General features: G+C 48.2%; 1 protein-coding gene across 2 annotated transcripts; it reads left to right on the forward strand.

The window, feature by feature from the left end:
- Window positions 1-11686: 11686 nt before the first annotated feature.
- Window positions 11687-28416, forward strand: LOC116946230 (somatostatin receptor type 5-like). 2 transcript variants are annotated; one of them, XM_032961235.2, is made up of 3 exons: window positions 11687-12882; window positions 14680-14775; window positions 16213-28416. In XM_032961235.2, exon 3 carries the CDS (start codon window positions 17412-17414, stop codon window positions 18543-18545), a length of 1134 nt encoding a protein of 377 aa, XP_032817126.1. In that variant the 5' UTR covers window positions 11687-12882; window positions 14680-14775; window positions 16213-17411; the 3' UTR covers window positions 18546-28416. The 2 variants fall into 2 exon arrangements, with proteins under 2 accessions (XP_032817126.1, XP_032817125.1); XM_032961234.2 differs by lacking the exon at window positions 14680-14775 and having other exon boundaries at window positions 11689-12882.
- The last annotated feature ends 43673 nt before the right edge of the window (window positions 28417-72089 follow it).

Here is a 72089-nt window from a genome sequence, read left to right on the forward strand (position 1 = left end):
ATTGCTTAACTCACGCCCTGCTGGCACAAGGGGCCTCCAATATAGGGATCTCTCTCCAGAGCCACCCTGTCCGAGGGTATTTTGGCCTACTCCTCTACCCTGGAAGAAGTGGGAGTATCCAGAATTGACTCCCCCCACACGCGCCGTGCCCATCGACTACTGCGGAGTACCGATTTACACTGCTGCTGCTTGGCGGATTTAATAAACTTACCCCAATGATGCCACTGCCATGCCGGGAGGTAGGGATCGAACCGGCGACTCTCTGGATTGCAAATCCGATGCGCCCACCGTTACCCCACGGCGGCATCTCCTGTTAATATTTGCGTGGCCTTGTACACGTAACATGCACGCTTGGGTAATGACAAATAGTGGGCCTTGTTGCAATTGTGAATGCGTTCGTGAGAGTGCGGAGTGTGGATATGTCTGTGCGGATAGCGAGGAATTTCACTGTGCGCCTGTGTTTGTGTAAATTGTGGCACGCTTTTGTACAATCAGCGAAGCAATTAGATTAATTCGATGTTTGTCTTTGTCTCTGGCTCTATCACCCTAAGTGAGAGGTGCATGTGTACAGCACTCGGCAATCAAATGGAGTATATGTGTGTGTGCGTGTGTGCGTGGCATGTAGCCCGCATGCCCAGTCACCGCATGCCTAAACAGCTTTTGTTCGGCTGGATCGAGGGGGCTAAACGGACGCGGCACGGGCTAGAGAAGAGATGGATTGATGTGGTACAGGAGGACGTGGAGCTGAGTGGACTTGCCGATGACTGGTACCAGCGGTGTCAAGATCGGCCTCTGTGGAGGAGGCTCGTGAAGGACGCCACTGGGCAGTTGGAGGCAGTCGCCCTCCAACATCAACGGAGGGCGGAGGAGCGACGATCACAACAACGAGCGGAGCACCGGGTGGCTAAAGCACAGCAAGTTGGCACAGTAGGGGGTACAGGTGGTGCATCAGCCAGTTATCTCAGTCATCTCAGTCAGTCGACCCATGGCACCTGCTGGGTCTGAAGGTGCACATGGCCTGGCACAAGCGTCGTGGTGACGTCACTGCCACTTAGTGGCGAATGGCGGTTGTTGTTGTTGCGTGCGTGCGTTGTGGTTCTGTATAGTTGGATGAGGCACGTGTGGATATGTGCGGGTGTATGGGGAGTGGTGGTGCAGTGGTTATCGCACTGCGCTACAATCTCGTGGACCCTAGCTTGATTCCCGCTCACGGCCAACAACATTGGCAATTGAACAGATCCAGTGCCTCCCCTAGGTCGACTCAACCGTAAAATGAGTAATTGGTGCGGTGTGTAAACATCAGCACTGGGGAGAAAAAGGCTGCTGGGCGTGGTGGTGGCTACCCACCGCCTCGTGTGCTGTACCGGCCTTCAAAGGTGCTCCTTAACAGGACTTGCCCCAGCAGTATGTTAAGGCTTTTTAACACGTAGGCTTTCACGACCAATATTATTAATAATAAAGGTTTTTGGGTTAGATCGCGTTATTTATTTATAACGTTATTTATAACGCGATCTAACTGTAAATGATGTGTAAATGTTGTGGATTCACTCTTAAACACACCGGTGGGCTAAAGTAGTGAAATAATTGTCTTTTGTCAACGTGACACTTTATTTTGCTGATGGGCCGTGTCGGGTGGTGGAGGGTTTCGACACATTTATAAATAACGCGATCTAACCCAACAAGAGTTATTATGAATGTTAAGGCTTGTCACGTAAACAACGCGCCAATTAGTTGCTACTTCAGCCCACCGGTGTGTTTGAGATTAAATACACATTCATACTTAAAACAAAAACTTTGTTATGAATAATATTGGTCGCGAAAGCCAACGTGTTAAACTGATGTTAAGGATGTACCGGGGATGTTTAACCCCTAGTAGGCTTTCGCGACCAATATCACCCATAACACAGTTTTTTTGGGGGGTGAATAGATCGCGTAAATATATAAATGTGTCGTTAAACCCGCCACCACCCGACACAACCAACTAGTAAGGTTTGTCACGTGAACAGAACGTGCCAATTTGTCACTAGTACAGCACACCGGTGTGTCGGAGAGCCAAGCCACAACATTTACAATCTGAGTACGACGTTTCGCCATGTATTAACAACCAGCTTTGTACTCGTGTATTTTTGTACTTGTGCATGTGGAGCGGTGACACAGTAGTCCGGACGCTAGGGTTCGATTCTCATCCACCGCTAACACAACACTGGTAGTGATATTCTGAACCGGTTTTAGCCTATCCTAAGTCAACTCGGCCTTAAATAAATACAAATCTGATGCGTGTGTAAACAACAATACCGTGTAAACAACAATACCGTGCTAACCGAAGCACCCCTTAATGCATGATTGTGGCCTTAATAGGTGTTCGCTCACAGCACTTGCACCAACGGTGTGTATAGACTACAAAGGAGGATCTTTGACTCTTTGTGTGATGTGTGTGATTATTGTCAATTGCATACAAAACCATCCAATTACGTTCTTACGATGGCGCAATCAAGAAACCCTTCTGCAATCACTTGCAATTGGCTCTTGTTGATTTAGACGATGCCCGTCTCTGCTGACCACTCGCCCTTTCACAATTCCATCAACACTCAGACCATCAGCAATTTTCCATCCACCGCTGGATGAAGGCCTCCCCGCGTCATCGCCTCCATTGTCAGTCCCGCAACGCCCCAAATCCCATTGTCCTAAACTCGCGAACATTGCCTCTCAGCTCTCGTATCGCGCCATCACAGCCGTGTCCGTGCCCCCGGGGCTCGCTCCTCCTCTTTCAGCTGCCATTCCGTCACCAGTCTCATCCAGCCTGATGCAGTCATCCCGACGACGGACCCACGTGTTCTGCCAGAGCCGACTTACCTTCCTCGACATTCAACGCGAATGTCTCCGCCTTGCGTTTGTTCCCTTGCCCGGGTGTTGTTCTTCATCGTCATCATCATCCTGTTTCTAAAGTCTTATGCGTGCGACATCACCACAAGAACCATAATCATCATGACCAACAGCAATAGCCATGATGAATCCACCCTTGTGGCTGAAGGCCTCCACCACGCAGTCGACAACATCGATGGTCTTGCGATGCCACAATCCATTGTCGTGTCGCTCCTGCACATTGAGCTGATCTGATCGTTCCAACACACGTAAAAAAATGTTGGTGTATATATTTATACATGTTTTGAAGCTTTCGTGACTGCAAGAATCGATACTCTTTGGTTCTTTCGGTAAAGTCGCGTAGGTATCAAATAAAATCACGACGTTTCGATCGCAACACAAGCGGTCGTCCTCAGGCGGAAAAAAATATAATCCAGCAGTGAAACTGCTGAACTAACGAGAGAGCAGCTACAACAAGTTTATATATATGGCTTCATGAACAAATCTCAGAAGGTAGCCGGTAGGTTTGCAGCGTACCTTCATTTTGGAAAAATCGATTTTGTGTGAGTTCACAGCGTTAAAACAATGATCAGCAACGGCAGTGGTATTGGTCCTACCGTGTTTTAATCCAATCTGTAAAGGATCTGGTTCCTGACATGCAATACCCTGGTGTCTACAAACTAAGTTGTGGTTGTGGCAGCAGTTACATTGGGGAAACCAAACGACATGTCTCGGACCGCGTTCGTGAACACAAGGCGGATTTGAAACACGGTAGGACCAATACCTCTGCCGTTGCTGATCATTGTTTTAACGCTGTGGGCTCACACGAAATTGATTTTTCCAAGACGGAGGTACTCTGCAAACCTAACGGCTACCTTCAGAGATTTGTTCATGAAGCTATCCAGATATATAAACACAGACACAACTTCAACCGAGAAGATGGATACAAACTGAGTAATCATTGGAAGGACGTTATTAACCAGGTAAAGTATTAACTGACTGTGATGTTTCCATCCTACCTGCCTATGTCAGCTGTTATTTCTTACTCTCTGTGTCTCTCTCTTTGGATTGCACTCTCATGTTCACGTCCTTGGATTGCACTGTTATCTTGCTAATCTCTCATTAACACTGCTGTTGTGCGCATATGCGGGCATGATACTGTTGCGGCGACGGAAGCTCATTCATGCTAATCTCCCTCCCTAATCCCTCTCTTCCTAATCCCTCTCTCCCTAATCCCCCATTAACACAACTGAAGTGCTTGCGTCCGGGGGTGGAATTCCTTTCCAGCTCAGACGCCGCTTGCTTGCCCATCGCCACATCTATAACCTCCTTGTTGTAGCTGCTCTCTCGCTGGTTCAGCAGTTCCACTACTGGACTATATTTTTTCCGCCTGAGGACGATCGCTTGTGTTGCGATCGAAACGTCGTGCGTCATTTTATTTTATACCTACGTGACTACCGGAAGAACCAAAGAGTATATATATACACAATTAGGTGTGTATATAAATACACACAGACATACACGCATTATGTGTATGAGCACTGTGTAAATTATAATGGAATGTGCTATATGTTAACATAGTCCCGGCCGCGATCGACGTGTTCGCTTGCTAAGCTGTATGAGCTGCGAGCAAGGTCACGTCCGTTACGATTTCGGCACTGGTAATGAGCGTGTTGGACAGGTGGAAGATGACGGGCGGGCAGGGGGTGAGTGGGGCAGGAGATGAGGGGAGCCAGCTTGGTTGGAGGTAGACCAGAGTTCTACGCAGTAGTTAGCATGCCAACGTTGGCCAACGTTGGGCCAACGTTGGCACGTGGTTGAAGCCGTTGGACAAACGTTGACCCAACGTTCCATGTTTACTGGGAAGGGATGGTTTCGCCAAGAGTGCCACATTCACCGGGCTGCAAGACGCTCTTCAAAGTAAGACGCGACCCCCAACTGTTGGGGACATTTTGGAAAAAAAGACGACTGAGGAAGGCGGGAAAGATTCAAGAAAAAAAATATTACACCTTCAGATTTGACTTTAGGGGAATAATGGGTCCCATCATCTGGAATGCACAATAATCACGATCGAAGTTGTTCTGCGGTGGCAATGAAGTTACATAAATCCGGTGTTTCACATACACGTACACATGTACCGGATTATAAGACGCATATCCACATCTAGCTTTCGAATAAAATCGGCGGGAATTGTGCGTTTTGTGATCCGGAGAACACGGTGCGTCTGCTCATGAAACGGATAACGATTAATATTCGCCAACGGCGCTGGGAGATTAGTTCAGCGCAACGATTGCTTAATTTTCTGCACTGCCCTCTGCTGCCCGCTACGTAGCGTTGATCGCTCATCTCAGCACTGATCCAGGCTGAAATCCCGACTTCGCCTCCCAAAGCCCACGAGATCGAACGCATTTCCCGTGATTTTGGCCCTAGAAATGTTCATGATTTTTGTTTGTTGCGGTTGCACCCGAGTCAAGAGCCGCACGGCTCACAGGGCTATACCGAATCATTGAAACTGAAAAACCTAACAGTTGTCGATTGTCGGATCGCTGGTAGAATGCAGTATTAAGGTGGGACTATTTAAACTTAACTTTTAAAACTATTTTTTTTATTTTACCAGGTAAGGCCCACTGACCTATTTAGCTCTTTTTCAGAAGCTTCCTGGCCGCAAATGATAGCACGTGTGGAAAGTCATAGCGGTCCAAATACTCGAAACGCGTGTTTCTAAATGTGGAAGGATAAACCGGAGGACCCGAAGAAATATCACGCGATCACGGGAAGAACATGCAAACTCCAAAGATACAGCAGGCGTCTGGGTCGGGATCGAACACACGACCTCCTGTATATCAGGCGAGGTAGTTAACATCTCCTAGCCATCGTGGCGCCCCAACGTGACTAAAGTTCAAGCCGCAGCCATAGCGAGAATGATAGTGGATGTGGCAGTGTCCCTGGTGTGCTAAAACATTTTCTCGGGTTGCAAAACTGCCTATACCCGTATTAAATTAAAGCCCTGATTATGTATATGCAACTCCCCGAAACGCTCACAAAATTACGAAAAAATGAGCGTGCACCAATGCAAATGTTATAATCTGTTGCATGAGCGTCTGTCTGTGCCGTGTATGTAATTATATGAAATTGCGTTCTGCCTCCCACACAGTTTGAAGAAAAATCGTATTGCCTTGTGCATATTCCCTGCATGCGTGACTGCCCCCACTGAGGGCTTTACGGTCCACGTTTATCGCTGTTGATCTCTGTCCATCGCTGTTGATCTGTGTACATCTCTGCTGAATTGTGTCCATTGATGTTGATTTGTGTACACCGCTATTGATGTGTTCATCGCTGTTGATCTATGTACACCGCTGTTGATCTATGTACACCGCTGTTGATCTGTGTACACCGCTGTTGATCTGTGTACACCGCTGTTGATCTGTGTACACCGCTGTTGATCTGTGTCCATCGCTGTTGGTCTGCGTCCATCTCTGCTGAATTGTGTCCATCACTGATGATCTGTGTCCATCGCTGTTGGTCTGCGTCCATCTCTGGTGAATTGTGTCCATCGCTGTTGATCTCTGTACATCACTGATGATCTGTGTACACCGCTGTTGATCTGTGTACATCGATGATGATTTGTCCATCGCTGTTGATCTGCGTACATCACTGTTGATCTGTGTCCATCGCTGATGATCTGTGTACATCACTGATGATCTGTGTACACCGCGGTTGATCTGTGTTCATCACTGTTGATCTGTGTACATCGCTGTTGATCTGTGAACATCGCTGTTGATCTGTGTCCATCGCAGTTCATCTGTGTTCATCGCTGTTGTTCCCTTTAAGTGGCCTCTGGTTCTCCACACGCAATAGATGGCAGCACTGTCCCACTCGCTCCGCCATATGAGAGTGATGTCCGTCGCATGAAAGTCAGACAGATGTTGTTTTTTTCTCACAGCCGGTATGTTGTATTTTCTCACAGCCGCAATGTATAAAAATGCAGTGCGGAACCGCATTTCTCTTGAAACAAAAATTGCTGTTATGACATTCTTAACCAGGCTGAGACCGTAGTCAACTCACTACGCTCGAGAAGCCAGTTTAATCACAAGCACCTGCCTGGATTTTAACCCAGGCTCTCAGCTGTTTCGTCCCAGCGCTCTGGCCTCACTTAACGCGACAGACACAGACCGTCACGTTAAGTTCTCTTCTACCGTACTATGCGCCAACTGCTATGCTCCCCCGCCTTCAGCAACCCGCACTGACCAGCGTGGTGAAGTATGGCCAAATTAGCACCGTGACCGTCACGGCGTGGCGATTGTCTATTGTCAGATCTCCGAGTGCTAAGCAGGATAAGAGGCGACGATTGCCAATAGATGGGTTGACCGTCACGCAGGCCAGGCTGCCATCCCGAATGTAGTGCGGTGTGCTGATTACAATACCACCGCCCCTCTCTCTCTATCACACACACACACAAATACGATGTGATTTATAGACACGCTCTAGGCTAGTATGTGGCAAATGCATATTTATGCTTCCGTGTAGATAGGTGACCTTGTATTTGTAACCAGGTTGGAACCCAGGGGGGACCCGCAGCCTGTCTTACAAGGGAGACCCGCATTTCAATTATTTTACCGATAATGGTCCAGAGCAATGCATCCTGGGTGTGGATACAATGTTGCTATTTTACAGATTTGAATTATTGCTTTTTCTAAGTTCAACATGGCTCTGTCGTTTAGAGTGAGTGCCCTTGCCAATAACATTTACGAACCAGGCAGCATTTTGATTTAAAGCTGATGAGATCGATAAGGTGTAAACCGGTCCGGAGAGAATGGTCTGGAAAGCCAACAGGCTGATGGACTTTTATACAATATCTACATATACTCATAATAAAGGTTTTTGGGTTAGATCGCGTTTATTTATAAATGTGTCGTAACCCTCCACCACCCGACACGGCCAATCAGCAAAAAACAAAATTATTTGTCTTTTGTCAACGTGACACTTTTTTTGCTGATTGGCCGTGTCGGGTGGTGGAGGGTTACGACACATTTATAAATAAACGCGATCTAACCCAAAAACCTTTATTATGAATAATATTGGTCGCGAAAGCCTACGTGTTAAACTGATCTACATATACGTATACATTTACGTGCAGATAAGGTATGGAGTTAATTTACATGAATTTCAATAGGCTTAGCAAAATCAGCAGGAAGTGCATTATCTAAACAAAATAAACAAACATCGCTTTATAATCTTAGAACGCGATTGAGAATAAGTAGTGCGTATATATTAAAAGTAATAATGAAACATTACTACGTAGCATATATTTATTTCCTAAAATATTTGCGCTCTTAATTGTCAAATTCTGACTCTAATGATGGGTGTGTGGTAGAGAAAGAGCGTGGGTCTGTGTCTATGTTTGCACAGGGAGCTGTAGTGTAGCGGTGAGCGCACTGCGCTCCTAACCCTGCGACCCGAGTTCGATTCCTGCTTAGGCCACCAACACCAGCAACGATTATCTGAACCGGTCCTGGTCCTCCCCTAGGTCGACTCAGCCTCAAATTAATACCTGGTGCGGTGTACAAACATCGCCACTAGTGAGACAAGAGCGGTCCTGCGTGGTGCTGGCCACCCACCTCCAGGCTTGCGTAACGACACTTGCCCCAACAGCCTGTGAATTGGCGATATGGGGGATCTTCATCTTAGCGTGATGGTCACAGAATCGCACACCACAAGCGGTATAGAAGATGTCACGTGAGCGCCACAGACTTGCACACCATCACTTGCGATTCTCCCGCTGCTGATATTTGTGGTGCCAATTATAGCATTCCGAGAGCCATGCGGCCAGCCTCTTCACAAAGGCATGCAATGTGGAACGGAACAATTCTTATATTATTATTCTACAGGTACATGTGTGTGTATGTCTATCTGCCAGAGATGTGAAAACAAAAAAAGGATGGAGTAATTTGTTTTCCGAATTCAGTAAAAAAACTCAATATTTCAAGAGCCGCAATACATGTGGTGAATACGAGACGGTCCTCAATAAAAAACGTCGCGATGCGGTCCTTAAAGAGCCGCATGCGGCTCTGGAGCCGCAAGCTGCCGACCCCTGGCCTATGCTCAGTTGACATGAGCACCTCATGCCGTATGTGAAAACATGAGGGAAACAAAGGCGGCCCGGGGGTGGTGCTGCCCACACCACCCCCTTCCCTTGTGCTGGCCGTTCAGTGGTGCTAGCTGACAGTATCTGTCTCGTGTGTCAATGCGTGTTTAATGTCGTGTGTATATGGGGTGCATAAATGCGTGCGCGCAACTAGGGAGACAAAGGCGGCCTGGCGTGGTGCTGAACACCCACCCCCAAGGTCCTCGCCAACAGCACTTGCCCCGACTGGCTGTGAAGGCTATACGGGGGATCTTTGTCGTTGTGCTGATTTTGTTTGCGAGTGTGTCAGAGGCGCATCTGAGCGTGGGGGGTGGGGGCGAAAAAGGGGCAGTTGGAACCCCTCCCCCGAACATTTTAGACGACCGTTATCAGTCACCGACCATTTATGAGATGTTTCATTCATGAACAATTGCAAATAATTATTATTGATGTATATTTAATTGTGGAGACGTTAAATATTACATCGTGAGAACGTGATCAATGTTGTCTCCCGAAAACCGAGTGAATTTGTATGTCAGTGGGAAGCAATTCCGCCTCCGAATTTTATTTAGCTGGGTACCTCATTGATGGAGAAGGGTGGCGCAGTGGTTGAGGCACCGTGGAACGAACCTGGCGGCTCTTGTTCGATTCCCCAGACGCGGCTAACAAATGTGGCTAGTGATATCAAAATAAGTCCTGGACCTCCCCTAGGTCGACTCAGCCTTAAATTAGTACCTGGTGCGATGTGTAACTATCGGGACTGGGGAGACAAAGGCGGCCGGGCGTGGTCCTGGCCACGCCACCCACTCGCGGTGTCGTGCCGGCCTTTGTAGGTGCTCGTTAACAGAACCAGCCCCAATAGGCTGTGCAGGCTATGTAGAGAGAATCTGTATCGTTGCTTGCGTATGTGTGTTGGCGTGTGTATATCAGTGTGCGTGGGTGAGTTGGTGTTTTATGCGTGTTGGGTGAGTGTGTGAATCTCAGGCGGTCAACGAATAACACCCGAGTCTGTCTGGTGACCTCTTGCCAAGCAGTGAGCATTGAACGCTTCACGTGGCCTCAAAGTGTACCTCGCCGGGCACAATCTCTGTTGTGAAGTCCCCGCCACTTAGTGCCCATAGGCGGCTGTTGTTGTGTGCGCGTCTCTCTTTGTATTTACGTACCTTTTTGTGTGGGTGGGTATCTGGGTTTTTGTATGGGCTGTGTAATCGGGTGCTTTGTGCACTTGTGCGCGCGTGTGCGTGGGTGTGTGTTTACATGTCCGCAAGACTGCTGTTACCAGCGGTGTCAAGATCGGCCTCTGTGGAGGGGGAGGCTCGAGAAGGACGCTGCTTACTGGGCAGTTGGAGGCAGTCGCCCTCCAACAACAACAACAAAGGAGGGCAGAGGAGCGATCCTCACAACAGCGAGCGGAGCGCCGTGCACATAAAACACACCACCGGCGATGCATCCGTCCGTCTCAGTGAACCCTGATGACACCTGCCTCTGTTTCGTAACCTCCTGCGGATGAGCCCGCCACGTCTCACCCGATGCCCTCAAAGTGCACCCAGCTTGGCACAAGCGCCGCGCTGACGTCTCCGACAATGAGTTGCCGTCGCTGGAGTCGTCTTGCGCGTGTGCGCGTGTGTGAGGTGAGACGCGCGTGCCCGCACGTGGCCGTGTGCGTGCGCGCGCGCGCGTGCGTGCGTTTACAAACGCAAATTCATTTCTGCCAGACGGCTGAGCTCGGGCAAGCAGAGCCGCGTAAATCGAGCGAGACAGCGAACTGCTCAATTTCATGTTCCCGAAGAAGCTCCCAGCACGTGGAGCGAAACGTCGGACATCGTGCCGAACAACACGAGGTACGCATCCCTGTGAGAAGAAGGAACAACAACAGCATTGGACAGCTTGGTCGCGAGATAAAGATCGTGGGTTGTCAGTCACATCAATCACTCGTCGTGCACAGGCGGGCTTGCCGTCATAGGCGCTCGCTAACAGCTTTTGCCCCAACAGTCCGTTACAGGCTACACGTGGCGGAGTGTATCAATGAGAGAGATATATATTATATATATACCAACTATATATATGCCGAGACGCGCACGTACATCTCGCTAGGAGGAGTCGACTCGGTTCGCGGAGAGACACAGCCAGTGACTTCGGGTCTCCACAGTAACGGCAGGGACGGGCAGCAGCAGCAGCAGCCGCAGCAGCCGCAGCAAAACATCGGAGACGAAAGGGAAAAGAACAATGAGGAGCGCGAGATTGTGAGAAGAGTAATTTGCCAGCAGCATTGATTGAGCGAGAGGTTTTGCTCGTCTCGCAATGGCTCAGCTGCGCACGAGCGAGTCTCGGGGTTCCCCGAGGGCTGATGATCACGTGGGTGTCTCTGTGTACGTGCCGTGTGTGTCTATCTTCCCGTACCCACCTCGCTCACTCTTTCTTCCTACTGACCATATACCCTTAACTCCATTCCCCATTACCTCCCTCCCGTCTCCATCTCTCTCTCTCTCTCTGTCCCATGTGCCTCTCCCCTCTACACCCGCCTCTCCTTCCTCTGACGTTCTCTCATCCCACCTTCTCTCTCTCTCTTACACCCGTCCCTCTCCCCCCATCGCCCTCTCTTTAGTCAAACCTCCCTCTGTCTTCATCCTGCCCCCCCACCCCACCTTAACCACCTCTCTCCCCATCCTTCTTCCTCCCCAACTCCCTCCTGCTCTCTCTTCCTCACGCCCCTCTCCCCTCAACAACCCCGTCGCCCCCTTCCCCTCTCTCTCCCCCACCCCCCTCTCTTCCTCCCGCCCCTCCCTCTCTCTCTGCCACTCTCAACACAGCGGGTCACTCATTACGCGCTCATTTAAATCACCGCAGCGCGAGCACGCGCACGCGCGCGCGCTGACAAAGAGCAGAAGCGGCGCTCGATACAAACAATCAACTCCCCAAGTTTCCCTCTCATCAAGAGAAGCAAACTCCTGCTACAAGAAGTAGAAGCCGACAACTGTTCGTGATCGCGTTCACCATCTCGGATTGATGAATTAAAGTTACTCACTGCTAAGTAGCAACGTCTTTCTCCCCCGCCCTCCCTACCCTGCTAAGAAGTAATAATAATAATTATTATATTAAACGAGAGGGATATAAACACCGCGTCAATGAGTTCAGCGCAGCTTGACGAATTAAAGTAACCGGTTCAGTGGTAAGAAGAATAACTGGAGATGTAGCTTCAACGTCCATCGTCACGAAGACAACCCGCACGCACCACAGCAGCAGCAACAGCTGTCAGCGGCAGCAGCAATATCATCAGCAGCAGCATCAGGGCAGTAACATTAGCAGCAGGGGGTGTAGAAGCAGCACCAGGAACGCAAAGTATCAATATCATCAGCAGCAGAAGAATTATCATCATCAAAAACAATAATAACCGCAGCAGGAATACCAGTAGCACGAGTATCAGTGGCATCAGCAGCAGGGACAGCTGCAGAAACATCATCATCATCATCACCATCGGCAGCAGGAGTTACATTCTTAGCAGGAACGGCAAGACCCTGTACGATTGTTTTGACCCGACCACTCTGCGACACATTTGAAGAGATCAGCCGCTGCTGGTGGTAGCGGTGGTTGGTGTCTGTGGTCGGGGCAGAAGCGTTCGGTGCGCGCGCGCTGCGAGTGTCGGAGAGGAGGGAGGAGGAGGAGGAGAAAGGAGGAGGAGGAGAAGGGAGGAGGAGGAGTGTTTAATCAACAGAGAGGCGCACTCGATAGCGGGTGAATGAGAGGTAATTGGGTGGAAGAACAAGTAGAAGGCGGCGCGAGCGTCGACGAGAGTCTCGTGCGGACGGGAAAATGAGATCGGAGCGCGCTCGGGAGAGTCGCCGTCGGATTCCTCATCCCGCGGCCGCGCGCGTTCAAGCGACGGCTCCTGCCACGAGGTACGTGCCCCGCCACGCATGTCACGTGACACGTGTGCGCATTGCACGCATGGCGCACGCACAGGATACTGCCGTGACATTTCGTGCTTACGTTGCACGCATGGCATAAAACATTCACGTCACCACCGTGACATTCGTCCATACATTACATCGATTGCATATATTACACACGTGCCATATATTACACACGTGCCATATATTACACACGTGCCATATATTACACACGTGCCATATCACGTAACACACGTACGTCACATACCATGACAAACGTTCATGCTATCGATTCCTACGTACAAGACATACATTACATTCATGAAATGCACACAGGACATACGTTGACATACGTTTGTACATTATATGTATGACTCACGGCAGTGGATTGCATTCAATAATATATAATTACGTAACATGACATACTACGGCATTCCCACACATTACATACATGGCACATGACGTGCATACGTTGCCTGCATATATGACACAGTTATTTATTGGCATAACCGAGACAAACAAGAACATGTATTCCATGCTGTAGATTCGTACACACAGCAAATGGCACACGAGCATCTTATACCACAGAGTTCAGGGGACAATTGCTGGTCGCAAAAGCACCTATTGAGACCGCTTGGTCGTGAAACGCGGTGCTCGAGTCTTCCACGAGCCCGGCCGCCTTTGTCTTTCTAATATCTGTATTTTATTTGACTAGTAAACAAGAAAAAAAAAACCTAAGGGAAATACAGAGGAGAAGTTCTGGTAGCGATTGCCGCGTGCACGGATCAGGAATCGAACCCAGGCGGTCGCGCTTGTTGTAAGGTAGCGTTTTCAATTACAACCCAAGGGTTGCCCCCTACGTGTATACATACTGTACATTTATGTCCACAGTTGTATAACTTAATGAGTCCAATGCACCTGATATTACAAAAGCAACGTAATGAAAATGCGTGTGTCACCGCGCGCATGTGTGCCGAGCTGGGGCATAGAGCTTAGCGCGCTTCGCTACGGACCCGGCAACCCGAGTTCGATTCCTGCTCACGGCCACCAACAAGTGAGGATTATTTGAAACCGGTCCTTGTCCTCCCCTTAGGTCGACTCGACCTCAAATGAGTACCTCATTCACGTTGATACATACCTGCTGACGGCCTGGCGTTGTGTTGGCCACCAAGCCCCTCGTGTGTCGTGCTGCGCTACATGGATGCTCAGCAAAACAGCGCTTGCTCCTAGTCTGTCGGTTGTCGTCGTGAGTGTTCGTGCGTTGATGTTGCCGGGTGTTGACGTATCCACAGGTGCGTGCGCGTGCAAGCGTGCGTTTGTCTGCGCGTCTGTGACTGAAGGAGGTTAATGAACGTGCATGTGCGTGTGTGTGTGTGTTTGTGTTTTCGGGCGCGCGCGCGTGCGTGCGTGTTATGTACGCAGGCGAGTTTGTTTGCGCGAACCCGGCCACCCGAGTTAGATTCCCGCTCACGACCAATCTGATTCGGTCATTAAATGAGTACACATACCTGGTAGGGGGGGGAGGGTGTCTAAACATCAGTGCTGGGAAAACAACGGCGACCGGGCGATCGCGCAGATGTGCATGTGTCGTTGCCGGCTCTTCATAGGTGCTCGCGAACAGCACGTGCCCCAACAGTCTGTTAAAGTCTATACTGGGGGGGGGGGCGGGCTGGGTTTGGGGGGGACTTTGGTCTTAGCATATGTCCGAGCGTGTTTATGTGTGAGCTCTGCACACAGTGTGAATGGGTGCGTGCGCGTACGTCAGCCAGGCAATTGTCTGCACACGTCCTTGCTATTTACTACCAGGGCAATGCATGTCTCATCACGGGAATCATCAGAGTGACCATTGCTTCTGCCGCTTCTCCCGTGACCCTGCCACTGCTCCTGCATCGACACTAACATGTACGTATGTTGTGTGTATGTATGTTGAACTTCTTTCGCACCGTACGTAGCCAACCGTGCTTATCGGATGCGCCGTTGGGAAAGGGCAACAAACGAATAACACGTGGAATAAAAGTTACGGGGAGGGAACGAAAACGTCTCAAACGATACGGTTGTGTCTTATCGAGTCCATTATCAAAATTTGCTGTGCGGCAATTTCATTGCGCGAGTGTTCATTTCGTTTGTGTGTGTGTGTATAGGTGCTCGTCGGTCTGCGTCTATGTGTGCCATTGTCTTGTGTCAGTCCGTGTCCACTGGCCTCCGTTCGGCTGTGCCTCTCTGTATCTGCCTTTTGTGTAGATGCGCCTGTCTGCAGCTGTGTGTGTCCGTACGTCTGCGTGTTTTTGTGCGCGTCTGTTTGCGTGTGTGGATGTATGCGTGTGTGTGTGGGGAGCGGTAGTGTAGCGGTTAGCGCGCTGCGCCTCGAACCAAGCGACCCGGGTTCGATTCCCGCTCACGGCCAACACCAATGACGATTATCTAAAACGGTTCTGGGTCTCCTCTAGGTCGATTAAGCCTCAAATTAGTACCTGGTGCAATCTCTAAATATCGCCACTAGGGAGACAAAGGCGGCCGGGCGTGGTCTTGGTTACCCACCCCCTCATGTCCTGTGCCGGCCTTTATAGCTGCTCGCTAAAAGCACTTGCCCCGAGAGTCTGTTAAGGCTATACGGGGGATCTTTGTCTTTTTTTGTGCATATCTCTGTTGGTGGGTCTTTGTATTTTTGCATCTGTGTGCGCATTCGCAGCTAGGGTGTCTATGTTATCCTTGGCGAGTCTTTGTGCGTCTGTGTGTCTGCCCGTCTGATTCTGCGGAACGTTCAATATCACGCACAGCGGATGCTTGCATTGTGCTTATAACTGGCAGCCGAGATTCGCTGGCTGGCAGCTTTAGGGTCACGCTCTCGCAAACAAACAAAAATCGATTAAGAAACTGAGGTCTCGCAAATACGATGCCACATTCCCATTCAACACCTTCCAACACAATCAACACACTCACGTGCAAGCTTTCGTCAGGCTCAGATAAAAACAAAACTTTCAAATTAGCATCGGTTTTTTTGGGTGGGAAGGGGGTGGGGGGATGGTGAAATTCAGTAATCGAATTGAACATGCTGACGTTACGGTTTGATTGTACAGTTTCACGCGTAGACTCGACTATCCAATCACGAATTCTTCATTCAAAGCCCTTTGTCAGTCCATTGCTGCACGGAGGGGTTGGCCACGAGTGCGCCCAATTTCAGATGAGCAACCTTTCTAAAACATCAATAGTATTTAATGAATGCAATCCGTTAAGTCGATCCCTCGTGGCGGGCAGGATGAGTGGATGTGACACTGCGTGTGCGTCGCGTGTGCATTCATGAATTTTGTTGCAATTCTCGTTTTTTTTTCTTTCTCCCAGAGGTCACTGTTCCGAGTGAGCGACTCGCGACTACAGAAGACGGGAGCGAGATTCGGAGATCGCGAACTCAGCACCACCCCCCCCCCCCCCGCGTGGACGCCGGAGAAGTTGTGACTAACCCATCATTTACTTTAGTAGCATGTTCATTTATTTACATAGCTCATATAGCCGAAGTGTTCGTGTACGTTGAACTTCTTTCTCACCGTACGTAGCCAACCGTGCTAATCGGAGGTGCGGTCGGGGTGGGGGGAGGGGGCACAAGAAACTGAACACAAAAATAAGTGCTAAGGAAATTAGTTTTCGATATAGTTTTAACAGTTCATAGCTCTAGCGGTTCTTCATATCGGCGGAACGTATCTGAAAGCTCGTCCCTAATTTGTAACATTTTCGCACCTCGTTAGTTGACTCATCACACTCGCATGAATCTTTAAAGTAAGAAAAAAAGAACGCCCAAAGTTTGGCTAAGTTTCATTAATAGCGGCCACGCACGGTAAGATGTAACGATGATGCATTGAGAAAAGAAAGCACTTAGTGAAACGTCAACACGTATTGGATACACGCACACTTAAACACACTGACGTGCATATACACTCACATACACCAAAGTTAATACACTTTCAGACATTTTCACTTAAGTACACACACAGACACTCACAAATACGCATTCGCATGCTCGCTTAAGTACACTCAGACGCACACTAATATTCACACACACGTTGATAGGCAATTGCGTAATCTCACACATCCTAACATAGATGAATACACTCACAGACGCATACATACCCACACATATAGTATAAGCATACAGATTTTTCGTCAAACACGTATATGCCCACGATTATACACACACATCCACAGTATCTTATGTTCTCACGTACACGAATACAATTGTCCCCATATTGTTTTTAAACGACTGCTGTGGCAAGTGCAGTTAGCGAGTACGCAGTAAGGCATACACACGTACATACAGATCAAAATTATCTCACATACCTACTCAAATTAATAAACACTTTATTCACACTAATTAACACGTTAACAGGACCTCAAGTACCAAACCCTGTCATACGCACACACATACCCACATTGACACACTCTCGCTTACACACACAGTTAGCCAACCCCCCCACCCCAAACACACAACACACACGCGCTCCACCCGTCTAAAGAGTACTGAAGCCTTTTGACCATCTCCCCACGCCATGGAATCAATGCTTCCGCCCAACACGACCCCCTGGATTACAAACAACACCTCGTGGCTCTGGGACAACAACGGCAACGACACCGGCAACGCCACGGGCATCGAGGAGCCATACGAGCCGGGTGCGGGAGCCATCATCCTGCCTCTGATGTACTTCGTCGTCTGCGCCGTGGGCCTGACGGGCAACACGCTCGTCATCTACGTGGTACTGCGCCACGCCAAGATGAAGACCGTCACCAACATCTACATCCTCAACCTGGCCGTCGCCGACGAACTCTTCATGTTCGGGCTGCCCTTCCTCGCCCTGCAGAACGCGCTCTCCTACTGGCCCTTCGGCTCGCTCATGTGCCGCATCGTCATGACGGTGGACGGCATCAACCAGTTCACGAGCATCTTCTGCCTGACCGTGATGAGCATCGACCGCTACCTGGCCGTGGTCCACCCGGTCAAGTCCACCAAGTGGCGGAAGCCCTTTTTCGCCAAGCTCGTCAACGGCGCCGTGTGGTTCCTCTCAATCGTCGTCGTCCTGCCCGTCATCATCTTCTCCTACACGCAAGGGGACATCACCATGTGCAACATCAACTGGCCCGATCCGGCCAGCGTGTGGTCCACGGCGTTCATTCTCTACACGGCGCTGCTCGGCTTCTTCGGGCCGCTCACCGTCATCTGCCTGTGCTACCTGCTCATCATCTTCAAGGTGAAGTCTTCGGGCGCGCGCGTGCAGGGCTCCACCAAGCGCCGCAGGTCTGAGAAGCGCGTGACGCGCATGGTGATCGTCGTGGTGGCAGTGTTCGTCTTCTGCTGGCTGCCCTTCTACCTGCTCAACATCATCAACCTGGCCGTCACGCTGCCCGAAGAGCCCGCGCTTATGGGCCTCTACTTCTTCGTGGTCGTCCTCTCCTACGCCAACAGCTGCGCGAACCCGATCCTCTACGCGTTCCTCTCGGAAAACTTCAAGAAGAGCTTCCAGAAGGTGCTCTGCCAGAAGAAGGTGGCCGCGGCCAACGCGACTCACGACGACGGCGCGGATCCGAGCGACAATCGCCCCGAGAAGTCGCGGCTGCACGAGGCGCCGCCCGAGACCATGGCCACCGCGCTGCACGAGAACGGCAGCGTGCAGCTGTCGTGCGTCTAGCGGGGCGCGTGCGCATCCTGCAACGTCGTGTACGCTCGGGGAGTGTGGGGGGGGGGGTGCGTACCGTGCGTAAGGGATACATTTAAGTGCGAGCGTGCGCTGCGGTTTAAGGGGCTGGGGATGCGTTCGCTCGACGCGCGTTGCGCTGCGTGCGTAAAAATGCGTTCGAGGGTCTACGCCTGCCTGCGTCCAATCAGCGCGCGTGCGTTCGGCGTGGTTGTGTCGAACGCGGTCGAGCGTGGCTTAGCGTCGTTGCGGAGGGCGATTGCGTCGAGCGTCGTTGAGCGCGATTGTGTCGAGCGTGGCAGAGTGTGGTTGTGTTGATGGTGGTCGTGTCGAGCGTGGTTGTGGTTGAGCGTGCGCGAGGGGTTATGGAGGGGGAAGGGGGTGCGTGCACACGTGCGTTTGGGGTGTGCGAGAGCACTCGACGTGTGCACGTGCATGGGGGGGTAACTGCGTGCGTGTGTGTGTGTGCGTGTTCAACTGGGGCGCATGCATTTGGAATGTTTGAAATCCGGGTACCTGCGTGCGTGCACGTATAACGGTGTTGGAGGACTGCACGTGCATTAGCTCGTGAGAGTGTACGGTGTGCACTATGCACGTGGGATGATCGTGATTGGATTTGGGGCTCCCGCTGTGTTGCCATGACGCTGTTGCTGCTATTGTTGCTGCTACCGATGCTATTGCTGCTGCTATTGCTGCTGCACACTGTTGGCAGTGAACGCGACACGCAAGGCATCAGGCCACAGGTCATGTGCGTTATTTATCTGGGGCAGTGACGGCATTCGGTCACCGAATACGAGTTATTTTTTTTTTTTGGGGGGGGCAAAAGTTTCGCTGCCCGAAAGCGCGTGCACGCGCGTTTACACGCAATCGCTGCACTAACGCGCGCACCCTGACGGACGTTGCGATGCATCACCGATTAATATCGCCAGCTCGCCAGACGTTATCCGCATCTAATGGCATCGTCTAAGGATCAATGGTTTTTCAAAAGCACTTGAATTTCATAGGATCATGTGAACACGTCCAGTCATCAGAGGCCGCTATATTCCATACACTGCAATACCTATAAATCTCACCAATAATCGAACCACGACCCCGATAATCTTTAAGCCGGTTCCACACCTCACAACTTGGTTGCAAACAACTGAATCGCTCACAAGTGGACTTCCCTGCAAACGTTTTCCCGCAACAATTCATCTGCGCAGTAAATTCAGGTATTGTTGAGAGCGGGTAAATTAATTGGCGTGAGTAAATTAACAAGAAATTTGCGTTTGCCATGCGTGCAGAGACAATGTATTTAACCACAAGGCTGTATTTTTCCCTTTAAAAAAAAAGCCTGGCGTGGGTCACATATACGTATGTTGAACTTCTTTCGCACCGTACAAAGCCGACCGTGCTGATCGGAGGTGCGGGGGAAGGACAACAAACTCAAGCCAAAAATCATCTGACAAATAATTTAAAGTTTTCACATTTGTCAAGGCCAACCCTTACATTGTCCTTCAGGGGTCACTGCACACGCCCTGTCCGTGTCGGGTAGAACATTAGCGGGCGTGACGTTTGCAATTGCGTCATCAAACAAGTTTACTTGCTGCGCAAGGGGAATGATTAGGACTCACATTTCACAGGTGAAGACATCAGATCATACACGTAGGATAATGTTTTGTTTTGACTGAAGGACATAGATGAGGAAGAGCATCGTCCGCTTAAGAGTCAAGCTCTGGCTAGCACCTGATGATGTTGGGTGCCATCTCCAGCGGAATGTCGTACGGAATTCTCAAAACTGTTTTTTTTCACCTTGCAAATAACTAAAACCAATTGGGATACATTTGCCCAAGTGACACATTTGATTTGTTTGGCTGTGTCGGTTGGCTGAGGGTGTATAGCTCTGACGCTATAGGAAACCCCGAGGATGAATCCCAGCAGACACTGCCCGTGCAATGTATAAACGCTCATACGTTGGCTGAAACGATCTTCCTATGAAAACCCAGTGCAGCAGGACCCTCCTGAAATATAGTTTTTGGAATCGGTGTGGCTCTCCTGGATGTATAATTCATTTTAAAAACTCACAGTTTAGGTATCCATTTGTCTTCACACGCTTGCCAGATGTCCCTTTACTTTACACACGCATCGCCCAACTCACCACTAGCAACACGAGAATGAGGAGAGAGTTCAGACCATCTAACACGTCGTATGAATAGAACGGTGCAACATTGTTGTTCAACCGTTTCCTTGATCTAGGCCAAAGCTACAACAGGAGAACGGTTCCCCCTGCGAGCATACGTGGAATGTCCGTTCAACATTACGCCAATGTTGGTCCAACGGTTCCAACCAAACGTTATCCGAACGTCGGCACGTGTACCGAGCGGCTTCCTTTTTGTCAGTGAGCCTTTTACTTGACTGTATGACAATATGTACTCGTGTTAGTGCTGGGACTATACTCATGATAGGCACACAGATGGACAAACGAGGTGTGTTATTCCAGAGTTCGACAAAAGCAACGTCAATTATGCAAAAATAGGGCTTGGGGAAACAAAGCCCTGCAAGCAATGCCCTGCAGGGGTGACGTGCTGCCAGCTGCAAATGGAGGCTGCATGCCGGAGGCAATAAGAATTGATGTGGTGGTGGTGGTGTGTGCTTAGGCTGTAAGGAGCTCACGGCTACGGGAAGCCAAAACCAGCAATTCCACGGCACGAATCAGTCAAAGTGATTTCAGGGCTCAGAGTTTGACAGCCGAGAGTAGAAAATGCATATTGATATATATGTTGCATATGCTGTTGAGCAGTGGCACATCGATTAGCGCGCCGTCGAACTGAAATCGAATCTCGGCTATGGTTATCGTGAGAGGCGAGTGAGATATCCGAACGGGTTCTGCCACCCTTCCTACGTCATCAACCCCACACTGACCATCGTGGTGAAGTATGGTCAACCCCCCCCCCCCCCATTACCTGCACGGCGTAAAGCTTTCATCCAGCAGTGGAGTGACAAAGAGCTGCACAATTTGGTCGGAGTACCGCGATAGCTTTGCCGTTGCTTGTCATTTGCGCATATTTATACGACGCGAACCGTGTACAGACCGTCCCGTGGACGGGGGTTAATCTGCTTTAATGTTCAATGTCGAGGCTGCGTGGAGCCATCGCCAGACATTCCACGGCATGAATCGATAAAAAAAACGAATTAGTCGAAATACGCTGGGCGGCGGTGGAAGCTACGCCGCACGTGGTTGCCTGTAATCCAGCACTGTGGAGGCCTGGGTGAGGTTTCGACGGATCACCGTACAAATGTTGTGAAACTGCCTTCCCCGTGGGCGTCGAGGAGGCGCCGTGCTCTGGCTCGGCCAGGAGGATGTGGTGCAGCAAGGGCGGACTTAAGTGCCACCTGTTTCCATCTGTGTCAGAGTGTTGCCTTCTCGCACGCGTGGGTTTTCTTTCCCTGGGTCCTCCCGGTTTCCTCCGACGTATGCACTCATTATTTCAGCTGGAAATATTTTAATGTACATACACATCCACAAGTGGATTGTGCGGCATTGTGAGATGCATTTTGCATGAATTATGGAACTGTATAAACACATTATTATTATTATTGATCACAATCTGGACAGATGTCATCATTCAGACAAAAACATCCGCTTGGCTTGCAATACCTATCATTTTACATTACTGTAGGAATTGAAACATTATTTATATATAAAAAGAATATAACTTATATGTAAAAAAATCCCATAAGATTACCCTAATTAACGCTTTTGGTGGTGGTTTTGTTAGTTACGTGTTGTGCATAGACCCCTGGTTCCTTAAGGCCATGGGCCAGAACAGAAACCGGTACAACCTCGGGCACCGGCACATCTTCAGTTTTACCGATGTATTTACACGGCCAAAATGAGGGCGACTTATTTGATAACCCCACTAATTAATATGGTTATCACGCAAATCGCTGTTATTGACCAAACAACGAAATCGGAATCGCAAAAGTGATGCCACCTGAAAGTGGTGACGACAAGTGCGATGTCCAGTCTGGACTCATGTACTAACGTCTGGTCAGAGTGAACCCCTGGCTCAGCTCGGTACAATTAAACAAATGCCGGCGTGAGTCCGCTGGTTGGTAGACTGACCTGGACGTGGACAAATGCAATGTCTTGCCCTGTAGAATTGTGGGGCTGGTGGGCAAATGTGGCAATTGCAAACCCACCTTGCGAATCGCGTCTTAAGTCGTCTCATTTACTCCACGCGACTATCGAGGATTGAGCGATTAATCTGAATTCTAACGATGTTCTAGAGGGGCTTGAATGGCGACACTTGGTGAATTTATAGTTAACTGTATGCCTACAAATAAAAAAATAAATCTGCATTTTTTTTGTTTTACTCGGCCCTCTGAAAATGAGAGATCGTTTCACTCGTATGGGAGGGTTAGCCTGAGGCTCTATACAACTCTAATTATCGCGCTTAACATTTACAAATAATAATCATTGAACCAAGGAATCAGCCTGGCGTACTGTAATCATACAGCTGCCGAAGCCCAAAACAGGTGTAAAGAATATAGTGCGTGACTTTATAATAAATGCATTAATTATGAATGTCATTGTCGTATAGTAACCCAGGAAAACTCCACCGAGTCTCCTAACTATTTGTCACGAGGGTCCCGAAAAACTGGGCTGTTTGGCCAATTCCATTATTTGAATGTTTGGATTATTGTATAGGGAAACCGGCGCACACGGAGAAAACCCACCAAGGCATTAAACATTTCAACCTCTGCACAGATAGAGTGAACAATCCACTGGTGTGCCGACATCTCCTGCCAATCTCACGGCCTACGCCTGGAAACACCTGGTGTTACCATGCGGTCTCCCATCAATCTCAGATTCAACAATCCACTGCTGTACTACCATATCCTGCCCCCCACACAGACAGACACCGATGCATAAGTGCGGGCAAAAAAAAATCTGAACTGAATGCTTAACGAATTATTCAATCACATCGTGAACGTTAACACTGTGATACGACAGAATGACACAATACTGAATGCGGTTGAGACGTTAACACAAACCCATACGAGACCCCTTTTTTGTCGAGATGCGTACAGGGGTGGGGGGTGGAGATGGGGTTGTGAGGATGGGGCAGTGCTGTCTCGCTGATGGGGGTCACGACCGGCCTAATCGATGTGCATTCACTGCGCGTCAAGGATGCAATTAAGCGCCATTGATACCCAAAACGTGGCCTCCGCTAGACGAGCGTCAGGACCAATTGTGCTCGGAGCGAATTGCTTGACAAGTTGACACTGATCGGTAATCGCCGTGGCGTAACGGTCCGCAACACTCGACTCGATCTCCGGGCGAGGCAAGTTGCGACAATGGGCAAGGTCGCGTTACTACCTCCAACTCAGCCATGAGTACACCGCGAGCCGTTCGGCAATTCGCGTGCGGTGTGTTGGGGTAAAGTGTGGGTGGTGCTACCACCTCTTTCAAGACGTCTGGCCGGCGTGTAAGAGTAGGCCAAACACAGTCGTGATGTGCAGGTGTGATAATGGTGGTGAAGTCGCAAGCAACGCCGAAATTGCTTGCTACTGCCTGGGGAGGGATGTCCACTCGCGAGAGCTCTAGAGTCCCTCTGAAAGTGTATTTGGCCTAATCTTCCACACTGACAAGGAGAGGTTGGATTACCCACACTTTACCCTTCCACGCGTGACCTGCCCATTGATGAACCGCGGCGTGCCTATTTGCACCGCCAAGTGTACTAGAGGTGGGGACGATGGAAGACACTCAACAAGTGCCACGACGGGAGATCGGAACCAGACCGGCGACGTCTGCATTGGAATCCCAGCGTTGCTCAGCATCACATCACGGCAGGCACTCCTAAGGGGGCACGTAATGTATGCATCTTCCTTTGCACGGTCCGTAAGCACTTTACGATTTTTCTATTAGGAGCGGGAGCTAGCTGCATGTGCGAAAATCGCAGGGTGGATAGCGTGAAGGATGGAGGGGAGGTGGGGCAGGGAAGTGGTCCTTGTATAAATCCGTTATTTCCACACGCACAATGGGCCAGACCTGAAAATCAATTCATCCCGATGCCACATTTATCAAGCACGTGACGCGAAGGGCTTGCATCGGAGCGAACGCGAGGAGATGCTATTGGCGCAGAGCGCGATTTTCATCCTAATCGCTCCACTCCACATGACCAAACCGTAAGGAAACAGCGCGGTCAACCCAGCCACCCATTCGGCACTACCCTCTGCGCGATGCCTTCACAATTACACGATTCCTTCAGCCCTGGCTAACAGCTCGCGACTGTACCCACTAAGCCCCTCCGCCCAACCAACTATCTTCCACACGTACCTCTACCGTGACCACCATTTGAAAATGACACCACCGTCACCGCCACACACACACACACAGAAACAAATAAAGACAAAGATCTCCCCCCCTTCCTTTGTCGCCTTCACAAACTATTTGCGGCAAGTGCCCTTAGCGAATACACGTGAAGGCTGGAACGGCGCACGAAGGGGCGTGGGGACAGCACCACGCCCGCTCGCGTTTGTCTCCCCAGTGGCGATGTTCACACGACGCACCAGGTTACCCGTTTAAGGCTGAGTATACCGAAGGGGAGGCTCAAATCGGCTCAGATATACACCGCGAATGTATGCCATGGACGAGAAACGACCTCGGCAGCCAGGTTCGTAGAAATACGCGCAGGAAACGCGCACTCACACGGAGACCTGCGATGACTCCGAGAATCACAAGCGCGGTGCAACATCGCAAGCACGAGACGTGTTGCGGCGCTAACGCACCGTAAACATGCGACTTGTGTTTGTGGTTACTTATTTAGATCGGGAGTGTGACTTCGACACACACAAGACAAAGATCCCCCCGTATAACTTTTAACAGACTGTTGGGGCACGTTCTCTTCGTGGGCACCTAGACGGGCACGACACACTAGGGGTAGGTGGCCAACAGCATGCCCGGCAGCATTTGCATCTTTCAGTGCATGTGCTTTGCACACAGAGCCAGGGCCTGGGGGAGGCCCTGAACCGGTTCAAATAATTGAACTCCAGTTGGCAGGTTCATCGAGCAATGCGCTAATCACTCCGCCACCACTCCACCCACATGCGCGCACTCATATACACATGCACGCACACAATGCTGACGACGTGAAAACAAACACCCAATGTAACCTGTCAGCCTGTTATACCAATGCAGTTAGCCAGCACTTATTAAAATCGGAACAGCACAAGAGAGCTTGATGGCTCGGGGTGTAAGAATATTTAGAACGAGTCATGAAATAGAGATTCATGGGTTTTGAAGTACAAGTATATTAAAGCTGGGTTCTCCAAACTCCAGTCCTATCGACCCACTACCAAGCTGCATCTTTCTGCGGTTGCCAATGCACTCCCCATAACAAAAAAATCGTAGCACGCTGCACGCGCCCAATGATTGTTCGACTCGTCCCGCTTGACACGCTAATCAATTAACGCGTTCTGTGTTCATAGGGGCGATTAAAATTAAAATTGAGATCTCGGTGTACGAGCGCGTGCGTGTTGCGCGTGACACAGACACAATGCATTGATTTGCGCGTCCCGTGGGATTCGTTTAACAATTGTCGGGCATTCGTGCAGCAAATTAATTTGTATTTGAATGGGGAGTATACTCGTGAAGACGGAAAGATGTAGTGCGGTGGGTCGCGAGGACTGGAGTTTGGGATACCCTGGTGTTAAACTTTACCGTGAGCATATTAAGCGGGCTTGGGCGAGCCACATCGCTCAAAGGGATGTTGGCTATTGGAGAAAACGCGCCCGAGCGAATGACGACCGCAAAGATGCAGCAATGAGACCACTCGGGTGCAAACCGTGCGATGGATTAGTGGCACCGCGTGATCGTAAGTAAGCCATCGTGCGCCAATGTCACGGTCCAATTTTGGCAAAAAATATATATATCCCCAGTGTTCAGTTGGAATTACACGCACGTGAGCAATCATTGTTTTCCTTCTAGCAGACAAATGCCCGTTTGCAGGCCAGGTGCTGAGTCGCCTTGCCACTGGGGGTGCCCTTCATAATGTGTTGAGATGATATGTGAGATGTAAAGCGCTCCAAAATACTCCTGCGCAATAGGAGGGCGCGATATATATTAAAAAAGCATTAATATTTTCACCCAGCAATGTGAGGCCTTCAGCAGTGGATGGAATATGATGATATATATCTGAATTCACATATTTCCCTCTTAGTTCATTAGTTTAAGTTATTTATTCGCGTATTATTTTACACACACAATGACTAGCCATGCTTAAATGATATTAGGCCTATGAGACAATTGTACAGCCACGTGTATTTATCCCGATTCAAAATGTCCATTTGTGATGCGCGTATTTTGCCGTAACTCTTCGCAATTTGAGCGACGTGTGTCAAGTGATAACATACGAACACCAAGTCCGACTTTGCCTTTATAATGGGGTTCATATGCGATGGGTCCCCACTCTCCCCTCCACCCCCCATGTTAACACGAGCGATGTCTTGCACTTGTTCCGCAAATCATTTTTCAGTGTCAAATTCCGAATTATAAAACGTTGTGTTTGTGCTTTTCTTTTCGACAGTTACACGTTCCGTGATAAAGGCATATATAGATTATACATCAACGTTTGCTCCATTGTTCATCAGTGTGTCCGTGATGCTGAGCCCGTATGTCATGCGAAAAGACTCGTCGAGAGAAGCATTGGTGTAATTGCTGCGGCAAATAAATTCAACTTGTAACGCACCACCGCCGCACAGCGCCCGCTCGCTCTCAAAGAGCGCGAACGACTCAAGAGGGGCGAGGAACTGCAGACAAGCGAGACGGCAGCAGCCAGGCGGTGAGCCGGGGCCATTAAATGCCCACGCTCTGTAATCCTTTATATATGTTAAGTTGCTATTGGACAATTAACGAGTGTTTACACGTGTAGAAACCCAAGGCTGTGCGAGGGGGCAACACTCTATCCCATAGAGATGGCACAGGTGAAGATCAGTCCGCATTTGCTGTATCGCATTCTCCTGGGTAAGCTGGGGTATGTCACCTTCTCTTTGCCCATTTTCTAAGCATATGTTTTATGTATAGAAGCCGAATACTCTAAACGCATGTTTATAAATGTGGAGGTTAAAAATCCAGAGGACCCGGATAAAAATCCACGCTCCCACGGGGAGAACATGCAAAATCAAAAATATACAGCAGGCGTCAGTGTTGGGATCGAATCCACGACCTCCTGCATACCAGGCGAGGTAGTTAACATCTCGCCACGGTGGCGCCCCGTGGCGCTCAGAAGGACGCCCACGGTGGAAGACGGAGCGACGAGTTCAGCTCACACGCAGGAATGACACGGAACGCGGCATCGTGGCAGGACCGCGAGGGATGACGACTGTGGGGAAACATCCACCCAGCAGTGGATGGATCACAGCTGTTGATGATGGTCGTGGTGATGATGCATTAATGAAACAAACACGCACCTCACGAGCAACTATTTTAACACGACTACGTGGGTAACTTAAGAGCCGCAGACTCACGTGCAGGTCGAAAGTTCAAGGTGCCGCCCTGTAATGTCTTGCTCACGCCACGACTAAACGAAGCTCTGGAGGGCTTTTCTCTCGAGAGAGTATTTTTCTTACTATTCTACGGTCGCCGAACCTCTTGGAAAAGTTGGGAGTACCCATGCTTTCCCCCACCAAACGCAACTGTGGTGTACCAACTCGTACCGCTGGGCACATAGGCGGTGGCGAGGATTCAATAAACCATGTCCATTGTTTCAACAGCACACGCCCAGAGATGGGGACTCAATCTGTGGATCACGCGCTTCGTGGTGCTAGCCACTTACACCAATGTTGTGGAAGCCTCCAGATTAAAAAAAAAGCATGCGCTCTCCGCATTGTGTCGTGTTTTTTTCAGTTCTCGGTGTAATTCAATGTGTCAGGCTCATGCTCACATGGTCTGTTTAATGTTTGCCTCTAATTGCATTGTTCACGGCCATGAAATACAACAATTATCCACCACATTGATTTATTGGTGAGTGTATTAATGTCGCGTGCTAAAACGTTGTGTACTGGCCAAGGTTGCACGGATGTCTGAGCGTGGAATCAATGCCATAAGTAAGCCATCTCGATTAGGGCAAAACATTTAAAAGAATGCAATTATTACACTCTTTTTTATTCAATTAGGAAAGCTACAGCGCCTCAATACTTTTTTTTTGTCAGGAAAGTCTGGTTACACTGGGATGTTTGGTCAACTCCATTGGCAATGAATGCACGGCTTTGTACAATAAAACCAGGGTATTGTACCCGGAAAAAAACTCACCACGCACACGAGGGGTGTAACACTCACAGCTCCGCGCAGATGGATCCAAGAATGCACGACTGTGCTGCAGTCAGACTGACACGTAACTGCGCACACGAAAAATTGGAAAATCAATCGGCGTATTCCCACCACCTGGCCGCCCCTCAACGCAGTCGCCCATTCAAAAAAATAACCTTGCTCAACCACGCTTAGCCTCCGGCGTTCACAGTGAACTTGATTTGGTTGTTGGTCGTGGGTGAGAGTTGTCGGGCGGCTCGTGTGGATCAGCGAGCAGGAATTCTGACATCCGCAATTGAATGGACAACACCGCGAGCCCCAATCTTGACTCCTTTCGTCTCCGACCTCGACCTTGGCATTGATACAACACCTACACGGGCAACTTAGCCGAACAAATTGGGGAGGCGAAGAAGCAAGTGAGGGCCACACTTGACAAAAGTGCTGCTTCTAATGAGCGTTTATCCGTTCTCGTAGCCGCCCAGCAGAGTTGTGCAGCAGCATCACCAGGATATAGATTAGCTTTAGTGACTATTGCAGGCGAGGTAACTGATGATGATGATGATGGAGCGATCAACATTACGTGTCTCTGTCACTCAGTGTTGCTTTCTCTCTGTTTCTCTGTGTGTCTCCATCGGTCTGCGGTTCTCTCTATGGGTGCCTTTCTCCGTGTCTCTCTCTTTGTCTGTCTGTACCGGTTAGTGTCATCACTAACTTTGTCTATTTTCCTCTCTGCGTGTCCATCTGTCTCTCTTTGTTTTCTATTTTTATCACTCTCCCTGTTGGTGTCCCTACATTTATCTATTTGTTTATATGATTATGTCCGTCACTGTGTCCATCTGTCTCCACGTGTGTCTGTGTCACTGACCCGTTCTACACATCATCAGTCAACAGGGCCCATCTGTCACCCATTGTCACGGGGCACCAGGTCGCCGCACACTGAGATGGCTCTGACTGATGACAATTCTGAAATCTAGTTCGTTGATGCTTTTATTTTGAGATGAATAAGATGAAAATGACGACGATGATGATGATGACTACGCTGATGATGACGAGAGCGATGACTTATGATGACAAGGAGGTTGATGACAATGATGGTGGTGATGGATATGACGGATATGGAAATGATGACGATGATCATGAACGCAACACTTCCCTCTAGAGTGCTTCAACTCAGCCCCTTTGTGTTGTGTGAAAACAAAAATGATTACGATTAAAAAGACGAACACAACGGTGATGGTGACCACAAGAAAAGGCGATCCATAATACAGGTTTTTGGGTAAGATCGCGTAAATATATAAATGTGTCGTTAAAACCCGCCACCACCCGACACAGCCAACTAGTAAGGGTTGTCACGTAAACAAAACATGACAATTCGTCACTAGTACAGCACACCGGTGTGTTGGAGAGCCAAGCCACAACATTTACAACTAGCTTAAGATAAATTTTGATTTAAAGCTTTCGTGACTGCAGTGATTCATATTCTTGGTTCTTTCGGTAGTCACGTTTCCCTTCAACGTGACTCTACCGAAAGAACCAAGAATATAGCTTCAGCTAGCTGTAAATGTTGTATTTACAACTAGCTTCAGCTAGTTGTAATTACTGGCGAAACACGATCTAACTCAAAAACCTCAATTATGGATGATATTGGTCGCGAAAGCCTACTGCGATGTTGACCGTCAGAACTTCGATGAGCATTAATCCAACCCGACCTTGTTCGGGACCTCAACTCAGCCCTCTCTAGTGTCGTCGGGAACATCGCCGACTCGACTCGTGCATCGTGCCAAGCGAGCTACGACTATCGGCCGCGGCGTAGGCCATGGGCACGCAATGCAAGATTCAGCAGCGCAATACCAACAACAACAACAACCGCCATTCACCACTAAGTGGCGGTGACGTCACCACGACGCTTGTGCCAGGCTATGTGCACCCTGAGGCCACGTGAAGTGTTGAACGCCCGCTGGCAGGAGGTCACGGGGCAGACCCAGGTGCCACGGGAGACTGACTGAGATGACTGGCTGATGCACCACCTGTGCCCCCTACTGTGCCAACCTGCTGTGCTTTAGCCACCCGGCGCTCCGCTCGTTGTTGTGAGCGTCGTTCCTCCGCCCTCCGTTGTTGTTGGATGGCGACTACCTCAAACTGCCCAGTAGCGTCCTTCACGAGTCTCCTCCACAGAGGCTGATCTTGACACCACTGGTACCAGTCATCGACAAGTCCACTCAACTCCACGTCCTCCTGTACCACATCACTCCATCTCTTCTCTAGCCCGTGCCGCGCCCGCTTAGCCCCCTCAATCGGCCGAACAAAAGCTGTTTCGGCATGCGGTGGCTGGGCATGCGGGCTACATGACCCAGCCATCGCAGCCTTGCCCGCCAGAGGAGCTCACCGATGGGACCTTTCCCAGATCTTTAAAGGATTTGTGAGCTCCTCACACAATCCAGTCTGGTTAAACCCAGGATGGATCGTAGGCAGGCCAGCCTAAATGTTTCTAACCGGCGAAGATGTTCCATTAGGGGTGTCCACGTTTCGCAAGCGTAGAGAAGGTAGGGAATGACCGTGGCCGAGAAGACCTGAAGCTTAGTGCGGAGCGACAGACCAGGTAGCTTCCACACAGCGTTACGCAACCGATGAAAAGATATTGCTGCTCGACTGATTCGGAGTGAGACCTCTGCTGTTAAACTGGAGCCGGTCATAAGCACACTGCCCAGGTATTGGAAACTCTCCACTCGCTCCACAACTGCCCCATCACCGATTGGGAGTTGTGGGGTTGTAGTGTCCAATGGTACAAAATACCCAGGCAGGTGCTTAGTTTTGGTGGGGCTGATGGTAAGGCCCCACCTCTTAGTGGCACGCTCCAGTCTCAGCAGCAGCGTCTCCAACTCCTCCTCTGAATGAGCAGCTATTACCAAATCATCGGCATACATAACGTGATTGAGCAATAGGGAGCCATCCCTTGACCGCACCCGGGCATCGATCAGCCTCCCATTATATCTGTACCATATGGAGATTCCCCCGGTACAGCTATTGAAGGCTTCACGAACTACGTGGTAAAAATAGATGTTAAATAATGTGGGAGCCAGAGGACATCCCTGTCGCACCCCAAGGTGTACAGGGAATGGCTCTGACTCCCGGCCACGTAGTTTTACCCGGGCCCGCTCACCATCATGAAGGTCCTTAATGATCGTGAGCAGAGGGTCAGGTACTCCAAAAGCACGAAGAACAACCCAGAGCCCAGGCCTACTGATGGTATCATAGGCCTTGACCAGGTGAATAAAGCAGAGATGTAGGTTTTGATTTAAAGCTTTCGTGACTGCAGTAATTCATACTCTTAGCTCTTTCGGTAAAGTCACGTTGAAGGGAAACAATAAAATAATAAAATATATATAACATTAAAAATTCTCACGACGTTTCGACCATAACACAAACGGGCGTCATCAGGTGTGTCGGTTCGCATTAATGTATTTATTTTTAAACGGCGTATTTATTTATTTATAGAAAAAAACGTCAGCGCCACGCGCAGCGATTTGGCAGCTTATTTAGAAGGACTAGTCCATCTATGTTCTGAAAAGAGGAGGAGGGAGACGAAAAATTAATGTATGCTGTCTGAAAGCCACTGTAAGCGTGAACAATCAATTAAGACCTGAAATGGTTTATCAAATCTTTCCAATGATTGCTAAGCCGGAATCCATCTTCTCGGTTGAAATTGTCACTGTGCTTGTATATGTGAATAGCCTCATGAACGAATCTCTCATGGTAGCCAGATGGCTTACAAAGAACCTCTGTCTTGGAAAAGTCAATGTCATGTGAGCCTACTGAATTATAACAATGATCTGCCACGGCCTAGGTGTTGGTCCTACCGTGTTTAAGGTCTGCTTTGTGTTCACGAATGCGGTCCGAGACATGGCGTTTGTTTTCTCCAATGTAACTACTACCACAGAGGCAACTTAGTTCGTAGACACCAGGGTACTGTATGTCCGGAATCACATCTTTTACAGACGGAACCAGATCACGGATTTTATGTAATGTGTTGAAACGGACCTGGATCTTGTGTTTTTTCAAGATTTTGGAGATATTTTTTGTGATCCCCGCAATGTAGGGTAAAGTGATGGTTTTGAAAGGCTCCTCAAGAGGGTCCTTCATGGTTTGAGTGATAGCTTTGCGGGTTGTATAGTCGGAGTAACCATTAGCCTTAAGAGCTTGGTGTACGTGCTTGAGTTCACTGCGTCCTTTCACTGGAAAAAACACCTCTGCGGTACAAAATTCTACTCACCTGGTATCGACAATCAAGGGTATTTCCCTGTCCCCAGACAACCTGCTTGACAGTTTTGATGTAGTTTCCTTATTCACCAAGGTTACTCTACCTGACACCATCGTAATCATTGAAGACTTGGTTCATCAAGGACTAAACACTGAGGTACCCCCCCTGGTGAGACACTGTTTAACCAATACATACTTCACTTGGAATGGAACTTTCTACAAACAAACTGAGGGCACCCCAATGAGCTCCCCCCTATCTCCGGTTATAGCTAACATTTTCATGGAGAAATGTGAGACTGACGCCATCCAGACTGCCACTCTGCGCCCAACCTTATGGAAGAGGTACGTGGATGACACTTTTGTCATCTGGCCACATGGCCGGCCTGCTCTAGACCAATTCTTCGACCACATCAATTCCATACACCCAGCCATCAGATTTACCATGGAAGTCGAAAAAGATGGCAAGCTACCTTTTTTGGATGTCCTAATTAAAAAGAGACCTGATGGTTCAATGAGCCACTCTGTCTACAGGAAAGCTACCCATACGGATGCTTATCTGAAACCGGATTCCCACCACCATCCATTACAGAAGAATTCTCTCATCAAGACTCTGTATCATACAGCCCAAAGCATATCCGACCAGGAACACATAGGCAGTGAACTCAAGCACGTACACCAAGCTCTTAAGGCTAATGGTTACTCCGACTATACAATCCGCAAAGCTATGACTCAAACCATGAAGAAGGACCCTCTTGAGGAGCCTTTCAAAACCATCACTTTACCCTACATTGCGGGGATCAAAAAAAAGATCTCCAAAATCTTGAATAAACACAAGATCCAGGTCCGTTTCAACACATTACATAAAATCCGTGATCTGGTTCCATCTGTAACAGATGTGATTCCGGACATACAGTACCCTGGTGTCTACAAACTAAGTTGCCTCTGTGGTAGTAGTTACATTGGAGAAACCAAACGCCATGTCTCGGACCGTATTCGTGAACACAGAGCAGACCTTAAACACGGTAGGACCAACACCTCGGCCGTGCCAGATAATTGTTATACTTCAGTAGGCTCACATGACATTGACTTTTCCAAGACAGAGGTTCTTTGTAAGCCATCTGGCTACCATGAGAGATTCGTTCATGAGGCTATCCACATATACAAGCACAGAGACAATTTCAACCGAGAAGATGGATTCTGGCTTAGCAATCATTGGAAAGATTTGATAAACCATTTCAGGTCTTAATTGATTGTTCACGCTTACAGTGGCATTCAGACAGCATACATTAATTTTTCGTCTCCCCCCTCTTCTTTTCAGAACATAGATGGACTAGTCCTTCTAAATAAACTGCCAAATCGCTGCGCGTGGCGCTGACGTTTTTTTATAAATAAATAAATACACCGTTTAAAATGAATAAATTAATGCAAACCGACACACCTGATGATGACCGTTTGTGTTATGGTCGAAACGTCGTGAGAATTTTTATTGTTTCATATATATTTTATTATTTTATTGTTTCCCTTCAACATGACTTTACCAGAAGAGCTAAGAGATGTAGGTCTTTTTGGAATTCCCTACACCTCTGCTGTAGCAGACGGACAGAAAATATGGCATCTGTGCAGGACCGCCCTTTCCTGAAACCGCATTGGGGCTCCGCAAGCCTCTCCTCAGTGTGCCTGGTAAGGCGATGCTGAATAATCCTTCGCAGGACCTTTCCCGGCACACTGAGGAGTGAAACGCCCCTGTAGTTGTTACAGTCTGTGCGGTCCCCCTTCTTAAAAAGGGGAACCACCAGGGCATCCTTCCAATCCTGCGGAACCCGTACAGTGGTCCAGACTGTTGTTATGTTGTCATATAGGGCAGTCTGTGCACAAACGCCACCCTCCCTCAGCATTTCGCTTGGGAGATCATCACTGCCCGCTGCCTTTCCTGGTCTCAGACTCCGGATCGCCCTCAGTACTTCCTCAACAGATGGCACCTCAGCCAGCCACTCACAGGGGGTGACTTCTTCCAATATTTGAGGCACCGCAGCCTCAGCAGGGTCATCCTCACTTTGTGCCACGATGTTTTCCTGGCTGAGGGATTTTCACTCCCCCAGGACCTCACAGAAATGCTCAGCAAATCTGCAAACCTGTTCCTGGGGGTCGGAGATTGGATCACTCTTTTTTCCCCTAATGATGGTAATAGGTGTGGTGCTGCAGGTTACTTTTTTGATGGAGTTAAATAGAGATTTGTGATCACGGGCCACTGAGGCAGACTCCATCTCCTCAGCAACCCGTGACCACCACCCATCCTTGCAGCGCCTCACGGCTCTCCGAACCTCCGAGCGAAGGCTGTGGTAAGCCTCCTCATTCTCTGACGTGGGATTCTGTAGCCTGTCGCTTTTCTCAACCATCCTGAACACCTCCTCTGTCAGCCAGGGTCTCTGGGGAGGTCTGGACCGCGTACCTAAAGCAGCCATTGCAGCTGCATGAGTCACAGTCCTGAACCTCGCCCATTTACCCTCGACATCAGGAGGAGTCGGGGACGATGCCAATCCCAGCCGCAAGCGATGATGAAATTCTTGCTTGCAACTTTCATCAGATAACTGAGCAGCACAACACCACCACCACCACCACCCTCCCTTCCCAGTCCTTCTCATCCTCCTTCTGTCCTCCTGCACTCGTTCTTCCGTTACACCACAGAGCGAGACCGCGGTGCATTATAATGCAGTCATAAGTAGTTAAGCGGCAACAGTATGAGCCTGGACGCTCCGCGGTCTTCGCGCAGAGCGGGGGCGACAACCGACGCCCCTATTCCCTCTCGAGCGCAACGTCTACATCGTCCCATCCAGAATGCCAAAGCCGCCGTTTATCCGCACGCTAATTACGCACGCAACCTCCTTACGAACGCGCGCCAGGAATGTAACCGTGTGCACAGCGCGCGTGCGTGTGGATAGGTGCCTTTGTTGTGTGGGTGATTGTCTGCGTGGGGCTGGAGGGGGGCGGTTACGCAGTGGTTAGCGCACTGCAACTACCAGCACCCAGACCTGAGTTCACATTCCAACTCACGATCGATATTCCGTAACGAATATCCGACGCAGTTCTGGGCCTCACCAGGGCCGACTGAGCGCGAAATGAATACCTGGTGCGGTGTATAAACATGGCTACCAGGGATACAAAGACGGTCGGGCGTGGTGCTGGCCATCCACCCGCTCGTGTACCGTGCCGGCCTTCATAGGTGCTCGCTAACAGCACTTGCCCCAATAGTCTGTTAAGGCTATACGGGGGTATCTGTGTCTTTGTACATATGTTGTTGGTGTGCATCGTTGTGTGGTATACGTCTGCTATCATACATTCACTTTCTGCATATGAACAAAAATGGTATTTAATCACACTTGATGAGCGCAGTCGAAAACGCCAAGCAGTCAGCAACACGAAGCACCTTTAACGTTGCTGTAGATACGAGTTTATACATTTCATTAATTGAGCAAAGACTGAAAGAACGTGGGGGGAAAAGAGACGATGCTAAGGACATTCAAAGTCGAGCTGTGTTGACATATAAGTGTCTGTGGCCTGCAGTTATAGTGAAGGTTGAACGCAGAATGGGTGAGATGTAACTGATAAGAGTCCAACAGCACGGGTGGAGGGATCCGTGAGTCAACACAGAGGCGACTGACCGCTGGTGAGCCGGTGACCCGAAAGAAGCTGCCCAGTGCTACAAATTAATGATTATACAATGGGGGGAAAATATATACCCCATCAAACATGCTTCTGAAAACCTAGTCAGACGCAGCACGGCACTTTTGGGAACACCATTGATATACAGTGAGGGAAAAAAGTATTTGATCCCCTGCTGATTTTGTACGTTTGCCCACTGACAAAGAAATTATCAGTCTATCATTTTAATGGAAGGTTAATTTGAACAGTGAGAGACAGAATAACAACAACAAAATCCAGAAAAACGCATGTCAGAAATGTTATAGATTGATTAGCATTTTAATGAGGGAAATTAGTATTTGACCCCTCTGCAAAACATGACTTAGTACTTGGTGGCAAAACCCTTGTTGGCAATCACGGAAAAACGCATGTCAAAAATGTTATAAATTAATTTGCATTTTAATGAGGGAAATTAGTATTTGACCCCTCTGCAAAACATGACTTAGTACATGGTGGCAAAACCCTTGTTGGCAATCACAGAGGTTAGACGTTTCTTGTAGTTGGCCACCAGGTTTGCACACATCTCAGGAGGGATTTTGTTCCACTCCTCTTTGCAGATCTTCTCCAAGTCATTAAGGTTTCGAGGATGACGTTTGGCAACTCGAACCTTCAGCTCCCTCCACAGATTTTCTATGGGCTTAAGGTCTGGAGACTGGCTAGGCCAATCCAGGACCTTAATGTTTGTCTTCTTGAGCCACTCCTTTGTTGCCTTGCCCGTGTGTTTTGGGTCATTGTCATGCTGGAATACCCATCCACGACCCATTTTCAATGCCCTGGCTGAGGGAAGGAGGCTCTCACCCAAGATTTGACGGTACATGGCCCCGTCCATCGTCCCTTTGATGCGGTGAAGTTGTCCTGTCCCCTTAGCAGAAAAACACACCCAAAGCATAATGTTTCCACCTCCATGTTTGACGGTGGGGATGGTGTTCTTGGGGTTAAAGGCAGCATTCCTCCTCCTCCAAACACAACGAGTTGAGTTGATGCCAAAGAGCTCCATTTTGGTCTCATCTGACCACAACACTTTCACCCAGTTGTCCTCTGAATCATTCAGATGTTCACTGGCAAACTTCAGACGGGCATGTATATGTAATTTCTTGAGCAGGGGGACCTTGCGGGCACTGCAGGATTTCAGTTCTTCACGGCGTAGTGTGTTACCAATTGTTTTCTTGATGACTATGGTCCCAGCTGCCTTGAGATCATTGACAACATCCTCCTGTGTAGTTCTGGGCTGGTTCCTCACCGTTCTCATGATCATTGCAACTCCACGAGGTGAGATCTTGCATGGAGCCCCAGGCCAAGGGACAGTTATTTTGTGTTTCTTCCATTTGCGAATAATCGCACCAACTGTTGTCACCTTCTCACCAAGCTGCTTGGCAATGGTCTTGTAGCCCATTTCAGCCTTGTGTAGGTCTACAATATTGTCCCTGACATCCTTGGAGAGCTCTTTGGTCTTGGCCATGGTGGAGAGTTTGGAATCTGATTGATTGCTTCTGTGGACAGGTGTCTTTTATACAGGTAACAAGCTGAGATTAGGAGCACTCCCTTTAAGAGTGTGCTCCTCATCTCAGCTCGTTACATGTATAAAAGACACCTGGGAGCCAGAAATCTTTCTGATTTAAAGGGGGTCAAATACTTATTTCCCTCATTAAAATGCCAATCAATTTATAACATTTTTGACATGCGTTTTTCTGGATTTTGTTGTTGTTATTCTGTCTCTCACTATTCAATTAATTAATTACCATTAAAATTATAGACTGATCATTTCTTTGTCAGGGGGCAGGGGATCAAATACTTGTTTCCCTCACTGTATATATTGTATAACAACTGCAAAATGAAACCTAAAGATAATCTTCTCTTGCGTGTTTATTGCAAAAGGTTTATGATGCGAAAAAATACAATTATAATTTGCATTTATATAGCATCGAAATATGATGTCTGCTCACTACGCTGCATGGAAACAGTGTATGTGTGTGTGTGTTCAATGTTTTAAGAAAAGATAACGGCAGACGGTCATGGGCAGAGGTCAAGAGGAAAGGTTTTGACCTTGGCCTTGAGCCGAGTCTTGGAGTCGACAGGTCTTGAAAGGAAATGTAGGTTTGAGAGTTGTGAGCGGTCTCAGCAGTGTTGCCAGAGATGCCTCTGGTAGCAATTTCTATAATGACGAGGCAGGGTCCCCAGTTTCAGTTTGCGACGCATTTATTGAATGTCTATAATGATAATACAACATTCAAACTTTCATATTCTTGGTTCTTTCGGTAAAGTCACGTAGAAGGGAAACAATAAAATAATAATAATAATAAAAAAGCTTTAAATCAAAATTCAAACTTTTGTTTCGCTGTCACTACGTACACAGCTGTCCATAACCACGTATGGTTTAATTATCAGGAATCATCTCTAACTTTGTATTGTAAGTAAACAATATTACACATGTGTTAACGCGATATTTAATTGAACAACATGAACATACGTTATATTTGTATTAACTTTGCCATGTATATCAAATTCCACATAGGCCTAACTAAGCCTTTTTACAGTACTGTAATACTTTGCGATACCTTTATTACAATTCTTAAATATTACTTTAAAACTCAAGAGAGTTAAAACAGCATTGTCTAGTATCCATAATAACTGTTTTGGGTTAGATCGCGTTATTTATAAATGCGTCGTAACCCTCCACCACCCGACACGGCCAATCAGCAAAAAAAGTGTCACGTTGACAAAAGACAAATAGTTCGCTACTTTAGCCCACTGGTGTGTTGAAGAGTGAATCCACAACATTTACAGTTTTTGTAAATGTTGTAGATTCACTCTTCAACGTCATTTACCACCTTCAACAATCGAAGATTAACACTTGTATGCATGTTGAGCTTACTGCTCAGGTGCCCAGTGTGTTCATGGCCTGCATGCGGTGATGTTTCACTGCTGCCAACTCAACACTGCAGTACAGGTACTCCTCTACTTACGAACGAGTTTGGTTCCAGAGGTCCGTTCGTCAGTCGATTTTTACACAAGTCCAACTTTACTGCTGTCGATTCCAAACATGTTGCACGGCATGTACACTAAACATGGGGAATGGCTTAATAAGTTGTGTCATCTCTTGTAGATGTAGATGCCACTGGTTCTTCGCGTTCTGCAGTTGCAGATGCCACCAACGCCATCTATTGCGCGGCGGTTGAACTTACGACTCTCGTTCCGAACAGGTAACTTGGACACACGGACAGGTTTGTTAATACGTCATTCGAATGTTCGTAAGTAACGGAGTCTCTGTAATGCAACACGCTATCAGCAGTAAAAAAACATGGTAGCCACCGAAAATGAATCATCGGTGAAATGCATTTTAAAAGGGTGTTAAATAACAGGGTGGGTTCTTATTAATATAACATTTTCATATACACCGCGCACACCTATTTAGTGCTTGAGACGATGCTCTCAAGGAGCGTAGAGTGATCTGCGGTGTCAGCTGCAGCAGCAAGTTCCAGCAGAACTAGAAGTTGGTGATCGACGCTCTGAAGAGACGAACGTCATTCACCGCTCGCGGGAGAGTAGTGTCAGTAAGGATTAGGATTTGTGTGAAAATGTGGCGCTTGCTTGGATGTCTTCAGGAGCTCAAAAACACCTTCCATCACAGCTCATCTCTATCGTTTTGGATACCCCTGCAGTCTATCTAAGGGGACCATCCAACGGCAGCTCCCTGTGTGGTACGAGGTGTGATGCAGCACCAGCGTGAAAAATGGGTGAAGATTTACACAGAGACCCATCGATAAGGATTTAGGAATTTGCATTTATAGGGAACTTAAAAAGCTCGGCAAAGCGAAAGCGCCCCCTATATAAGTAAAATGTCCCTGGTGGAAACCAGATTGTGCTGGGTGGTGGAGTCCTCGGATGTGTCTCGAAAGATGGGAGAAAATTAAGCTTTTTCAGATTGTTTTTTTACATTAAAAAGTGAGGTTTTGAAATATGCTGGAAATTGTTATGCATTTTTAAGAACCCTCCTGGAAAACATCTCGAGACTTAACAATACTCTATTTTTCTTCTTTGGTTCTTTGGTAAAGTCACGTAGAATGAGAATAAAATAATAAATTGATAAAATAATATAACACAATAATATTCTCACGACGTTTCGGCCACAACACAAGCGGCCTTCATCAGGTGAAGGGACGAGACTGTCTGATAGGACAGCGCTGGAGTGAAAGAGCCACGTTCAGATCACGGCCTTTAAGCTGTGTGAGAGGAACAAAGCGCCTTGACAAAGGAATTAGCATATAATTTAGCATTGAAATGGCTGAATGATTAGCTTGTAACTGGTCACAGAAATAGCTATGTTAAAAGTTAAAGCATACACATCCGCAGAGGCACCCCTTGATAAAGGAATTAGCATAGAATTTAGCATTGAAATAGCTAAGTTAAAGCATACACATCCGCAGAGGCACCCCTTGACAAAGGAATTAGCATAGAATTTAGCATTGAAATAGCTGAGTGTATAGCTTGTAACTGCTCACAGAAATAGCTACGTTAAAGTCAGAGCATACACATTCACCGAGGCACTTAGTACAAATCAAACAGGAGAATTTAGCATTGAAACAACTAGGCGAATTTAGCATTGAAATAACTGAGTGATTAGCTAGTGACTGGTCACAGAAATGACTATGTTGAAGTCAAGGCCTACACATCTGAGCTATTCACAGTACTATATAGTGAAACAATAAAAAAACTAAAATATAAATTACCTTAATGTTATCAATAAACTCTATATTCTCAAATCAGCTAAGCTACCAACAATAATTCGTTATATATCACAATGCTATATGGCGAAAAAATGGGTGGATTCTTACCCTCAACTTTAGCACCACGGATAGCTACGGGCCCCGTTCAGACGGACGAGTTCATCCATGGTCGGAACAGAGGAGGGGGAGAGAGACAGCTGCGAGGCGCTATTATACTCCATGTTGTAAACCATACCATTAACCGTGGTGTGAGAGGTATTAAGAGTCAATGCTGGCGAAAGAGCTGCGGTCTGAAGGTCATCGTAAAAATACAATTAATTAAGAACAGAAATGGTTTAAAACATCTTTCCAGTGGTTACTAAGCCAGAATCCATCTTCTCGGTTGAAATTGTCTCTGTGCTTGTATATGTGAATGGCCTCATGAACGAATCTCTCATGATAGCCGGTTGGTTTGCAAAGAACCTCCGTCTTGGAGAAGTCAATGTCATGTGAGCCCACTGAATTATAACAGTGATCTGCCACGGCAGAGGAGTTCGTCCTACCGTGTTTCAAGTCTGCTTTATGTTCGCGGATGCGGTCCGAGATATGTCGTTTGGTTTCTCCAATGTAGCTACTACCACAGAGGCACTTTAGTTTGTAAACGCCCGGGTACTGTATGTCTGGAACAGCATCTTTTACAGATGGAACTAAATCACGGATTTTATGTACTGTGTTGAATCGGACCTGGATCTTGTGTTTATTCAGGATTTTGGAGATCTTTTTAGTGACCCCTGCAATGTAGGGTAAGGTGATGGTTTTGAGTGGCTCCACAAGAGGATCCTTCTTCATGACTGGAGTGATGGCTTTGTGGAATGTGTAGTCGGAGTAACCATTAGCCCTGAGAGCCTGGTGTACGTGCTTGAGTTCACTGGTAATGTGTTCCTGGTCGGAAATGCATTGGGCTCTATGGTATAGAGTCTTGATGAGGGAGTTCTTCTGGGATGGATGGTGGTGGGAATCCGGTTTCAAGTAAGCATCTGTATGGGTAGCTTTCCTGTAGACAGAGTGGCTCATTGAACCATCATGTCTCCTTTTAATTAAGACATCCAAAAAGGGTAGTTTGCCATCTTTTTCGACCTCCATGGTAAATCTGATGGCTGGGTGTATGGAATTGATGTGATCGCGGAATTGGTCTAGAGCAGGCTGGCCATGTGGCCAGATGACAAAGGTGTCATCAACGTACCTCTTCCATAAGGTCGGGCGTAGAGTGGCAGTCTGGATGGCATCAGTTTCAAATTTTTCCATGAATACGTTGGCTACAACCGGAGATAGGGGGGAGCCCATTGGGGTGCCCTCAGTTTGTTTGTAGAAAGTTCCATTCCAAGTGAAGTATGTGTTGGTTAAGCAATATCTTACCAGGGGGGGTACATCAGTATGCAGTCCTTGATGAACCAGGTATTCAATGATAGCGATGGTGTCAGGTACCGGGACTTTGGTGAACAAGGACACCACATCAAAACTGACAAGCAGGTCGTCTGGGGACAGGGAAATGCCTTTGATTGTCGATACCAGGTGAGTAGAATTTAGTACCGCAGAGGTGGTTTTTCCAGTGAAAGGTCGCAGTATATCAGCAAGAAAACGTGCCAGTTTGTAGGTGGGGGAGTTGATAGTAGAGACGATGGGACGAAGGGGTGTATCTTCTTTGTGCATCTTTGGAAGGCCATATAATCTTGGTGGTCTGGCAGCAGAGGGTTTCAACGAGAACTGTTTGATCTCATCAATTAATGCTGTTGAATCAGAGATGATTTTGTTCGTTTTGGTGACCAGGCTGTTGGTGGGATCTCTTTTTATTTTTGTATAGCTGCCATCGTTGAGTAGTTCTTGAATTTTGTTGTTATATTCTGTTTTGTCCATGATGACAGTGGCATTGCCTTTGTCGGCTGAGAGGACGACAATATCATCCCTCTTTTTTAATTGAGATAATTCAAAACGTTCGTCTTTGCTGATGTTGCTGGGTGGCAACTTAGCGTTTTTGAGGGTTGCAGCGATTTCAGATCTTGCTACGTCTGCAGAGATGTGACTCAAGCCCTTGAGTGCAACGTCGACATGGGCAATGATATCATTAACCGGTAAGTGTCTCGGTGTGACAGCAAAGTTTAGACCTTTAGCTAAAACGGATTTCAGACCATCAGAAATGGAACTGTTACTGCGATTAATTACGACTTTGTTGACGTCTATCTTTTCGGTGTGTGGATCCGATTTTTTGCTGGAGAGGTGATTGAATTTGGAAATCAAATTGTCCCTACATTTGGTCGACATAGTGGCAGCCGAAGACGTAGTCATATTGTCTACATGTTCCCAATCCGATGTAGACATTGTTGCTGTCAATTTTAAGTGTGATTTGTAGAGTGTCTTGTCTAACTGATCGAGTTCGGTGCATGTAAGTCTGATTTTTTCCGAGATCAGAGCGAAGCTAGTTCTAGCTAGAATTCGTTTTGCATTGAGAGAAGTTGCAACAGCAGAGGTTAGTGTAAATGCGGTTGGTATTACCTTAGATTCGCGGCATCTCTTCAGAAATGTGAGAGACTCGATTAGTTGAGCCTTCTTATCCCGGAGTCTGTTGAATGATCTTAAGGATGTGTGGAATCCCTCCCCGTAGAGGCGGTTAAATTTCGATTTAAAGCTTTCGTGACTGCAATGATTCATCTTCTTTGGTTCTTTCGGTAAAGTCACGTAGAATGAGAATAAAATAATAAATTGATAAAATAAAATAACACAATAATATTCTCACATTGTGCCATTGCATATCTGTTGAAACAGGTTTATAATGAACACAATAACCACCAACGTTCACTCGCTGTACCTACACGTATCGGTGCTTTGAATGCACAACTGATTTTGTTGCATAATGGGGGTTTTTCTTCCTCCAATTCAAATTCTACAAATCAAAATATATCGTCTGTGCTCAGAAGTTTAATGATATACGCATTATATATTATGATTGCTTGGGTCCCTCGGTAGTTAAAAACTTGCCTCACAATTTGAAAATTGCCTTCAAGTCCTGGCCTGTGGTTGACCCACACCCATCATCCCATCATCCCAACAAAATGAGTAACACTCTGTGGGAACTCAGTGGACTTTTTCTTGTTGTTTTGTGTGCGGATGAACTCGCTCTCGGGGTAGTAATGTGGAATTCTCGTCATTGGTTCAGGGAATTGAACAGCACTGGTCCGCACCGTTTCCAGAAAATGTGTTCTCCTGGGAAGCGAGGATGAAGGTCGCAGCTACTTGCCGAGTGATTATGACGGTGAAAAAATTAGTCTCAACACTCATCGAGCCTTTCCTGGATACAAACAATACGCTACGATTGCTATTGCGTTATTGTGTTTAGGATATTTATACATTTATACAAACGTGGGGTTGCCTTTGCCAAATTTACCGAACCAACGTGGGAATTACATCTTTCACACGTATAGGGCCTCTGTTCATCTACTGCTGGATGAGGGCCAGCAGTTCATTCTGGGGATTATTTGACCACGCTGATCAGTGCGGGTCCAGTGATAAAGGCAAGGAGCACAGAAGTACAATACAACGATATATGTCGATCTCACTGCTACAGTGAGGGAAAAAAGAATTTGATCCCTGCTGATTGTGTGCGTTTGCCCACTGACAAATAAATGATCAGTCTATAATTTTAATGGTAGGTTTATTTCAAAAGTGAGAGACAGAATAACAACAACAAAATCCAGAAAAACGCATGTCAGAAATGTTATAGATTGATTAGCATTTTAATGAGGGAAATTAGTATTTGACCCCTCTGCAAAACATGACTTAGTACTTGGTGGCAAAACCCTTGTTGGCAATCACGGAAAAACGCATGTCAAAAATGTTATAAATTGATTTGCATTTTAATGAGGGAAATAAGTATTTGACCCCTCTGCAAAACATGACTTAGTACTTGGTGGCAAAACTCCCTTTTGGCAATCACAGAGGTCAGACGTTTCTTGTAGTTGGCCACTAGGTTTGCACACATCTCAGGAGGGAGTTTGTCCCACTCCTCTTTGCAGATCATCTCCAAGTCATGAAGGTTTCGAGGCTGACGTTTGGCAACTCGAACCTTCAGCTCCCTCCACAGATTTTCTATGGGATTAAGGTCTTGAGACTGGCTAGGCCACTCCAGGACCTTAATGTGCTTTTTCTTAAGCCACTCCTTTGTTGCCTTGGCCGTGTGTTTTGGGTCATTGTCATGCTAGAATTCCCATCCACGACCCATTTTCAATGCCCTGGCTGAGGGAAGGAGGCTCTCACCCAAGATTTGACGGTACATGGTCCCGTCCATCGTCCCTTTGATGCGGTGAAGTTGTCCTGTCCCCTTAGCAGAAAAACACCCCCAAAGCATAATGTTTCGACCTCCATGTTTGACGGTGGGGATGGTGTTCTTGGGATCATAGGCAGTATTCCTCCTCCTCCAAACACGGCGAGTTGAGCTGATTCCACAGAGCTCCATTTTGGTCTCATCTGACCTCAACACTTTCACCCAGTTGTCCTCTGAATCATTCAGATGTTCAGTGGCAAACTTCAGACGGGCATGTATATGTGCTTTCTTGAGTAGGGAGACCTTGCGGGCGCTGCAGGATTTCAGTCCTTCACGGCGTAGTGTGTTACCAATTGTTTTCTTGGTGACTATGGTCCCAGCTGCCTTGAGATCATTGACAAGATCCTCCCGTGTAGTTCTGGGCTGATTCCTCACCGTTCTCATGATCATTGCAACTCCACGAGGTGAGATCTTGCATGGAGCCCCAGGCCGACGGAGATTGACAGTTCTTTTGTGTTTCTTCCATTTGCGAATAATCGCACCAACTGTTGTCACCTTCTCACCAAGCTGCTTGGCAATGGTCTTGTAGCCCATTCCAGCCTTGTGTAGGTCTACAATCTTGTCCCTGACATCCTTGGAGAGATTTCGATTTAAAGCTTTCGTGACTGCAAGGATTCATCTTCTTTGGTTCTTTCGGTAAAGTCACGTAGAATGAGAATAAAATAATAAATTGATAAAATAAAATAACACAATAAAATTCTCACGACGTTTCGGCCACAGCACAAGCGGCCTTCATCAGGTGAAGGGACGAGCGCTGTCCTCCAGACAGTCCCGCACCTCACCCACGATCACCCCCTACCACCGAACCCTCATCACCCCCCCCCCCCACCCCCCACCATCGTTCACACCCATGGACGGCGACGCCGTTTCACAAGTTTAGCGACGAAACGGGAACGTCGGTGCTGTTGCCGCTGCTGCCGCTGCGTTGGCAGCAGTGCACGAGCACGATTATCAGCAGCGACAATGAAGTGTGTATGTGGAGGGGGGGAGGGGGGGAGGGATGCTCAGTGGTGGCAGGGGGTGTTAGGAACTGACTCGGCGAGGGGGAAGATAAATTGGGGGTGGGGGCGGGGGACGAAACAAGCTAAAGGTGCAGCCCTGCAATTACTTGCCTCACGTGGAAGGTCCTTTTACTAGCAGTGGGGGCCCTTCACCATTTGATGGGTATTTTTCCTCCTCTTCCATGTCGAGCAGACGTCTTGGAAGAAGCGGAGTTACCCACCGCTTTACCCCACCACACGCGCCCTACCTGTGGTGTACCCAAAGATACCGCTGTGCGGACAGAGCGAGAACGAGAGGAGAGATACTGGCACCGCTGTTTCAACTGCCGCACCGAGAGATGGAATTGCACCCGCAACCTCTGAATTGTAGGTCCAGTGTCATAACCACCTCACCGCGGCATTACGAGAAAGCGTCTCGCCATCTCCCATTCCATCTCCTCCGTCATTTTGACACTCGGACTCGCGCCAATTCGCTGGGCACGCACGCGGACCGTCGTCTATATTACGCAACTTCAATCGATGGTCGGTAATTGCCTGCGCAAGAAAAGAAATCAATCCTCAGGCGTCAATTATTGACGCGGACATTAACGTCGACTCGAGAGGGCCGCGTGGCAGCGATGCGGGCTGCTGCCGATGGAGATGGCGATGAGATTTGAGATTCGACTGCGACAGCACGGGTCAGTGGTCCAGTGGGCTGCCCTTCCAAATCGCCAAAGCGAAGGTCAAAGTTCAACAAATGACTACGCAATGCCATTTATATATATAAAAAAATGTACCTTTTGTATTCCTCTCCCCCCCCAACACACACATAATGTTATCCTGATTGTACTATCGGTGTTATGCATCCATTTACCAGCGTCAACAATCTATGGGAAAGAACAAGAAATTGTAAAGGGTAGAGATGAGATGGCGGGATGGAAGTCCCCAAAAAAAACAATGTGGAGAGCACGGCTCAAGATGAGCGGCAGGAAGAAAGAAAGCGTGCAGGGCAAGAAGGGAAGGAGGAAGGTCCAGGCCAAGATGTCGGCGGTGAAAGGTTGATGAGAGTGGAGGCAGGGAGAAGTGAAGAGCAAGCAGAAATGCGCAGCACAGCGAGAGGGCAGTGATTCAGAGTGGTGGTGGCAACATCTATATTAGGTGATTTACGGGAGGCTTGAGCTGATTTAAATATATAGATTTCGTGAGACGAAATCATTGTAGAGCATGGGCGACGGAATAAGATATAGCAGATCTACTTCTGAGACTCCTTCATGTGATCTCTGGTCCACAGAGCAGGTGGCAGCACTTTCCCACCACCGTGTCAGAAGCAGAATTGTCATTTATCCAGGAAAAATCCGATTAGCTCTGAAACTCTTTTTCACAGATGTCATGTAGAATAAGACTCATTTCATGACAGTGAACCCAATATTATTTTATTTTCAGAGCTGGAATGTATCCAATTTAAGTGCAGAACTAAATTTAATGTGGATGGGTTATTTTAGTGCAGTCATCGGTAACCGGGCTGAGACCATCAACTCGCTATACTTGAGGGCCCGGTTTAATCACTGGCAGTTGGCGAGATTCGAACCCAGAATCGCTGCGTTGCCAGCTTAGCGCTCTGACCTCTGAGCCGCCAGGCCTCCTTGACCAATCATTGCCATTGGCTCATCATCCCTTTCGCCTCCTGAGCACACTCTGACTCAAGTGAGACCACAATCGTCAACGTCTTGTTGTTTCTGTTGGAATGGTAGCGTTGCCTGTAAACAGGAAACTGGAATTTAATCGCAGTATCATGTAAATGCTTTGTTGTTGCGCGCGATTATTCAAGCAGTGGTGGAGTAGCATGCATTTCGGTTTGAGTCTCCTTACAGGCAGCGGCATAGCTATTTAGAGTGCAGGTTCATTGTATTAGGGCCCATGGCAACCACACTACTACACCACTGCCTCCAACCAATGTTTGTTCACCAGAGAGAACCCCCCTCCCCGCCGTTAGTTAAAACGATGCCCCCTTTTAAAGGGTCTCCAGTGACTCATTAAAAAAAAACACAACACTTATTAAAATTCCCCAGGAAAAAAAATAATAATAAACCCCTCTCATTAGTGAAACTGTCCCACATCCCACCACTATATTTTCCTTGAAAAGATGATACTGGTCGGAACCTCCTGGTTCCACCAGCCCACAGGGGATTATTGTGTCCGTCCGTTCGTCGTGCATCCAAAAATGGGAGGGATGAGGCTGGGTGGAGAGGGGAGGGTGGGGAGGGGCTGGGTGGGGAAGGCAGCCACGGCACACACGAGGGGGTGGGTGGCCACCAACCATGTCCGGCCATCTTCACGACATTTTTCCCTCCACGTGGAGAATCAACAACATGCGTATGGAGTATGCCGCTGCTCTCAATCTCTACATTATAAACCGCCAATATTGGTTGAGCCACCATTCGAGGCAAGGTCACTTCGGAATCGTATACAGCTCAGTGGGCCCTGCCCGGTCAAAATAAAACACTGTTCACATTTCTGCACAGGGCCCTGTACACACGTGTGCTGTATCAACTACCGACCTTGGGAGCTGCTGCTATACAAGGTGCGGTTCCTGTTTTGAAAAAAACCCACACCATTCCTCCTGGGTCGATAAAATGGCTACCGCTTTGTGGGGAAGCCAACGGTGCTTGTGTGTGTACACCTATGTTAACCACGCTGTGTGTGTGTAGACCTATGTTAACTATGATGTATGTGTGTGTACACCTATGTTAACTACACTGGGTTTGTGTGTGTGTGTACACCTATTTTAACCACACTGTGTGTGTGTGTACAACGTTCCTACCAGCTCCCTCCGCAGGAATGTGTTTGAAGGGGTGACAGGGTGGCTCAGGGCTCAGAGCACTGCCGAGGTCCTGGGTTCAACTCCGGGTTATAGCTGCCCGTGATGAAACCGCGTTCTCACGTGCAGCGAGTTGATGGTCTCATCACAGTTGCCAATGGCTGCACCAAATAAAAATCATCACATTATATTATTTTTACTTCAGCTGTTTACATTCCAGCTCTAGACGCAAACGTTAATGCGTGAGTAACGTGCGATGACGAGGATTTTTTTTTTTCGCAGGACATTTGAAGTTGTGACTCTCGTGTGGATAACGAGGTATTGGAGAGTTACTTCAGAAGCCGTTCGGTGATATCATATTCTGAGGCCATTCTCTAACACGAGCTATCAGAATGCCCTAACCTCTCAGCAGTCCCATAGAAGACCAAGCATTGACCCATTCGCAATATTTACGTGGCCAACACAAACCGTGTTAAAGTATTATTTGTCACTGAGAAGCGCAAATTAAATTACAAAAAAAACACACACACACCAGCATCTGCTGTGATGATTGCATCCTTCACGAGCTCATAAATTCAAGTAATCTCTTCATCCGGCCGCGTTTATTGCCCATGCTCACCTGTGGCTGAGTTGACACGTAATTATATATATATTTTTAGTTCCGTCAGGTTTCATTATTAGTCACGTCCACGTCCACATTTCTGCTCAATTCAGCTCCAATTTTTGATTCATACAGCCACGCGTGCTTAAGCATGTGATAGGTACCATGAATTCTTCATCAATGAGCACGGTTTGAACTGAAGCACAGTCTACCTTTATAATGTAGTTTCATCTCATTTGTTGCATATATTGCATTGTGTCTGAACATTGTATTTCGTCTGTAATCACTTACATGCTGAGCAATTATTCTCAAACCCTTCCTTAGCGCTGTCGCCTGGACATGTACAGCATGGGATCTGCACTATAACATAATACACGACGATCATAATCGTCATCAGCCATGGTCAACCCACTGCTGGATGAAGGCCTCTCCACGCCGCGCCATCTCTCCGTGGAAGTGAATTCAAGTAAAACCTCGCACACCGGCGGCTCTTTAATTCACGCTCACTGTTCGCTGAGCCGAAAGGGGCATTTTTCACCCGCGTCGGTTCTCACATTCTCGGCTCGACCTAAGCTCCCGATCTTCTTGTCCGCAGCTCCGCACGTGCCGGCGCGCGTGATAGATGACGCCGCGTTCAATTTGCATGTTAATCGAACCGCTTTTCCAAATCGTTCTCTGTTGGGACCGAGGAGCGTAAGGATTCGAGACGTTAGAGAATCCCAACCGTGGGCTTAAACCTAATCAAAATTAAATCTTCTCCACCAAAAATCTGCTGCGGCGTAGCACGGAGCTATGAAGAGGCACTAAAGATGCGATAAATTGTTCGCCGAACGTGTCTCTCGCCGCCCATGGCCCCGCGTCGAAAAGTTGCGGCCTTCCGAATGAAATTGCGCATAACAACGCAATTATGCGCGTTTTGTGCCGAATGCTACCCTACGGGCGAGCTATTTTCGCGCGTGAGGGTCGCAATGCACCGCAGCAATTTTAGAGCAATTGTCGCCGGCAATTGTTGCTGCTGCGCCTTCGCTTTCTCTCGTGACAGTGTATACTCACTCAAATTTGAACAAATTCGATGGCTGTTTCCCTCCCATGGGTACCTACGATGGCAACTTCCAATCGAATCGTTGAGAGAGCTCACGTGACTAGCCGTGTATTATATTGGTCAATCTTCATACATCAAACGAACTTTTCCATGAGTTATGTTTTCATCCTCAAGACGTAACTCAGTGCCGTGCCAAGTAGATATACTCACTCGCAGTTAGTGCGTACACAGTGAAATTTATTATAAAATTGTCCCAGCGTATGTCATGGCCTTAAAGCACATGGTGGTGAGCATTATGTGATTGAGTGACACTGGAGGGTCTAGGTTGAGGAGGCCACAAAGGTCTCCCGCTGGGCGTTTTTTGTTGTCTCAAATGTATAACGCGTGCAGAAACGTTCTGCGAGTGTCTTCATTAGCATTGCATCACAGAAACCCCTAGACTCAGAGACCCAAAGACGCATATAGAGACTTATTAGATTACTGGATTGTGCTGGCTGTGGTTTCATCATCAGCCTTCTCTTACATAGTGATCCACATACTCACATAGGGACCTATAAACTGACATCGAGAACCATGTTAGTCTGTGGGTCTCTATGTGAGTCTACGGGCATCTCTGTGAGTCTGCAGGTCTCTATGCATTCATTGATGACCGGGCTGAGACCATCAACTTAATCTATTTGACAACCCGGGTTAACCACTGGCAGCTATCCTTGACTCGTTGCGCTTACCTCTGAGCCACGAGGCGCCCTCCACATCAAGGGCAGCTTTTAGTAACCCCCTCAACCACGAGGAGCCACAGCACCAGCAGTGTGTGGGAAGCCGTACACCTCGACTCGATTGCCGAGAAGCGAGAGGTCGAAACTACGAGCACAGGTGTGTGTGTGCGTGTGCTCGCGTGGTGAAGTGAGGCGGATTTCGCAAGGTCCCCGTGCCGGTTCATTCCCGTAAGTAACAACAACAACAATGTTGTCACCGGGCAAAGGGCCAAGGCATTTTGCGCGCATCTGGAGTAGCTGCTGTCACCTGCACATGAAGCAGAATGTATCAAGAGGAAGTTGCCACGATTCACCCACCTCCGCCAGGGCGATTCAATAAATTCTGGCGATAAAATAATCCATCTTCTTTTGTTCTTTCGGTAAAGTCACGTAGAATGAGAATAAAATAATAAAGTAATAAAATAAAATAACACATTAAAATTCTCACGACGTTTCGGCCACAGCACAAGTGGCCTTGTGAATTTTAATGTGTTCTTTTATTTTATTATTTTATTATTTTATTATTTTATTCTCATTCTACGTGACTTTACCGAAAGAACCAAAGAAGATGAATCCTTGCAGTCACGAAAGCTTTCAATCGAAAGATAAAAGAATCGTTTTTATTTTTCCCCCCTCCGACGCTTTCCATCGAATGTTAAAACGTTTGGGCATCACCTAGGAAGTGGACATGGAAACACCAACATGGAACACATCGAAACAATCGATGTTCACAATGTTCACAATGTGAACATCGATGTTATAGTATTTCGATGTCATTTTCAACGAATTGTTTACGGCAATTGAGTAACGTACACATCCAAAAGCAAACGTTTTGTATCGAAGGAAAATAATGAATAAGTGGGAATAAAATATAAACTAATCTTATGCTCTAAGTCGTTGTTACAGGATCAACACACGACCACCAGAGTTCTGCCCAGAGTGTTAGCTTGTACTGCATACTTTATATGGTACAACTCTCGTTTGCCCACTGGGCCGATGGCCCCCGACCCGGCAAAAAGGCACGTGGGCAGCCTTCGTCGGGGATAATAACTTTGAATGTATTCACTTCATACACATATACACCATCGTGGAATGGTTAGCATGCTGGATTTGATTCGACCTCGGGGCACGGCAGTTGAAAACAATGGGGAAGAATCTTAAAACACCCCCATGCACTGACCTCTGTCCAAAGTGTGTGTGTAAACCTAACTCTCGCGGGGAAGATTAGGCCAAAGTACACTCCGCAACGGGGGGGGGGGCTTTGTCGCCATGTTCTCTCAACTACACCCACGTAACAAAACAAAAGCCAACTCAACAAACCCTTCAAACGCCACGGTGACTTCACAAAGAAAACGTCTATAACATGCGACGTTTCGGGCAATGTTCCTTCTTCACAACACCCATGCAAATAATTTTTTTTGGTAATCACGGTGTACCACCTGACACACCGACGTCCCACCTCGTACTCATTCCGCGTGATACGCGTCAACGGACGCCGCTGTCGTGACGTGGAATGATTGTCTCTGTGACGTCACGCCGCGACAGGCACTCCCGGGGGGGGGGGGGGGTGGCGATAGCTGCCGTGGCTCGGAACTCGACGCCTCGTCGAGCAGAGGCACAGAGGCACCCGCGCATGCCAACCAGCCCGCCCGCTCGTCCTCCGAGTAGCATGCGGGCGATTTACACAGCAGCTGGGATTCCACAACACGGACGGGACATTGCCTTCCGCACACCCCCCCGCCTCTACCACCCCCCCCTCTACCACACACACCCCCTCTCCCACACACCTCCCTCTCCCACACACCTCCCCTCTCCCACACACCCCCTCTCCCACACACCCCCCTCTCCCACACACACCCCCTCTCCCACACACCCTCCCTGTCCCACACCCTCCCTCTCCCACACACCCCCCTCTCCCACACACACCCCCTCTCCCGCACGCTCCTCGCGCACCTCGTGGAATTTTACCGAAAGCACGTGTCGTGAAAGCACGTGTCGTGAAAGCACGTGTCGTGAAAGCACGTGTCGTGAAAGCACGTGTCGTGAAAGCACGTGTCGTGAAAGCACGTGTCGTGAAAGCACGTGTCGTGAAAGCACGTGTCGTGAAAGCACGTGTCGTGAAAGCACGTGTCGTGAAAGCACGTGTCGTGAAAGCACGTGTCGTGAAAGCACGTGTCGTGAAAGCACGTGTCGTGAAAGCACGTGTCGTGAAAGCACGTGTCGTGAAAGCACGTGTCGTGAAAGCACGTGTCGTGAAAGCACGTGTCGTGAAAGCACGTGTCGTGAAAGCACGTGTCGTGAAAGCACGTGTCGTGAAAGCACGTGTCGTGAAAGCACGTGTCGTGAAAGCACGTGTCGTGAAAGCACGTGTCGTGAAAGCACGTGTCGTGAAAGCACGTGTCGTGAAAGCACGTGTCGTGAAAGCACGTGTCGTGAAAGCACGTGTCGTGAAAGCACGTGTCGTGAAAGCACGTGTCGTGAAAGCACGTGTCGTGAAAGCACGTGTCGTGAAAGCACGTGTCGTGAAAGCACGTGTCGTGAAAGCACGTGTCGTGAAAGCACGTGTCGTGAAAGCACGTGTCGTGAAAGCACGTGTCGTGAAAGCACGTGTCGTGAAAGCACGTGTCGTGAAAGCACGTGTCGTGAAAGCACGTGTCGTGAAAGCACGTGTCGTGCTGTCTCGCTCTTGTGAATCAAGGCTGTCTCGGCACCGCGCAGCAGCGTTCCGGCAATCCCCGATGGCGGTCTCGATGCCCGCCGGCGGGGATGCTGGCCTTGGCGGAGGAGTTCGCGGTAGAGGTGGTGGTGGTGGTGACAGGGGTGGTACAGCAGTGGTGGTGGTGGTGAAGCAGGTGTCTGAATGATTTTGTGTCAAACGATGCACGCGAAGGTGAAGCTGATCTTGCATGCAAGAATGCGAATGGTGTGATGGTAATTTGACTTGAAGCTTTCGTGACTGCAGGAATCCATAGTCTTTGTTTTTATCGGTGAAGTCACGTCAGTATAAAAATAATAGATCACAACGTTTGGATCGCAGCACAGCAATCGTCATCAGGTGGGACAACCACTTCAGCAGTTGATGACGACTGCTTGTGTTGCGATCGAAACGTCGTGATCTATTATGTTTCTACCCACGTGACTTTACCGAAAGAAAAAGAGAATAGGGTGTGATGGTAATTTTGAAAATAACAATTAAAATGTGATGTCCATTACTGTGGCTCTACCAGCTCTTGACTAATGTATGTATCTTGACCTTCTTTCACACCGTCCATAGCGAGCCGTGCTAGTCGGAGATGCATTTCACCTACCCAGGCGACACTAACATGGTGAAGTATGACCACAGAACCCTCATGACCGACACGGCACAGCGAGGCTTTCATCCATGAGTGTAATGCCAAAGGTCTGACCATATTCTATTAACGTGCAATGGATATGGGTTTTTTTTTACGGTGCAAATTTAAAAGATGGCATCAGATTTTAAAATCCTCAATGCAAATTTCCAATTGCGAGCCACCTCCAAAACCTCGGGGCTTTGACCGGTGATTAATCAAATTACGACGACGTATTTCCGACAGCTTTTACTGCACATGCAGTACATATACCCCGTATATGTAGTGTATTTAAGTATGTATTATCTTGATATACATCATATATACAGAACACACATACAGTACAGTACACGGATGTGTTGTGATCTGTGGCCACGCCTGTGAGGATGGCTGGGGGTTGGCCCGCACCTCCGATTAGCACGGTTGGCTACGTACGGTGCGAAAGAAGTTCAACATACATAGTGTAGGACTGGAGGAGTGAGCGGGTTTGTTGGGTATGTGGACGCACACCCAGGATGATTACTTGGGCAGTGTGGCAACTCCCGGGGGAGTGAAAAAATTGGGGAACAGGTGGATTTAATAATGGAATAATTAATTCGGGGAGATATCTCCGTCTTTATAAAAGAGGGCTGAGCCAGAAATCGGCAAGTCTCTTGCGGAATGGGTGAGTTGGTGCCCTGGCGGGGTAGTGCGTGGCTATATCTTTAGCTGGTTTTTTTTTCAGATAACTTTTACATTGTTTCAAATTCAAATGAAGAATACCTGATGGATACCGACGCTTGCTGTGGCCGATCCAATGAATGATTGAGTCCTACAATCTCATGTAAACCACGCGCAGAAGCCTCCGCACCACCGACTGTGTTGGGGTGCCGATGTTTAGCGGCAATGTTGACACCAGCCTCTTCGATTGAGCGCTTAGATCAGGGGTGGGGAACGTCCGGCCCGCGGGCCGTATGAGGGCCGCGAAATCATTTGGTGTGGCCCTGCCAAGGCAACCGCGGGCGGGACTCGAAATTCAATAAATCTAGGTAGAGCAAACTTGGCAAAGCAGTTGCGAGTAGCAACATCGTCAATACCGGCTAACATCATCACCCGCCTCGCCAAAGAGAAGCAGTTCCAGCCATCACATGAGGGGTGCGTTAATTAAATGTTTGACCAAATATAACAGGCTAATTTTTAAGTTGATGATTTTGTATGGCCCGCGAATGATGTTATAAATATCCAAATGGCCCTTGGCAGAAAAAAAGGTTCCCCACCCCTGGCTTAGATCGACGTCGGCTGGGTCGATTTATTTTGTCCATCGCCCTCCGAGGACGGGGGGAGGACTCACGTCGGCTCGTGCCGACAGAGATGCTTCCCGCAGCTGTTACGGCAACAGAATTCGTGTCGACGTGATGAAACCTTACTCTTTGGTTCTTTCGGTAAAGTCACGTCGATGGAAAAATTAATAGATCACGACGTTTCTATCGCAACAAAAGCAACCGTCATCAGCAACTTGTCGCAGCGGCTCTTTCTCCTACGTCAGCAGGTTCCCTGCTGTGTTTGTTTCATATTTCTGCGCCCGTAATCCAATGGCTGTGGATACGGATTCCTGCAGTCACGAACGCTTCAAATAAAGAGTGATGAAACCTATGCACGTGAAAAAAGGAGAGCCCGATGACTACAATTATAATTACATTTGTTAAACGTACAATGTCTCGTGATCATACTTGTCTGCGATTGGATGAAACCCATCACGTGCAGGCTATTTTTGACTTCAACCCCATTCGCCCTGTACTCCACGCTTTAATTTGACACACAAAAGATGTCATTCACAGTGTAATCTGTTTTCAAGTACGAACCTTTTTTTTTGAAAGACGATCATTTTTGAAAAACGACCCATCCTATCAACTTTTCAAGGAACTTTTTTTTTTCCTGCGAAATTGAACCGTACTCACTGCGAATAAAAACCGCGAACTGGAAAACCGGTTACAGCGACTAATTTGTAGACTTAACGCAACGGTGCAATCCGTCCTGTTGCTCATTACGACGGAGACAAGTAAAACTAAATCAAGATGTGCGCGACCACCGCGTCACGGAGTTTTACCCTCGCGGATAAGGATCGTGATGGCTGTGACGTGCGCGATTTGGCTCGAGGAGCAGCGCGGCGGGATTCTTTGTTCAGGTTGACCCTGACCGGGGTCTGCATCTGGTTCGGGCTGGATCCTGGGTACATTTCGCCTTTATTTTTGACGCCCACCGACTTCACGATTCACATACTCTAGCCCTCGTGACTAGGCGGGGTGGGGGGCTTAATTTATTGTCGTTAAATATTCTCCGGGTACACTTGCTTAGGTGGCACGTGGCTAGCAGCCGTGACGTATCCACAGCCATAGCCATTGGATTACGGGCGCAGAAATATTTTCTGGGGCTCCGATCCAGACAGACTTGGCTGAAACCAAGCCCTGCTCGTCACCCACCATTGGCGGAATCTTCATGTGAAACAATCTTACGTATAGAGAACTCCAAATCCAATTAAGATGGACATCTTCAAGTGCGTACGCGTGCACATGTGTGGCACAAACGCCGGTGTGTGCTGATGCAAATGTGGAGGCCTTATGTGTGTGCACTGTTGTCTTATGTCGTGTGGCAGAGAGCACTCTCTGTCACCACGTTCTGTCTCACGGTGACGGAGAGTAATATCTCAATAACGTAGCCCACACCACCGCTTGAAGTTGTGCAAGACATTTTGGACGCACGCGCTTAACCTCCTATAATGCAACTTCAACCTTGATGACGATGACGCCTATAAAAATTGAACGGAGTTCACAAGAAGTGACGAACAAACACCTCCTCGTGTACAAATCCGACACGGAGAATGCCTGGCTTCGACCTTCCTTAAAGGTGCTGGACGCAACTCTTGACAGCATCCGCACACAAAGCACGCAAATGTGGATGTTCGATGATGATGATGCGCACATGGAAAATTCGAAACTCTCCGGTGTGAGACTGTGGTCACCCATGACAGACAATGGAACACAGAACTACTCAACAATGAACCCGCTTGACAAACACGAAGGGAGCACGGCAGTGATTCAGCAACCTCCTGACGCAAATACCTGGCTCACCCCCACCTCCAATGTATGTATGGTGAACTTATTTCGCACCGTACGGAGCCAACCGTGCTAAGCATAGTTTGTTGCTCTCCATCAACGTCAGCCGTACGAAATAGAAGACACGGAGCGCTAACTAAATGCAGAGATTATGGACGTGTGTCGCACGTGACATAGGCTTTTTTTTGTTTTACCAATAATTATTGGTTTAAGCAGAGAACAACAACAACAACAACATCATCACTGGACACATTTTGACCTTATGGGTCTCATCACCAGAGTCAAGCCTGGCTACTAAATCCATGCTGTTGTGTTGCCAGATATTATGGGCAAGTGCCATCCGTATAAGCCACAAGGGTCCTGTCAGCAGAATACATAAAACACTGCGTAAAAGTCAATTAACAAACATGGATTTGTCAAAAATAAACACGCGTTAAGCCATTGTACATACCATGGACAAACAAAAACATCACCCGAAATAAAATCCCATTGACTTTATGTCAACCTCATTTCTAGAGTTTAACCAACGTCTACACGCACGAGTGGGACGTAATTAAGGGAGGGCATTGATGTTGGACCTCACTCCATAAACCTCGCCCATAAACGAGTTGGGTCTGCACGTTCGTTTTAATAGCCTTGTTCCCAAAGGTGCGTACGCTTTAATGACCCACGCGTGCTGCGCGCATTGGTGCCCATTGCACATCGTGTTCGCGTGGCCAGGAGGAGGCCTACATCCAGCAGTAGATTGACTAAGGACTGTAAATCATAATACATTTCAACCCTTCACCGGGTTCTAAATCCCACTCTCTATTGCCAGAAGATTTAGGGGGCTGCAATCGGAGGCCTCAGGTTGTGAGAGTACCACCCCCCCCGCCCCCCCCCCCGATTAGATATATCTACTGTCGTGGTCTAATGGCAGATGTCCCTGTACAGCATAAGGGGAACACAGCTTACAAGTGGGCATGAGTTGTCCATCATGGAGGGCGATGTTACTTGCGTGGTTCTCCCAATCACGGTGAGTAATTCGCGACTTTGTTATTTTAAATCGAACGTGGCTAACTTTTGACGGCGAAGCAGGCACGCACGGCTCTGCTCGTTTTCAAACACATTTTCACCGGCTCGTTAACGTCCAATGTGAATGAGTATTGAAGCAACAACCGGAGCGGTACGGGAGGTGCCGTGGGGAGCGCCGTGACATCGTGATGGATTTTCTTGGGGCCAGGTTGTTTCTGAGGGGTTATCCCGGACGCTTTATAATCTCGTTGGCATGCTGCCCTTGCCCATAAGAAGAACATTAACAGTAAACACATTTTTTTCTTCAGCCCTATGTTAAGCCACTGTTGGACCACTGGATTAAAGCATGCCTGCACACTGACGGTCATGGGAGTTGTTTGACCACACTTTACGCTGCTGATCAATGCAGGTTGATAACGCAAGGGATGATAGATTCAGAAGCATAGTACAGTACAACAATGGCTCGGTGATGCCGCCCACAGTGTAGCGGGTTGGTAAAGGGGTGCCCAGAACTGGCTCAGACATCGCTCGGCACGGATGTTAGCTGTGGCTGGGAATCAGACGCGTGTTGCCCGGTTCATCGCCCTCACCGCTGCACTACCACTCCCGCACACCAGGTGGGAAGTGACTATACAATTGATGAATAATTTATTTTCTATTCTTGCTCGTGATGGCAATATGTTTAGGCGCTTAATGCCAGTGTCGATGTCTGCTATGCACGAGAGGGCTTCAGGTGAGAGTTGGTGTAGTTTTTCTAGACTACAGTGGTTCATGATACGGTGCACAGCTTGGGTTGCATGGCCACTACGGTTTGCCTTTAAGTCCCCGTTCACGAACTTGGGCCTCAGGAGGGCTCAGTGCAAGGCGTGCGTTCGCGGGGGAGGGATGTCAGAGCCAAGGGGTGGGATGATGTTTAGGTGTGCAATGAGGTGATTATTCCGGATGCCTGCGTTGTTCCTCTCTGTTCGCTGACAGTCAGCAGGATCTGAGTGAGATTCCAGGATGGTGGCAGCAGCGGGACTGGGGTCTTGGTTGGTGGTTGTCGTTGGCAAGAAAACGCCTGAAATCCGTCGCAGTGTGCATGTCCCTGCGGACATTTGGTGGCAGAATGGTGTCCAGAACAAAGAGCCAGGTTATCGGCGTAGCTTTCAGTGTTCCGGTTACGATGCGCATTGCGGCCATTCAATTGCGCATCCAGACATTTTGTGGAGAGCGGTGACTCTGCCTCTGAGCAGACCAATGAGAGCGTGGCAGTTCGCAGCACATCAGCTGAAGCGCCTCAGGTCGTTTCTACGAGTTTCTGTAGTGAAACGATTCTTTATTTGGCCTTTTCACAGATCTGTCTTATGTGGCGTTTGTACAATGGCCTACTACAGAAGGACACTTCGCGGATGGTATCTGCTCCGTAATTGTTAAGGTAGTGGTTTTGGAGGGATTTGGTAAGAGTCTCCAACCGTCAAGGGAAAGTCTTGTTAAAACGTTTATTCATCAACACAAACCACCAGTTAAATAAAAAAAAATCAACATCATCATAATAAGTCATGGCTGAATAAAAACCTCCCAAACTGCCGCCACTTCTTACGATCCGGGTACGTGCACAAGAACCGATTCCATCGCTCCGTCTCTGCGGTCTGACGCACTCGCGGATGCATTCCATTCCTTGACTGTAAAATAAGAAAAATCTGTAAACCAGAAATGGGCCAATGCACCATCACTCCGATTTACAGGAATCCAGATTCACACGGAGCGATGTGACGATGCAGAGTTGAGAGACGCGATGGCTGACGTTCGCTGTTACCACGAGGTCTAGCGCTTGAGTTAAGTGCGCCAGGGCAATCAGTTTACATCGTCCACTGATTAGTAAAAGCGTGCAGGTACTAGGGCCAAACGATATTCATTAAAAGTGAGCATCTCAATGTTTTATCGCTTTTTTTGCTGCAGATGCTGCTGCTGCTGCCCTATAAATCTTTTTAACGATTTACAACACAGGTTGAAGTCTGTAACGTGTGGCTGACCGGGGGTGTGGAGGGAGAGCATAGAGACGCTCCAATACAGAATTGCAAATATATTTTTAGTTGAATTGGCAATAGAGTAATAGCGGCTAAGGCGAGAGAAACCCGCCCAAATTGACAACAGAGCTTTACTTGCGCCCTCCTAGACCCAACCGCTACTCGAGGCTCCTTCTTTCACCGTGACCTTCAGACGGACGTGATACGCTCTCCGCGTGTCCGGCGCAAGTGCTACAAACACGTGTTTTGGAGGCCGTTACATAAGCCATGCATATGCATGTCGGTTTTTTTTTCTCTCTCTCTCAGGTGTGTTTTTATTTATTTATTTCAAGGTAAGCCATAGACGCGAGCCAGACAGAACGTCCACAATGAACACCGCATTCGAAACTCAAACATCCCACCTCCTGGTATTGACATTCCTTCTCAAAGACACCGGTGGAACCATCAACCGCATCAGAACATCAGCAGCTAGATGCGCACGTCTCCTTCATGAATAGGCAATTAAAGACTCAACCCGCAGCTGAGCGATCCTGGCCATGCAACCCAAACTATGGACCTCATTTTTACACCGCTGTGGTCTGTGCTGCTTCAGCGGAGAAGGATGAACAGCGAAATTGCACCAACTCTCTCTCTCCTGAAGCCTCGACATTTGCATTTAACTCCTGGACATATCGCTGCCATCATACGCAATAATATCAGTGACAATTTTACATCTGGAGACATAGAGAATATAAAGTGTCGCGTTCTCAAGGGAGAGGGAGGAGGAACAGGGAGGCAACTGTTGGGCACAATGTGTTTCACTATGGGAAGTGTCACCGTGTTGTGGAACCCGGTGGGCGCTGTTGCCCGATGGGTGTCGAGATGTCGGTGTCCGGCGAAGGCCACGGGGGCCGTTAAATGGGCAAAGCTTTTAGCCGAGTTGCCCATGACCATAACTCACGGGTGTTTTTTTTTTAATCCGACAGGCACAAGGATTTATGTCGCTAATCTGCTATGAATCTATCTCGGCACGCTGCGTAAATCTGGCCGCGCTCCATGGTGGGTATGACCGCAGAGGCAGCCCTGTTAGTTCCAGATTGGTCCGGTATTTTGTTTGTGTGTTCGCATCCATTTATATTTGCAATCTTTTGTTTTACTGAGCACTTGCTGCGATGGATGTTGTACCCGCTAGCTGTATACGTGTTTGCACATGAACGCATCGAATCTCAATCCGCGGGTCCACATCCGTGCGAGCAGCGCAAACAAAATTGCTCTCGAGATTGCGCCACGAAATAATCTCGCGCAGCGAGCTGCTTTGGCTGCATCTGAGCGAGTGGTTGTGCAACGATGACACTTAAACGCCATACCCTCGAGATATTATAATGACCCGGTCATTCATAGCTCGCTAAGAATCATCTTCACCTTTCTGGCCTCTCTGTGTGCTGTGAAGGTCTATTTCCTGAAACGTCGCCATTTATATACCTACTTTTGCTTTATCGATGAATGTATTGATGCTGGAAAGTGGAGTCCGTCTCAATTGTAGGCAACTGTTTGTGCAACTGCTCGCAACGGGTTGCAGAGACGTTTACATATAAGTGATTCAGTTGCATGCAACTGGTCACTCAGGTGTGGACCCAGCTTAACCATCGTCACTCAGTTCAGTCGTAGCGAATTGAACAACTGCGAGCTCATTGAGGCAGGGATTCTTTTGTGCAATTGATGTGGCCTGGAGTATGAATGTTGAACGTCTTTTGCATTATACGTTGCCAACCGTGCTAATTGGAGGTGGCTTAAGGATCAGAGTACTTGTGTATTGACATGCAAATGCATTTAGTGGCAAAACAACAACAACAACCGATGCAAAACAGAGGAACATTAAATTCCCAGGTCTAATCATTGAATTGAATAAGCCCCCTGTTTTTCTAGTGTTTTTCCCCCATTGCATTGATAAAAGTGGTATCTCAGCGAGAGATCGCAGTCCACACAAGAGACCCTTGTGCGCATCTATTTATCTTTTCCCCTGCAACACAGAGCAGAAGATCCCCCCTCTCTCCTCTCCTCTTATAGTGCGGTATACACAAAGATCCGCCGTATAGCCTTCACAGACTTTTGGAGCAAGTGCTGTTCGCGAGCCCCTACGAAGGCCGGCAGGGTTCACAAAGCACCGCGCCAGGTCGCATTTGTCTCGCTCGTGGCGATTTTAACTACAAAACCGCACCAGGTACTCATTTGAGGCTGAGTCGACCCAAGAGAGTCCCAGAACCGGCTCAGGTAATCATCACTGGTGTTGGTGACCTGAAGGGGTAATCGAACTTGAGTCGCCCGGTTCGTAATGGAGCGCGCTAACCGCTACAGCACCACAAAGATACTCCCGTATCGCCTGGAACAGAGTGTTGAGGCAAGTGCTGTCAGCGAGCACCGTACACCACCACGTACAACAACAACAACCGCCTTTCGCCACTAAGATGCGGTAACGTCACCACGGCGCTCGTGCCAGGCTATGTGCACGTTGAGGCCACGTGAAGTGTCGAACGTCCCCCGGCAGGAGGTCACGGGGAAGACCCAGGTGCCGTGTGTCGACTGACTGAGATGACTGGCCGATGCACCACCTGTGCCCCCTACTGTACCACCACGTACACACAAACACACACACGCGCAAAAAAACAACAACAACCCTCGTTGCTAGGATGCACTCCAGTGCAACCTGTATCACGTGGGGATGATGAATTGAAGCAAATGTATCAGCCATTAGTACAGGTAGTGTTGTGTCTAGCGTTCATATTAGCTCAATCGTGTGAGTAAACAACGTTGACTAATAAAACTTGTTGTGTTTCTTTGGCCCCTCTGGAGTGTTGGGCCCTGAACCAATATCCCATTTTTCACCCCCGAACCCACACCCACCCCCTTCTAAATCCATAAATCCAGCCCTGGTCCACACAAGCAAAAGGCCAGATCCTTATTAATTGTGGTTGGTGCTGAATAACAATGTTGGCGCTTCATTTACGAGCTGGAATGTGGCTACTTATTCCAAATATTCCCCCATAAATTATAATCATCCTCTTCGTATGAAAGCCGTTCAGAACACCATTTGGCTGCAAAGGCAACTTCAGCTACATTGACAGAATACGCAGGCAACCCATTCATGATTGCCTAAATGTTAGACTTGCCGCAATCAGTAACCGATTCGTACTCTTGTGTAACCTGCTGGTGAATGCATCGATAGCAGTAGATTCTCAATGAGACTCGAAGCGCAATAGCTGCCCGATGTGTTTCGCATCCACGTGCTGGGACCCTTAACCAGGAAGCGAATTGATGCGAGCGTTGGGAACTGGATTGAAAGAATTCCTGGCACGCCGCGGGCGCGAAACGTCGGACACCGTGCAGAACAAGACGCGGCACAACGCGTAAACACACCGGAGCGGTCACTCATTGTTTTTTTTCGGTAAAGTCACGTATGTAGAAATACCACAAAAACCAATGAGTCATTTATGCAGTCACGAAAGCTTTAATTCTTTACACCGAAGCGGTGTGTGTACGGCACAACCCCAAACAATCCACGCAAGAGTAAATGGATATTTTCTGCTCTGCCAAAAAAAACCTGTTCAGAAAGGACTTGGCACGATCACAGCCAGTTTGGCCACTGCTGTGATGCCTATCGCGTTTGATAGAGGGGGTAGTGCACGGGTTTTTGTGATGTAATCAAGATTAAAGACACACCAGACAATACATAAAAAAATAATTAAAAGCGATTGCTCCGTATCATGTGTATGAAGGGGGTAAATGGAGGACAGTGGTGCAGAAAAAAACAGCTATTGCTCTTCTCCACTTGTATTCCTCCACATCATCGCTTCCCGCATTCTGTGTAAGAAGCATCAACCCCATTCTCTCGGTCGCGTTCACGGCTTCCATTTGCCTGTCCGTCTGTATGGACCCTGAACTCTGTGTTAGAGGCATCGGCCCCATTCTCTCGGTCGTGTTCACGGCGTGCGTTTCTCCGTCCGTCTGCGCGAAGGCCTTGAGAGCTCCACCACGCAGGTGCCAGGCACGCGAGCTCACTTAGGGTCGCCCTGGCAACACGAAGTTGTGGGTGAAAGATTACGACCTATAAAATAAATCCGTCCCGGAGAAACAATGCATTCAAGTCGAGTGTAACCCCCCCTTCCCCCCACACACATACACACAACCAGAACCAAACAACTCCCCCAAACTCCTCTGTCCAGCACAGAGCGCACGCGTTATCAGTTACCTGTGACGGACACCCAGTGCTTCCTTTCAGCAGCAGGAACAGTCCGGAACGGAGCCAGGATTTTCAGCCCGGGGTGACATTCAACAAATTTTAATTTCAAGAATGATTAGAGAGTCAGGCTGTTGAACTAGACGCCATCGGTTGGCGACACACTCTGACAATGCAGTTAGTTGCACGGAGTCTGCCAGACCGAATGTCGTACACTTATACGCAGAATGTTTCAGATTATCGATTTTTAATTTTTTTTCGGAGGTGACAATTGTTTACTCTGTCACCCCCCTGGCTCCGCCCCTGACTGTGGCAGGCCACATTCCATCTCGCCTTGTGTTGTCCTTGGGATAGTTACAATGTACGTGTGGACGTTTGTTGAACTTCTTTCGAACCGCACGAAGCACAGCGTGCTCATCGGAGGTGCAGGATGATGACCTCGTAGGATTACAGAGTCCAGTAATATATGATCATCATGCATAGGTGCAACCTTTACTTTCGGTGGCAGTGCCTTACGCCGATGATCCATACTCCAAGTCGGCCTGACAGCATTCGGGAAGAAACATATCGAGTGAGAAACGAAGCCTTTGGTACACTGCGATTCATTCACATGCAAGCTTCTCTGCTCTTCGCGTTACGTGAGTGGGCGCCACGGTGGCGAGATGTTAACTACCTCGCGTGGTTTACAAGATGTCGTTGGTTGGATCCCGACCCTGACGCTTGGTCGTGTGGATTTTTGTTTTATCCTCCGCGTCCTCCGTTTTTTTCCCTCCACATTTAGAAACACGCGTTTCGAGTATTTGGCTGCGATACATTTCAACGCGATAAAATCACTTCGCCCAGCTATCATTTGTGGCCAGGTCGCTTCTGAAAAAGAGCTACATAGCTTAGTGGGTCTTGCCTGGTAAAATAATCAAGCGAGCTTCTGTTCTTCTTCCCGAGATATATCCCGAGTTTGTTTTTTTTGCAAAACAAAGTTGGCTACCCTAGTAACAGTGATACAATACACACGCCTCCCAACTCAGGTTCAAAGCGATTACGTGTGAGCTTCAGATCGTAATAGGTGGGGCGGTGGGGGGGTTTACGAGAACTCTCGTAAGCAGGGCCCACTAACAAGCTAGCTGTCACCAACCACGAAGTGTTGCTCTGATGGAATTACCCTTTTGCATACGGACCAAGTTGATCGAAGGCTTGCCCAAATAGCATTTGCTAAAAGAAAATTAAGCGATGTATTTACATGTAGTTCCCCTGTACCCCCCCCCAACCATTCTGGTAGTGTGAGATATTCTACTTGCCATGATGTGTTCTGGTTTGTTGAACCTAAGAGGTGGAGTGGCAACCTAAGGGCTGGGGCTGAGATTGCCTGGGTGATGAGATAGGCACGTTCATACCCCCCCCCCCCCACCTCTAAACCCACCTCATTTTCAATAATATATATTTTATGGTTTACTGGAATGTCCCTGCTTAGTTCCGCAAGCTGAATAAACATACACACACGCGCACATACAAAGACAAGACAGAGATGCCCCGTATAAGCTTAACAGACTTTTGGAGCAAGTGCTGTTAGCGAGCACCTATGAAGACCGGCACGTCATACGAGGGGGTGGGTGGCCAGCACCACGCCCGGTCGCCTTTGTCTCCCCAGTGCTGATGTTTATACACATTAACAGAGGATGATTTAAGGCTGAGTCGACCTAGGGGAGGCCAAGAACTGATTCACATATTCGCCACTGTTATTAGTCGTGAGCGGAAATTGTACTCTGTTTCACTAGGTTCGTAGTGTCGTGCGCGAATCACTACACTACGGCTTCCCACACACTCACATATACACGTGCACACACACACGCATATATACACACGGTAGTAAAACAAATCATGATTAAGACGGGGAGTGAAGGCTGATTTACTACTTGTGTAGTGTCAACGATTCGGAGACAGCGTTTATAGAAGGCACCTACTTTATTAACAACTTACACGGTCTCGTCCACACACTCTCCACAGTAGCTCAGCCTGGCCTGTACACAACACCAGCCGTCTAACACTGACGGCGCTCACTGAGATAGCCAACTGCTCTCCTTCGTAGCGCAATGTCTAGCGGAGACGTTCAGCGACGACGGCGAGACGAGTCCATTCCCAGAACCGGCAGCCTCGAGCTCCCCCCTCTCGGCTCCTTTTATGCTCCCAGCGCGGCCTGGCTCCGCCCTGACCTCGCCTCCCTTCTCGAACCCGCTAGCAGGTTCCAGGGGCCTCCAGACGGGGTCCTCCGTGATCTTTGCCCTCGTTACCCCTCTCTGCCAACCCACCGTGCACACCCTCACCAGCGCGTGTGTGCTGTCTGTCCACCGCAGTTGCCGCTGCTGTCCACCAGCCGGCGCTATTACACTACACTTGCAAAGCTGTGGCAATGCAGCTTGCTGTTGTAAAAAAAAAATCTGAGCATGTCAAATTCTAAATTGCACCCATCACAATATCCACTTACAATGGTTCAATGACTTGTTACGATTCAAAGTGGTAATTAGATTCAAGAAAAATATATATTAATAAATTTGTATCATCTCGTTTGCATTGACTCTCTGCTTTTTTCCATATTGTTTGATGCAGTTTTACCCAATCCATTAGCCCACACTTGACATCAAGGTTATCATCTCATCGTATGCACATACATTGCATAGATTAATTATATCAGTGCTGTACCGTAATCTATTCTCGCAGGGGCAATGCAATGTCTGTATCGCGAGAGATGCTGCCGCGGTGGAAATGGTCAGCACGCTGGACTTGCTATCCAGAAGACACCGGTCCAGTCTCCCAGCGCAGCAGCTGAAGCAATGGACTAGTTTCTTAAACACCCCCCCCCCCCCTTGCCACCGCTCCGTCTAAGTCAACGCACTAGTCTCAATGTGGCTGAATGTAAAAGGTCAAAAAGCAGTTCAGACATTTTGGTCCAGTTTACTGAGCCAATTGCTGTTGCTTGTGGAGGCCGTGCCTCGTTAGCTGCCTCCAACTCCTCCGTTGAACGACCCTTGTGGTGCAGCAGTGGGCCAGGTGGGTATGGAGGTCCTTGTTTTTTGCGGCATTCGGGGAATTTTTACTTTAAATTTGTGCGCGGGATTGGCGGCAAACGACCGTGCGATGTCCTCGTGCGGTTGGGTGTGATCCATTGTTCTCTGGTTAAATGGAAGCCTGCCGGCAGGAGATGGGTGTGGGGGATTTCTGTGCGGGGTGGGATATGATTTGTCCCTTTGTAGGCTCTCGTTTCCGTCCCACGTTTGGTCGTTCCACGAGGCGGAATCTGGAAGTTTCAAGAGCCTTCGCTTGGCACCAAAAATGTTTGTTGGCAGATTTGAGGATCTTAGAGGTGGGTTCTGCAGCTCCTCGTGGATCTGCGGCTCGGCTAAATGTGTACACCACGCGGTTTAGGCGATCAACAGGCAGATCACATTCAGAAACATGCATCGGATTATTTGGATTATGTTGCTGATATAAATGTGCCACGCAATAAGCCACTTTGTTGAGCTGTCATTTGTGGCCAGGTCGCTTTGGAAAAATACGTTCACAGCTCAGAGGGCTTTACCTGGTAAGAATTTGTTTTTATTTGCTTAAATTCTTTGTTTATCGTTCCCATACTTTGCACTCTCATCATTTTTTGTATTGTCTGTTATTGTCATGTTCTGACCCGCCCATACTGGACATCTGTTTAACAGAGCTTTATAGCTCATGGGATTTTCTCCAAGAAATAAATACATATAATCTGATTCTGTGTGATTGGGTAAAGTGTTGGGGGTACTCCCACCTCCTGCAAGCCGTCTCTCTCTCGGGCTAACTCTAGTGGAGAAATTGCAGGGCTGCACCTTTACCGATGATCAGGACTAGAATGGATTTAAATCAATGAATAGATGTTTCATGATACGTGAACAAATACGCAAGCTCGTTCGTGTCTTATTCTCTTCCTGGTAACTCGCACCAGCTCAATGGAATAACTCATCTCCATAATCAGCTGCTAATCTGTATGTATGCATGTCTGGAGAATTCCTCCTAGACCGCTCCAGCAATTTCAACGAATGAGATGTCATTTGCAAGGTCGTGATGTGTGGTTTATGTGAACATGGTCGAGTTAATGAAAAGAAATGGCCTTTCACCCGATAATTCGGCTTATCGGGCCCGGTGCTGTTTAACCACTCTAGCATTTACATCAACCAGGTCGGTAATGCGAGCTCCTTTTAAAAATCATACAACGGCTTGGCGTATTTTATCGTGTATCCTTTGCAGATGTTAAATGTCTCACGGACCTAGGTTTGATGTATTGTGGCAAATATTATATTATATGTCGCGTTTTCATGATTATAACACAACATAATAAAGGTTTTTGGGTTAGATCGCGTTTATTTATAATTATTTGTCTTTTGTCAACGTGACACTTTTTTTGCTGATTGGCCGTGTCGGGTGGTGGAGGGTTACGACACATTTATAAATAAACGCGATCTAACCCAAAAACCTTTATTATGAATAATATTGGTCGCGAAAGCCTACGTGTTAAACTATAACACAACAATCGTTATTGTTATTATTTAAATCTTTATCGAATTTAGTTCACCAGAAATAATGTATAGTGGGTTACAGTCTGTGGGCTGCACGTGAGTTATATATTTGTAGGTGGCTTAAGTTGCACATTGAATCAAAACCTTACAGCAAGCAAAAACACAAGGATGGATTTTCACAAAGTGTTGGTGACGTCATCACAGAGCTGGTGTGCCAGGCTAGGTGCACTTTGAGGCAACATGAAGTCTCGAAGGCTAGCTCGCTGGCAGGTCATGGGGCAGACTTATGCGATACGGGATTAAGCGTGATCAGAACTAACCTAAACTATATATTTTTTTTTATCAGGTAAGGCCTACTGAGCTATATAGTTCTTTTCCAGAAGCCACCTGGCCACAAATTATAACTCAACGAAGTGGCTTATCATTTGGAAATGTATAGCAGTTAAATATTCTATAAATGCATGTTTCTAATTGTAGTGGGAAAAACCGGAGGACCCGGAGAAAAATCCACGCGACCGAGGAGAGAACATGCGAACTGCAAATATACAGGCGTCAGGGTCGGGTAGTACGGTTGGCTACGTACGGTGTGAAGGAAGTTCAACATACGTACATGGAGGGTGGGGATCTAACCCAGGCCCTCCTGTATACCTGGCGAGGTAGTTAACATATCGCCACCGTGGCACCCCAAGGACTGAAGATGACTGTAAGATGACCGAGATGTGCGTCTGGCTCTCGCAGTCTCAGACCCAAAAAAATAACAACCACACACACACATACCAGAGGCGCATCCAGAAACTTTTAAATGGGGGGGGGGCGCGGTACCTGTAATATCAACCTTTTAAATAGAGTGCTGCATTAATAATAACAAATCAACATGGAATGTATTATCTCTCGTAAATATCAATAAAATGCTGTACCCAATTTGTGGGTCTCAAGGCGGGGGTGGTGGAGGGCGATGGGGGCCATCCCCTTATGGTCTCCAAGTTGGGGGGGGGGGGTGGGGGGCATCGTTCCATTGCCCCTCCTCCACCCTAGATTACGCAACTGGCCCATCAAATCTGCCATCCCGCCTCACTCCCGGCGTGCGATAATGAACAATGCACCGCGTACACCTTTTCCTGAGACACAGCCTGGGTGGAGAGTCGTGGCCTGGGTGGAGAGTCGTGGCCTGGGTGGACGCGTGGCCTGGGTGGACGCGTGGCCTGGGTGGACGCGTGGCCTGGGTGGACGCGTGGCCTGGGTGGAGATGCGGCTGTTTGCGCGCTCACGCCTGCGTGGGATTGATGCGGGCTCCTTTTGTTTCTCGACGCAAATTGGACGAACGTCACTCAACTCCGCTGGACGAACAGCTGGGAGAGGGTAGGATGGGGGAGGAGGGGCCAGCGGAATATATGCTCTCTGCGATTATTTGTTGTTGTTATAAATCGATGGCGGAATGCGCGGTGCGAGAGATTGCGAGGTGTTTGCACACCCGCGGACGTGCTCGCGCCTGCGAGCGAACGGGACGGCATTGATGCACCGCTGGCCCAAGCCTTGAGCCCTGCAAGCGGCGAGAGCTGAACCCCAGCCACTTTGCTTGACGTGACCGTGAACCCCAATGTTTGACTCGCACAGACAAGGGAGGCAAAGCGGTGCAGGTGGTGACGATCCGGTGTTGTAAGTGCAATATTGTACACGTGCATCGCTTCCAAATGGCGTAGCTACTATGGTCCTATTTAACATAGACTGGAATTGTCGGGCAGCTGTGGCTCTGTCTGCCGGGCACCTCTGAAAATGAGCTTCACGGCCCCATCGGGTTCTTATTCCAGTTTAAATACAAGTTCTG

Source organism: Petromyzon marinus, chromosome 26 (assembly GCF_048934315.1).
Source record: "Petromyzon marinus isolate PM22_M1 ecotype Great Lakes invasive population chromosome 26, UKy_Petmar_22M1.pri1.0, whole genome shotgun sequence".
NCBI classification, from domain to species: Eukaryota; Metazoa; Chordata; class Hyperoartia; order Petromyzontiformes; family Petromyzontidae; genus Petromyzon; species Petromyzon marinus.

Bases quoted from the DNA above. Each gene is read 5' to 3' on its own strand.
- LOC116946230 (XM_032961235.2), top strand. From the start codon at position 17,412: ATGGAATCAATGCTTCCGCCCAACACGACCCCCTGGATTACAAACAAC.